The sequence below is a fragment of the Sinocyclocheilus grahami genome, unplaced genomic scaffold (assembly GCF_001515645.1).
Source record: "Sinocyclocheilus grahami isolate Dianchi unplaced genomic scaffold, SAMN03320097.WGS_v1.1 scaffold2.1, whole genome shotgun sequence".
Taxonomy (NCBI): Eukaryota; Metazoa; Chordata; class Actinopteri; order Cypriniformes; family Cyprinidae; genus Sinocyclocheilus; species Sinocyclocheilus grahami.
The window spans coordinates 2,590,887-2,659,871 of record NW_015505181.1 but is presented as its reverse complement, the minus strand read 5'-3'; the positions used below and the strand labels follow the sequence as shown (position 1 = coordinate 2,659,871).

At 37.4% G+C, this 68,985-nt stretch overlaps 1 protein-coding gene and 1 long non-coding RNA gene across 5 annotated transcripts; one reads left to right on the top strand and one right to left on the bottom strand.

Annotated features, from left to right (window-relative positions):
- Positions 1-38,561: 38,561 nt before the first annotated feature.
- On the bottom strand, positions 38,562-51,536 carry LOC107549085 (uncharacterized). Its single transcript, XR_001604531.1, has 3 exons — positions 51,372-51,536; positions 50,010-50,450; positions 38,562-38,910 (listed from the first exon to the last, which is right to left on the bottom strand). It is a non-coding gene; the product is annotated as an uncharacterized lncRNA (long non-coding RNA).
- A 1,064-nt stretch (positions 51,537-52,600) lies between these two features.
- LOC107548849 (protein FAM72A-like) lies at positions 52,601-56,624 on the top strand. Of its 4 annotated transcripts, XM_016229794.1 has the most exons (6): positions 52,601-52,748; positions 53,103-53,297; positions 53,406-53,483; positions 54,128-54,252; positions 55,000-55,128; positions 55,336-56,624. In XM_016229794.1, exons 2-5 carry the CDS (start codon positions 53,152-53,154, stop codon positions 55,092-55,094), a joined length of 444 nt encoding a protein of 147 aa, XP_016085280.1. In that variant the 5' UTR covers positions 52,601-52,748; positions 53,103-53,151; the 3' UTR covers positions 55,095-55,128; positions 55,336-56,624. The 4 variants fall into 4 exon arrangements, with proteins under 4 accessions (XP_016085280.1, XP_016085198.1, XP_016085349.1 ...); XM_016229712.1 differs by having other exon boundaries at positions 55,000-56,624; XM_016229863.1 differs by having other exon boundaries at positions 53,069-53,297; positions 55,000-56,624.
- The last annotated feature ends 12,361 nt before the right edge of the window (positions 56,625-68,985 follow it).

Below are 68,985 nucleotides of genomic sequence, written 5' to 3'. Positions count from 1 at the left end.
TAAGTTTAAAAAATAGATAAATATATATATATATATATATATATATATATATATATATATATACATACATATATACACATATACATATATATATATACACACATACATAAACTCACACACACATTATTATTATTATTGATTAATATGAATACATTTTAATTTTTACTTATTTCATTAGTTCTATATTTTCTGAATAATTTTTCATATTTTTTGATAAATGTGTTTAAATAAAATGTAGATAATTTTTCAAATAAAAAACATTATTATTTAAAAGTTTATTATTATCATTATTATTATAATTAATTAATATCTTATTATTATTTTTTTCCCAGTCATTTCTGAATCATTTTTCCAAAAAAAAAAGTATATATTAGAGCCCGACCGATATGGGTTTTTTGGGGCCGATACCGATATTATGGGAGTAAAAAAAGGCTGATACCGATATATCGGCCGATATTCTTTGTGTATATTATAGTACAGTACCAGTCAAAAGTTTGAACACTTTCCCATTCGAGGGTCCAAACATTTGACTGGTACTATATTAAGAATACAGTATATACATAAACACATTTTTTGCAATGATCACTCAAATGTGGTGATCAAACACTTATAATGGTGACAGAGCTATGTAAGGGCATTTAACAATTTAACAATAAACTTTACTATCCAAAATGAGTCAGACATCAGTGCACTGAACAGTAAAGTTGAAGTTTATTCAACTTTAATTCAATTCAATTCCATTCAACTTTATTCCGTTGAAGTTTATTTCACTTCGGAACGTTCATTCACGGATTTGCGCTACTGTCTTCACACACACAGAAGAAACTTACTAGATGCACAAAGTAACGGGGGGTTAGTTGTAACACACGTGGTTTGAATATTTACTTAAGGTGATGAGAAAACAACCTGAGAAAGTCCAAAAATCGACAGTACCTTTGCATTTCCTGCTGTAAAGAAATCTGATGACTTTTGCCTCCATATGCTCTAATTATTCCAGCCCGGAGAAGAGAGGAGACCAGCGGGGTGTGACAGTCCCAGGGGTATGATACCCAGCTGTCCCGACTCTATTGTGCTTTTGCGCTGAGAGCACACTTTCACTCTGACATCACACAGAAGTGGGATTTCCACAGCCTCTGTGTCTCGGTCAAGTCAAACGCAACAAAGATCACACCATTTACATCCTAGGACTGTAGGACTTGGTTTTTCCCACTTCATATGACTCACTGTGATGATTTTTACAGGACTATACCATAAGGCAGCCCTTGTCTGTGAAAATAGCTACCCGGGCCTTCTTTCTGACATGCCAACATGTGTCAATACCACTGACACGTGTAATTATCTGCCCTCCGTATAATTTATGATCATGGGAAATGAGTGCTACATCGTAATGCCTCAGCTCTTAAAATAAGCCCTGTAATTGAAGCAAAAAAGCAAAGAATCTCCAAACACGCACAGACACAGAATGGTCAATGAGCCAGTCAGGCCTTCATGGGTTTAATAATGCAATTATGAGCTCATCGTTTCATTTTTTATTGAGATAAATACAGACACAAAGGAAACAGAGGCATGCATGTGCAGATTTGTATATTGGTATCCTTAAAAATTTTCGTAATGGGTAAATCCACAAAACTGGTTTTCAAACTGGGGTCAAATAAAACTAGGATTTATCTAGACATGTGGTGTAGACAAGCATTTTTGTATTTAGTGTTCATAGTGCCACTCTGAAACCTCACCGAGCTCGAGGACGGCACTAACAGAGAGAACAAGAGGGGTTAAAGTGTCTGAAACCAACACAAACAGCTCAGGAAGCCTGTTGTTTTGAGATTAGTCATCCTCACACGGTTGGTAAGTAGATGTCTGAGGTATTCACCGGCAGGCAAACACTCTGACGCATTCAGACAATCGTAAATTAAAGACACCTAAATACACCCCTTCTCCTGTGCTTCACCTTTCACATCACAGCAGACATTCATATCACACCAAACAACAAATATCTCAAGTTTCAATCTGTTGGTGAAGATCTGAAAGAAAGCATTTAATTAAGAGGTTTCTTAGCAATTTTCATCAGTGGGTTTTAGAAACTTTAACAGATTGTTCACCCACAAATTTAAATTGTGCTGTTATTTACTTATGTCGTTGCTGATGTTTTTTTTTCAATGGGGTCCTATACTTTAAATTGCATCAACAAAACAGTTAAAATACCTCATTCTTCAAAATATTATTTTTTTTTGTGTTCCACATAAGAACGCAAGTCACAGGTTTGAACAACATGAGGATGAGTAAATGATGACAGACTCTTATTTTGAGTGAACTACCCCTTTAAGGGTATATTTCCAGATTTTGTTTAAAAAAAAAAAAAACTTTTTACTGAAAAAAAACCAGACAGAGAAAAATCAAACTGCATAATTAGAGCTTGATGTCATATCAGCCTTTTTTAACAAACCCACGAGGTTGATTTTCCTTCAGAAAATATCTTAAAAGACAAATTCTGGGAAAAACATGCAGATCAGGCCCTAATGATTAAGAAATGATATGTACAGGATGTTGTAACCTCACCCAAATGTCATAGATCACTTTATTTTCTCTAAATAAAAGTAGAGTTTCCAGAAACCAAAGTTTTCTCTTATAACTCTAAATATAGTAGCTTTAAGTATTAAGACACTTAATCAACATATAAAATAGATAATTTTCAATTTCAATTATTTAGATATACAATTTCGATAAAGTACATGAACAAGTAGCATTTTGCCAAAAATAATCATATTAGCTTTTGAATCACAGCTGGGGAGTGAGAAGACAATGAAGATTCACGCACTTGTGTGTTTGTGAAAAAGAGCATTGTGCAGCTCTGAGCTGAGCTATTGTCTTCGTAACTTTTTATGGGATACAATAAAAAAAAGCCAAATCTGAAAGGGACTAGTTGTTTCCAGGAGGCAGTTTTGATGGCGTATACTACTTGCGTCACCAAAGGCAGCTTGAAAGAAACCATCCATTCATCAGAGCAAACAGGAAGCAGAAGGGAGCTGACAGGAAGTCAGTTTGTGCAGCCGGCTACAGAGGGAGAGAGCTCCACAATGCAAGAGGAATTGGTCTAAGTCTCTTGGGAGAATGGGAAGAACAGCTGGCTGGGATGAGGCCCTGCACCTGAGCACTTGAGCTACAGTTTGAGGCCAACTGAGAGCCCAAATTACAGGGAACATTAAAGAAAAGCACTTTTAGTCACATGCGGTATGGTGCTTTGGGTCCCCACTCCCCACTTTGGTCTGTTCGTCATTTTATGACATATTTCAGCAGGGTGGACACTATTAGTTCTAGACATGCAAACCTAATCCTCAAATGAAAGATGCATTCTTCAATGAATGAAAGAGGAAACAGGAAATGGGGGAAATAGATACAGTTTCAGAAGAGGTAGAGGGAACTAGTGGTCGACCGATATATCGCCAAGGCCAATATATCGGCTGATATTTGGACATTTTCAAATATCGGCATTAGCTGGTAAGTTTTCCTGTTTGGCCAAGGCGTTCGTGGCGGGACTTTTATTTTTGACCGCGCCAGACTTTTATTTTGATGGCGCTGAGAACGGCAGCACCTGAACACACAGTGCTCACATTCTCCTTTTCCCTTTCATTCTGTCCACGTACAGAAGTCTGTCTAATAATCAGATATAACTGTTAAACAACAGAATTAAAATGTATACAAAAAAGTATTATAACGATTGCTTTTATATTGTTAGTAATAGAAAGGCAAACATTATAATACTTTCTCATTTGCCGTCAGCATTCAGCAAATACGCATTTATATAATTTAAACAAATCTTTGAATGACTAATAAACATCTAATTTCAAAAACCTTGCAAACTTAGTCGAATCCAGCTGTGAGATCTTATGAAGTGTGCATTTGTATCCTGCACGATCGCGTGTATTTTGCATGATGGTCGGTCTGTTATAACTCTAAATATAGTAGCTTTAAGTATTAAGACACTTAATCAACATATAAAATAGATAATTTTCAATTTCAATTATTTAGATATACAATTTCGATAAAGTACATGAACAAGTAGCATTTTGCCAAAAATAATCATATTAGCTTTTGAATCACAGCTGGGGAGTGAGAAGACAATGAAGATTCACGCACTTGTGTGTTTGTGAAAAAGAGCATTGTGCAGCTCTGAGCTGAGCTATTGTCTTCGTAACTTTTTATGGGATACAATAAAAAAAAGCCAAATCTGAAAGGGACTAGTTGTTTCCAGGAGGCAGTTTTGATGGCGTATACTACTTGCGTCACCAAAGGCAGCTTGAAAGAAACCATCCATTCATCAGAGCAAACAGGAAGCAGAAGGGAGCTGACAGGAAGTCAGTTTGTGCAGCCGGCTACAGAGGGAGAGAGCTCCACAATGCAAGAGGAATTGGTCTAAGTCTCTTGGGAGAATGGGAAGAACAGCTGGCTGGGATGAGGCCCTGCACCTGAGCACTTGAGCTACAGTTTGAGGCCAACTGAGAGCCCAAATTACAGGGAACATTAAAGAAAAGCACTTTTAGTCACATGCGGTATGGTGCTTTGGGTCCCCACTCCCCACTTTGGTCTGTTCGTCATTTTATGACATATTTCAGCAGGGTGGACACTATTAGTTCTAGACATGCAAACCTAATCCTCAAATGAAAGATGCATTCTTCAATGAATGAAAGAGGAAACAGGAAATGGGGGAAATAGATACAGTTTCAGAAGAGGTAGAGGGAACTAGTGGTCGACCGATATATCGCCAAGGCCAATATATCGGCTGATATTTGGACATTTTCAAATATCGGCATTAGCTGGTAAGTTTTCCTGTTTGGCCAAGGCGTTCGTGGCGGGACTTTTATTTTTGACCGCGCCAGACTTTTATTTTGATGGCGCTGAGAACGGCAGCACCTGAACACACAGTGCTCACATTCTCCTTTTCCCTTTCATTCTGTCCACGTACAGAAGTCTGTCTAATAATCAGATATAACTGTTAAACAACAGAATTAAAATGTATACAAAAAAGTATTATAACGATTGCTTTTATATTGTTAGTAATAGAAAGGCAAACATTATAATACTTTCTCATTTGCCGTCAGCATTCAGCAAATACGCATTTATATAATTTAAACAAATCTTTGAATGACTAATAAACATCTAATTTCAAAAACCTTGCAAACTTAGTCGAATCCAGCTGTGAGATCTTATGAAGTGTGCATTTGTATCCTGCACGATCGCGTGTATTTTGCATGATGGTCGGTCTGTGCGAATTGAATATGGACAGGAGGAGAGTTCAGCTTCACTGGAGACGCGAGATCGACAAACTTTAAACTTGTGATTACAAATTATGCTGCGCTTCATGCTTTTGCCCAATGTCATATTCATGTAATTTTCACTATGTGCTGTATGTAAAATGAGCGTTACCTTGGCTTTATTTGAAAAAAAAGAAGGAAAAAAAATGTGATTCCCAATGCACACAAACTTCCCAGAATACTGAGTGCCCTGTTTGTTATAGTGTTTACTTCCTTTTTAATGATATTTTTATGAAATATTTGTTTATTTGTGAAACATACATTTAAAATATAAGCATGTTTATTTTACACATTTATTTTTTTTATCCATTTTCAAATGATTTTACATTTATTAAATATTAAATAAAATAATATCTGCTTTATATCAGCCATCGGCCACCCTGCTTTCCAAGATATCGGCATCGGCACTTGCATTTTAATGAATTTAAAAATAAAATCATAATGTAAATCTGGACAACAGAAATGAGTGCCATGTTACAGACTCATGTATTCTGAAAAACACTACACAAATAATCTGAATTAAATTTATAAGGACTACAGTGTAACTGTGCTCATCAGGGGTCTGTAATGTTGCGGTCTCTTCAAGGCCAAATCAGTCCTCCTCCCCTCTTCATCCCAGCTGTCACTCTGCTCATTTCCCTGAGAGCATCTCAGCCGGCTCCCCTAAAAACCCCACCCCAAATCTGTCATATCTCATTACAAACCCTGGCTAAGGGCTCCAAACTCCAGGCTTGTCGCCAGAGCTTTAAAAGCAAGTAGATAGAAATCACCAGGAGGTAGACGGCAAGACTGCTGTCCTCAAAAACAGAGGCCATGCTCAAAGTTTGTGAACGCTGGGGTGCCATGTTGACTAAGCTGATGAGATTTAGTGTTCATAGTGCCACTCTGAAACCTCACCGAGCTCGAGGACGGCACTAACAGAGAGAACAAGAGGGGTTAAAGTGTCTGAAACCAACACAAACAGCTCAGGAAGCCTGTTGTTTTGAGATTAGTCATCCTCACACGGTTGGTAAGTAGATGTCTGAGGTATTCACCGGCAGGCAAACACTCTGACGCATTCAGACAATCGTAAATTAAAGACACCTAAATACACCCCTTCTCCTGTGCTTCACCTTTCACATCACAGCAGACATTCATATCACACCAAACAACAAATATCTCAAGTTTCAATCTGTTGGTGAAGATCTGAAAGAAAGCATTTAATTAAGAGGTTTCTTAGCAATTTTCATCAGTGGGTTTTAGAAACTTTAACAGATTGTTCACCCACAAATTTAAATTGTGCTGTTATTTACTTATGTCGTTGCTGATGTTTTTTTTTCAATGGGGTCCTATACTTTAAATTGCATCAACAAAACAGTTAAAATACCTCATTCTTCAAAATATTATTTTTTTTTGTGTTCCACATAAGAACGCAAGTCACAGGTTTGAACAACATGAGGATGAGTAAATGATGACAGACTCTTATTTTGAGTGAACTACCCCTTTAAGGGTATATTTCCAGATTTTGTTTAAAAAAAAAAAAAACTTTTTACTGAAAAAAAACCAGACAGAGAAAAATCAAACTGCATAATTAGAGCTTGATGTCATATCAGCCTTTTTTAACAAACCCACGAGGTTGATTTTCCTTCAGAAAATATCTTAAAAGACAAATTCTGGGAAAAACATGCAGATCAGGCCCTAATGATTAAGAAATGATATGTACAGGATGTTGTAACCTCACCCAAATGTCATAGATCACTTTATTTTCTCTAAATAAAAGTAGAGTTTCCAGAAACCAAAGTTTTCTCTTATAACTCTAAATATAGTAGCTTTAAGTATTAAGACACTTAATCAACATATAAAATAGATAATTTTCAATTTCAATTATTTAGATATACAATTTCGATAAAGTACATGAACAAGTAGCATTTTGCCAAAAATAATCATATTAGCTTTTGAATCACAGCTGGGGAGTGAGAAGACAATGAAGATTCACGCACTTGTGTGTTTGTGAAAAAGAGCATTGTGCAGCTCTGAGCTGAGCTATTGTCTTCGTAACTTTTTATGGGATACAATAAAAAAAAGCCAAATCTGAAAGGGACTAGTTGTTTCCAGGAGGCAGTTTTGATGGCGTATACTACTTGCGTCACCAAAGGCAGCTTGAAAGAAACCATCCATTCATCAGAGCAAACAGGAAGCAGAAGGGAGCTGACAGGAAGTCAGTTTGTGCAGCCGGCTACAGAGGGAGAGAGCTCCACAATGCAAGAGGAATTGGTCTAAGTCTCTTGGGAGAATGGGAAGAACAGCTGGCTGGGATGAGGCCCTGCACCTGAGCACTTGAGCTACAGTTTGAGGCCAACTGAGAGCCCAAATTACAGGGAACATTAAAGAAAAGCACTTTTAGTCACATGCGGTATGGTGCTTTGGGTCCCCACTCCCCACTTTGGTCTGTTCGTCATTTTATGACATATTTCAGCAGGGTGGACACTATTAGTTCTAGACATGCAAACCTAATCCTCAAATGAAAGATGCATTCTTCAATGAATGAAAGAGGAAACAGGAAATGGGGGAAATAGATACAGTTTCAGAAGAGGTAGAGGGAACTAGTGGTCGACCGATATATCGCCAAGGCCAATATATCGGCTGATATTTGGACATTTTCAAATATCGGCATTAGCTGGTAAGTTTTCCTGTTTGGCCAAGGCGTTCGTGGCGGGACTTTTATTTTTGACCGCGCCAGACTTTTATTTTGATGGCGCTGAGAACGGCAGCACCTGAACACACAGTGCTCACATTCTCCTTTTCCCTTTCATTCTGTCCACGTACAGAAGTCTGTCTAATAATCAGATATAACTGTTAAACAACAGAATTAAAATGTATACAAAAAAGTATTATAACGATTGCTTTTATATTGTTAGTAATAGAAAGGCAAACATTATAATACTTTCTCATTTGCCGTCAGCATTCAGCAAATACGCATTTATATAATTTAAACAAATCTTTGAATGACTAATAAACATCTAATTTCAAAAACCTTGCAAACTTAGTCGAATCCAGCTGTGAGATCTTATGAAGTGTGCATTTGTATCCTGCACGATCGCGTGTATTTTGCATGATGGTCGGTCTGTGCGAATTGAATATGGACAGGAGGAGAGTTCAGCTTCACTGGAGACGCGAGATCGACAAACTTTAAACTTGTGATTACAAATTATGCTGCGCTTCATGCTTTTGCCCAATGTCATATTCATGTAATTTTCACTATGTGCTGTATGTAAAATGAGCGTTACCTTGGCTTTATTTGAAAAAAAAGAAGGAAAAAAAATGTGATTCCCAATGCACACAAACTTCCCAGAATACTGAGTGCCCTGTTTGTTATAGTGTTTACTTCCTTTTTAATGATATTTTTATGAAATATTTGTTTATTTGTGAAACATACATTTAAAATATAAGCATGTTTATTTTACACATTTATTTTTTTTATCCATTTTCAAATGATTTTACATTTATTAAATATTAAATAAAATAATATCTGCTTTATATCAGCCATCGGCCACCCTGCTTTCCAAGATATCGGCATCGGCTGTTAAAAAAACAATATCGGTCGACCACTAGAGGGAACGCTAGAAGGGAAAGAAGAAATACTGTAATTAGCCAGATTTTGCATTAACCAACATTTCCCTTATTGCATGCTGAATTTCCCTAACCTTTAAAACCCAATGACATCAAATTGGAGTATATTTTAGTTGTGAAAGTGAGTTTGCAATTTTGTGATTACTGCGAAAGAATGGTAAAGTTTACTGAGATGTCCTAACAGGCTGCATGTAAAAACAAAATGTTTACAAAATGACCTTTGTAGGCTGAATGAAAAACTAATGACTCTTATTGAACCAGTTCTTTTAGTGAATCAAAAACATACAGTGCCAACCAGTGGCAGCCGATTCCAGAAACAAAAGACTCTCACAAGCTGGTTATTTTAATGAATAGTTGAAGATGATGGTAAATTGGTTTAAATTAATCTGAAACTCTGCCCCATATAATTTACAGCATTAAGGTATGGTCACATTTGTCACTGAGCTACAAATTTTAGTGGGCAAAATCCAGTCCATGTGGAATCAGTGAGGAAAATCAAGCAAAGGGTGAAAGACATTCCAAAGAAGATTTTTCAATGGGTTCAACTGAATTCTGAAAATAAATACAGAAAATCTGTATCATTACCCATTTCTACCTTTAATACTGCTAATTTCGACTAGTAACAGCAAGTAGCATTGTAGCAGTGATGCAAACCAAAGCCTACTGACTAAAGTCTATATGTCCAATGCCTTCTTTCTGTTTCAATAGGAAATATATTGATCAGGGTTTTTTTTAATTAGTGCTTAATATTAAGCCATTTCATGGGGTCTTTAAATACTTGAAGAGCCATAATGACATCAGTTTGAGGATGAAACAAAGTCAGGAAGTAGAAAGTTGAAGGGTGAGTTGGAAAATTAATTCAATTACAAGGCTTCAATTTAACGAATTCAATTACTGAATGATACTTCTGCATTATGGGACCATTGTATGTTGAATATCATTACACTGATGAGGGAGAGATTAGTGTACGATTCGTTTCTTTGTGAGGACCAATCCAAGGATCTTGTACCATGACTCTAATGGTGTGTAGGGAGACAGAGGAAGGGGAAGAAGAGAGAAAGGCACATGAATGACACCATACTGACAAACCAGCACCGACTACACCAATGAACTTCAGAATGAATAGATAAAAAGGGACATGCTCCCATTAGAGAGCAGCTGTCAGGACAAAATAAACATCTCCTTGGTGGAACAAAAGGAGGAGGAAGTGTGTGATGGTGTGTGTGTGTGTGTGTGTGTGTGTGTGACATCAGGCTAAAAAAACTCAGGCTGACAGAACATTATCATAGCCTTCATTCTCTCCCCTATTTCCATAATCAAACCCGTTACTGTGGAAACCACGTCGTACATGAACGGTGAGATTGAAAATCAAAACCTCTCGCTGAACTCCCTAGATTAATCATTAAAACATTTAAAGGAGATAATTGCTTTATGATGGTGAGTGGCGACCCATAATTCCTCCTCCTCGGCTAGCCTATTTCAGTGTGAATCAGGAAACAGCGTAGGTTTTCCTTCAGGAGAGACTATTGGGAAAAAGCTCTGTCTACACAGCTGACGTTACTCCAAGAGAGCCGATGGGGTGGAAAAACTGTTGTCGCCTACTCATCCGTACAAAACAAGGATAGTTCACACACGCACACACACTTAACAGGATTCGGTCTCTTGAAAAACCTTTAGATAAGGAATAATAGAAGAAAAAAAAAGGTGGAAACAAAAGGAAGGTACATAGACCAGTTACAAAGTAAATCCAAAAGTATCTTGTAGTTTACAGTTGGCATTTGATCTAAATCTTTAGAGGTTTTGCTAAAGCTAGCAGTATGATTTGCTCATGCTTATAGTGAGGAGTTTGTTTGACCAGTCTTATGCTAAAATGGCAAAGAAAAATCCCATCAATTCACAGCACACTAAATATCTACAGCCTACATACCAATATCACAAAAAGAGTCTTGACATGGACCAGAAAACAACCATCTAGCAACTACCCAGAATGTCCAAACAACCATCTAGAAACGGGGGTTGTCCAAACCTGTTCCTGGAGGGACACTGTCCTGCAGAGTTTATAATGCCTTTAAGTCACGTCAGAAAGGTAATATTTAGGAGTTAAATGCACATGAACGTCACCACAAAGTCGCAGCTACGATTGGGAAATGTGTGACTTTCTTCAAGCCCAGAGTTTCTGAGCAGTAAATCTGTTGAAATCAGTTTCAGTTCATTTTGACAGCAAATTTTGAATTTTAGTTATAGTCTTTTGACTAAAATGCCATTTAGTTTTAGTCATATTTTAGTCATTTGAATTATTTTTAGTTTTAGTCGACTAAATCTACAGTAAATTTAGTCGGCTAAAATCTAATGGGTTTAGTTACAGTGCATTTATTAAGCATTTCTCTACAATTTCCAAACTCATTATATAGGTTTGATATTAAGGTTGTATCATGAAATACACAGATTTAATTGCACCGACATACAACATGCCTTTATGTTAAAATTAAATAAAACCACTTCTCATAAAGAACAAGAACATGGTCTTCTTTTTAATAAAATACCAATGGTTATATAGGCTAATTATGCATTCTTTATAGCAACTTGTTTAGCATATTCTTCATTCTTTCAAGCAGACATATTTATTTCTATAAATAAATTTAGATTAATCTTTAGGGCTACTAAAGTTTTTCAGTAAAGAGCAGTGCGTGATTTTCTGTCTCTCTTTTGTTGCTTGTATAACATCAATGACTCGGACAATAGCAACTAAATTAGGCTGCTATCCCTTTAAAACCGAATGCACAGCTGCAATGGATGCAATGTACTGATACACGTTCTCCCTACTGTTTACGTTCACTTTAGATGTAATCAACTGTGTTTACGTGACTCGTCAAACTACTCGTCAAAACAGACAATTCGACATCATTTTGTGTGTAATTCTCCGTTCATGCGACACGAGAGAGTACTTATGTGCTGTGAGACACGCTTTCTGTGTGTGTATAATTCAGTGTCTCCACTCAGAAAACCGGACCGAATTGAGTTCCCTCTTGATTTATCCATATGTCTGCTCTTCTCTTACTCCCACATATTGACATTTTTTTACGTTTAATGCGACATGCAGCAAGTGTATTAGCTTATGTCACGCCGGTTCATATGTACGCATCTAACCTCCGAACCACGCAGCAGATTCGTTCTGAATTAATCTCTTCCCAAATTGTCCCTCCCTAACATTTTTGTCAAATTTTTATTCGTTGACGAAAATGTCAATAGGTTTACGTCAGTTTTTGTCATTCAAAAACAGTTTTAGTAATTAGATTAGTCTCGTTGTCATCTGTGAAAAAAAATTGTTGTTGACGAAAGTGATTCGTCAACGAAATGAACACTGGTTGAAATGAATTAATTGTTTTTTTTCCTGTTTACTAGCCAAGTGCCAACTACAAAATACAATAGAATTATTATGATAGAATATATGTATTCAGTTTGCAGCACCTTCATAAATAAAAAAACAATCATAAAAAAAAAGCAAAACACACCTGATGCACATTTTTATTCATTATTTTGTAAATGTATTTTTGTAGAAAAGTTGTATTCCTAGATTGCTCCGATAAAAGTAATTTGAATGTACCTTAAGTCATAAGTACGACTTCACAACTTTCCAGTAAGACTTGAACACAACCTTATCTCCAATTCTAATTAAACTCATCTGAAACTGCAAATCACGGACTTCAGGATTACTAGAAATTTACAGGCAAGTGTGTTGGAGCAGGGTGGAGCTAAACTAGTGGCCCCCCAGGAGCAGAATTGGACACCCCTGCCCAAAAACACTTCACTTCTTGTAATATGTTAACCTTTGCAACAAAATGAATGAATTAGTGAATTGAATTTGAGAACCAGATCAACTTGGTATTTACATATTTGGGCGAACTATCACTTTAAGCTGCCAGTTTGCATAGTACCTAAAGAGATCAGTTCACCATTTGATGGCACAGGTTCAGGGCATTCCACCAAAGCTCCAATGAAAACATCTGGGGGATGGAGGATGGTTCTTCTTGCCCAGTAAGTTTTGTCAGGAATGGACCAAAGGAGAGTACGCCCAGCGGCGTGAAATTCCTCCCATAAAGTCCAGCTCTGTACTGGAACTATACTGGAGGGGAAGAAAGATTAACCTAATTCAAGGTTTCTAAGGCCTGCCTCAGAATCGCTCAGTAGGTCATGTTATACTACATGGAGAGTGGAAGAGAGTGAGTGAAACAAAGAAAGATGGCTAAAAAAGAAAAACAAATCTCATCAACACTAGCAGATTCCATTTCCTAGTCTAGTCTTGTTTACCGAGGCCTCAGGCCAGACTTGCTCTGGGCATGAGTGGAAGGGAAATTCTTTGGCTGTTGGAAAAACAGGAGTCAACCATTACTCCACTCTACAAGCCGGTGTGAAGCCAGCGACGATGCCTGCCATAAACTTTAATGGTTGAAATTCCTTCAGTGTCACTGTCCTCAATCATCCAACATTGGCTTTTAAGATCTAATGCCAGGGACTGTGGCTGGATTACTCCAATTAGCGATTGGTACATGGTTCGGTTAACACTTTCAGCAGTCTATTTACAAACATTGATTGCTGAAGTACAAATTATCGAGAAGTCACCGGGTTCATTTAACAACTCATGTGATCGACTGGCTCAATGAGACTGCGTTCAGAGTTAAAACCTTTAATGACCAGAATGGAGGCTTAAGGTCAAGTTCATCTGCACAAGCATTTTGACCCATACCAATGTTAAACTGCTTTTTACAACCACTATCACTATTTGCAAATATTGCTGTAACCTTTATTACATTAATGATGTTGACCGTAATTAAATGAGTGCAATAACTACTGGTATGGTTTTAGAAAGGCTGTGCTACGTAGATCAACAGCAAAAATACAAAGCTTAAACAGCTGTTTAGTTTTTGATTAACACTGATACTTAATGGCAATTTAGAGGTGGAGCATGATACTGAACTTTGGTTTGTTTTTGAAAGAAGTTCCTTATGCTCACAAGGGCAGCAATGATCGAAAATACAGTAAACCAGTATTATTGAAAAATATTATTACAATTTAAAATAAATGTTTATTTTAACATAGTTTAAAATGTGATACTCAAGAAATATTTCCCATTATTACCAATGTTAAAAAAAACTGGAAACTGCCATCTTTTTTCAGGATTTTTTATGAATAAAAAGTTCAAAAGAACAGCATTTATTTGAAATAACATTTTTGTATAAAGTCTTTACAGTCACTTTTGATCAGTGTAATGCATCCTCCTGACTGTAATCTTACTGACCCCAAACTTTTGTACAGTTATAGAAAACATTCCTGTAAAAAAACAAAACAAAAGGAAGCATCATAGACTCCTGACAAGGATAAAAAAAAATTACAATCCCTGTTTCAGTCAGGTTTGTGCTTTTTTCTTTGAACATTTTTTTTTTACTTTTCTTGTTGTGACAGCAGCCAAACAGGCTTTGAGATCACACGGCGCAGCTAGATGAGTGGCATCAGCATACTGAACCACATTTTCTTACACAAGTTTTCATTAAATTTATTTTGCTATCTGTGACATCGCTGGAGGAGAAGCACAGCCAATTAGCTCAGCAGATGATGGGCTGCTTAATAGACAGAGAATGAGAGGGGGAATGTTTTTCACAAGCTACTGTACTTTTCTCTCAGATTTGGAAAAATTTTAAATTTCTTTACCTCCTGCTATTTCATCAGAATATATTCTTACTTAACAGAAAAACTGAATGTGACACAATGTATCATTGTTGTCTGTGAGCTCCACTGCATGGAAATAATGTTCCATTTGGTAGTAAAGAAGGAAAACACTGAGATGATTCTCCTGAGCCTTCTGCTTTGCGATTCTCCGCTAAACTTCACAGACAGACTTCATTTAGAACTAGGCCTGTCACGATAACAACTTTTTGTTGTGCGATATATTGTCCCAGAAATAATTGCGATAAGCGATATTATTGTCATTTTAAAGACCATTTTATGCCACTGAATATATAATCATAATGTAACAGCATAATAATGCAAGAAGGCCTACACACTTCCAAATGACAACAAACTTTTAATTTTTAAGAATATTTAGATCATGGAAATTAAGTATCAAAATATTAGATACCTTAAAAAACCTGAATTAATAGTAAATAAACATTTCTTAACAAAAAGTGCAAAGTAACAAGTAGAAAAAAAAGAACTTGTATGGAGATTTTTCCCTGACCTTTTTTCTCTGTAAATTAAAGGTGCACACTATTGCTGAAAAACACAATCACTACTTAGCAGTCAGATGTCCGTATGCACAAAGGCACAGATCCCTAAACAAGGCCATATCTGCAGATTAAACTTTGTTTGTAGAAGCATTTTTTTAATTTGAACTAGCACCTCATGACTAAATCACGTTATGTATGGGAAGCTGCAAAAGACACGGGCACAAGTGGAATGTACAAAACATGGTAACATTCAATTTTAAGTAAATATAACAGGTGATATATTGCGTAACCAAAAATTATTGAGGTCATGTACATATATCGCGTGATATAAGTCGATATATTGATTATTGCGACAGACCTATTTAGAACTAGCGCCGCCGTGCGCATGCGTGCCGAACTGACAGAGCTCAATTAAATAGGATTGCAATAATTCTGACTAAAATATACATTTCGCTGAAATATTTGTAGTTGGACAATAAATGTGACATGTAGAATTTTAAACCTACACGTAAGTCTATTTTTATGATAGCACTTACTGTAAAGTGACTGTAATGGGGTAATCAAAATAGCCTAACACAACTCTGTGCTTTTGTTCTCACTTATCTTAATTTTTAGTTTAGTGAATTTAACTTCCGCTTTAAAAGCCTTATTCTGTTGAAAACAGTGGTATAATATCATATTATTATACTGCAGAAGTAGTCTGAGTAGTATGTTAGTTTGCCAATCTGAACACAGCCAGCAGACTGTTTCATACTGCATGCATACAGGATTGCTTTTAAAGAGCAAACATGATGGCTGTAATAATGAGTTGACCTTCTGTCCGTTTTCAGGGCTTGTTTCACTGGTGCCATTTCCTTACCTCACCCAGCATCACCAGCCCTCCTCAGACCCAATGCCATGAGCGGACACGGCCATCTGTGCGGCAGTCTGGTCCCCTGCTCCTTTCTCCAGTGTGCCATGTACTGCATGGCTCCTTCTACACATGGTAAACCCACCCAACCATCTGGCAAGAAAGATACCGTGGCCAGGAATTACGGGACGGCATACTGAGGCTCCCTCAAACTAATTTACCATGGCCAGGTTAGCACAGAAAAGGTACATCAAGATCTAATAATAAACTAATTAAAAGCTCTAGAGAGTATCAGATTGTACAGAAGGGATTAATGCAAAGGTAAGCAGTAATATTACTAGTCGGGGGTTACTCATTTAGAGAGCTAAGGGTTTTTCACTATTTGAGCATGAATGTCTATAGACTGATCAAATGAATGGTCAAATCATATGCTTTGTTAAGAAGAGAGAACAGGTTTGGCACTGGGATTAAAAGGGGGAAGGTGCAGCAAATAAACAAACAAACAAATATTCATTACATATTTAATCAATTCTGATCATCAAATCAAAAGCAGCTCATGATGACAATTAAGTTGCTGAATCAAGTTTCTTCGTATTCTAGCAACAATCTAAAATTGACTCATAACTCCTTAGCAACCATATACCACTGCCCTGGCAACTACCCACAACATGCTAGCTTTAAAGCAGCGACTTCTGAATGTGCAAGCACCACTCATATTTTCATCAGACAATATAAAAATTCAGTTGAACTTTATACTCTTTTGGCTGAGGGAATAAAAACAAACCCTTAGCCAATCTTCGTCTACAATGACAGCTGCTTGAAGAGCTGAAATTTCACATACAATGATTATCTGTGAGAAAAACTATTTCTCTGTGAGACTGACGGACAGAATGCTCTATTGAATGCCTCAGCGGTACAGGCAGCATCTATTAAATACAGGAGGAAGACGCTAACAGTAAGTAAGAAGTAGAGCCGGTGATCTGAAGGAAAAACACAAGGTTTACACACAAATCATTCTGAGCACTGGTCAGCCACACAGTTCTCACTCCCACATTCAGACAACCCAGTACAAACACTTCACACACACACACGTATGCATATGCAAAACTCCACCATGAGGCTTGATGAACTTAAACACCATCATAATCCGTGTATACAATTGGCCAAAGCATAATAATCAGCTTTACCGCCAGTCCAGGGATTTCGGAGGGGAAGAATTAATGCAGCAAACTTTGACAGGACATTTTTGATGATAGGAAAAACCCAGATCAAATTTGTTTTTTCTAAGTGTAAATATTCTAGTAAACTGAACTAGTGTTGTCAAAAGACCCGGTACTTCGGTACCAAGTCGGTACTAAAAAAAATATAAACGTTACAGTACCAGGTTTTTTTTTAGGGCTGGGTTTTGACACAAATGTCACGATTCGATTCGATTCGATTCGATTCGATTCTCATTCACAAGCTTTTGATTCGATTCAATTACCAATTCGATTCGATTCAATATAATATCGATTATTTTGGATATATATCAGGTACTTGCCAAATTTTCTCAAGGAAAAAAAATCTCTCAACTAATGCTGTAAAATATACATGAGAGTCATTTGGTACTACATTATTATAATATTGAAGGTTCAAATTGACTGATTTGTAAGCTATAACCTACAACAGCTAAAATTACACTTAATGAAGTTTTTAAAATAATAAAGTTACAATTACATAATAATTTTTTTACTTCAATTCGTTTTTTTTTTTTTTATGTAAACATTTAAATGGTGGATTTATTCAGACATAATTTAAACATAAGAACAGTAAAAATGATAATGAATATGTTATATCGTGCATATATTTAGCAAAATGCGCCTCTCTACAGTTTCTTTTTCTGGCTGACTAATGAGTTTATGGTCACCGAATATGTTTGTTTCTGAGGTAAATGTGACGTTACGTGATATTGTTTACAAGAATTTATATTGACGTCTTTGCGCTGCTGAAACACTGATTGAGCAATTACATGAGACCGGATACAGCTTGTAAAGTTGTACACTTTTTTTTAACTTGCCTTAGGATATTTAGTCATGATTATTTTGTGCTGAAACTAGTATTAATATGGAGGAGATGATCAGTTCATGTGCGCCTCGCGCTGTCTGTTGAACTGAGGTGCTACAGCGATCTGTCACTCCACATTAAACAGCCCTATTTTTGTACCGGTGGTTCTTTTTCAACCCGGTTCTTGATGCGCTATCCAAAAGGTGCGCAGATGCGCTCTCTTCATAAAAGCACGAGAGAAGTTCAAAGAGACATGGCGACATCAAAACGAGGAAACACACCAAACTAACAAAACACTTTAAAGACACCCAGATCAAATGAAAGAGTTCAAGCAGGTAAGTTTCATTTTTAATATTTAGATCAATGTTTACCATACATTGATTTATTTGTGGCGGCCCGCCACAAATAGATTTTCCAAAAGGCTTTGACTTCATTGAATGAACATGAGCACTGCACGTGTCAAAGTCGAAACCCAGTGCAGGTGTTTTTATATCACTGTATTTCTGAAGGAAACCGACTGTTTTCAGAAATAAATTGAATGTCATTTTCATTTCATCTTGCCTGTAATGCCTGAGCAGCGTTTGTGAGCTGAGCGCTGCTTTGTGTACAGCGTTACTGGGGAAACCTGATCTCTCCCGCTCTACAAGCGCCTCCTGCTGCCAGAGAATGAATTTACATATATATGCCGCCACAAATAAGAGTGCAAGTCTGGGGGAAACACCGCTTCTGTTATGAATATTATTTAATATTTTAATTTGAATGTTGGATTGAAATGAACGCTGTAATTAGAGTAGTTAATCATTAGCATAAGTGCGGCTAACGCTAATATAATGAGCATTAGAATGAAGTTTCTTTATTAACTATTTAATGCTCCTATAACTTTTATTAGGGTAAAAAAAAAAAACAGGAGGACATGATGATATTTACTATTTTTACACACCAGAGGCTTTTAAATGAATTGAGAATCTAAAATATGCGTGTTAGAGAATGTACAAATAGTTAACATTGTTTGTGTCATATCAGCAGTTCTTTTTTTTTTCTTTTTTGCTAACTTAGTTGTTATTAGGTCTGGGCGATATGTCAAAAACATTGTATTGATAATTGCCTTAAATATTTCGATAATATCGTCTACCCAAGCCCCACCTCCACCACGCCCCACCCCCGCTGAGTCAACATTGCCGGAACGCACTATAAACACACACCAGGTTCAGTTTGGTTTTACTTTTCTTAGTTTGTGCTTAGCCTAGTACGCAGCGTTTCGGTTAATTTTTGTGCTGCGCGAAAGGAAACAGACGGCAGAAAAAAAAGGTAAAGGCAAACCTTTTACAATTCCGATTATCTTTAGGACTAAAAGGAGTAGTTTCTTCCACTGTTAGAAGGAAAAAATTCAAGTGATTGCGCCGGCGCTGCATGCGCGCACACAGTTAAGCATTGCTACCTTGACAATGCAGCCTGTTCATTATCATAATAAAATACAGTCAGTCAAACATATGGAAAAAAAATATGTAGTAAAAATATGTGCCGTTAAATGTTATCACAGTACCGCCGTGATGTTATGCAAAACATTTTGTTTTACGTGGGTATTGGAACGTGAGTGAAGTACATAATAAATAATTATTTGCCATTCAAATACATCGCGAATATGGAAACATTTGATTTTGTGTCGAATGAAAGACCCAACGTTGGTTTCAGTTTCGTTCTAGCCTAAATGAATTAGTTTTGGCTTGTCTTTTATATTGCTATAGCTTCTTATATTTTAAATTCTTGTTCTATTCAGTGTTTATTATAATGTTTGTAAACATTTCGTGTCGGCATTAGGCCTAGGCTATTTCTGAATGAAATAATAGAATTCGACTTATACGCGATTTATGTTTTTCCCCCCTAAAAACTATTTTTTTTTATATGCGTAGCTTATTTTAACCATGCAGCAAACCTTTTTAAATATTTTGATAAATTACTGAAAAGATAAATAATTAAATGACTTTTTAAACCATTTAACTGATTGTATTAATCGGTCAAAATTCTTACGTTTGGTTAACCGTTTAAAATGAACATCCCTAATCTGTTTAATTCTGCCGTACTGTGGAGTGCCAGTGGACGAATATGACATCATATCTCTCCTCCACATGTCTTCAAAATGAAACTTGAGCAAATGAACAAAACAGTGATTCTGGCTGGTGACCAGCTGCAGTCAGGCTGAACCGATGTCCTCACAGCTCCGGGATGATGTTTACGGGTATGGGAGGTAAGCTGACAGGCGGATCACCCCCTCCTCTCTTGGAGGAGACTATAGCACTGGCTGCTTAGAAAGCAGAAATGAGATTAGCGGGACACAGAAAGGCCTGGTGCCCATTGTCTGCCCATTGTACGCCTGCATTATCGCACCCACTCAGGGTGTTGACGGGCCCACGGTTAACCGTTGTTCTGCTGATGTGTGCTGGGCCTTTGTGTGCCAGGTACAAGTCCCGAGATGGTGTGCCTATTTTTTCGCAATGAGCTAACAGAGTCAAACAAACACAAATGAAGACATAATATATGCTTCTATTGTTTTTTTTCCTCCCACTGATTTATATTAAGCTAATTATAACGACTATACACATACACTAAACCAAACTCAATAAAAAATACCTATTAACTTTATTTATGAATATTTCGATTTTTTCTCAGATTTAGTTGTCTTTCCCAAAGTATAGCTTGTCGAGGTATAGACATACTTATATAATACAGTAATTGCAATAAGTTTATAATATGAATGGGGATATTGACAGCAATTATTTTTATGTTATGGCCAATAACTAATAAATGCCTAATATTATTAACTATAAATAAAAAGACAGAACAATAGAACAATAAAATGCTAAAACAAAAGATATAATGATACAATGATAGAACGATATGACGATAGATAGATAGATAAATAGAACGGTAGGACAATAGATAGAACGATAGAACGATAGATAGAACGATAGATAGAACGATAGATAGATAGAACAATGCAATGATAGAACGATAGATAGATAGAACGATAGATGGATAGATAAAAATATTTTCTATCAGCCAATTTTAAAAAAATGACACTGACCAATCCAGTGATGAAATATTGTGCCCCTCTACTTTATAATACCTATCTCACTAAAACATTCTACACACTATATGGAGGGTAAACACACTTTTCAATTTCAAAGCCATTTTGTGGTCTCACAAAACAATCGGACGTCTGTTTCAAGAATAAGCTGCACACTTTGCTTACTCTGCAGTTTCTACCAGGAGCAGTACTAAAAAAAAAAAAAAAAAAAAACACATACTAGATCTGCCTGACAGCTGATGATAAATCGAGGTGCTCTCTATACCTTAAACTTACAGGTACGCATGCGCCAGTAAACCCACACACATCAGCGGTATATGAACATCTTAATTGAGGCCACATTTGTGCATGCCAGAGCCTGGGTAATATGAAACTTTGTGGGTTTGGGGTGTTTCTGCTCTAACCTGATGTGTCACTGTGTTGAGGAGGGCATTAGATGGCCCCTCAGTCACGGTAGAAAAGCACATTAAGATTTCAAAGCACGACGTCTGTGTAATGATGATTTAGTAGCTTGGGTAAGAAGGCTTCGGATCCACACATCGATACCGATATGGTGGCCGATATATCGTGCATCCCTACTTTTAATACTACATAAATAAAGAGGTTATTAAATTACGGTTCTCTAGCGGACACTGCACACACTCAGTAAAGCTGTGGCATACACTGAATTCCAGCAAGACCCTGTATTTATATGAGGGAACAGTGTTGAATTGTGTCAGTTAACGGCGGTATACCTGCGCTCAACACTTTCTGGTATATATCCTCAGAGACATTCCTCCAGACCAAAGGAAGCTGTTAGAAAAAAGCACACATTTTATTGTGTGCTTTAAATGTGTGCTTACATGCACTAGAACACAGTCCCACCGTGCATTAACTGAGACTCACATCTGAGCAAACACAAGCCATGTGTCAACAGAAGCAGATAGACAGCAGGGAAGAGAGACACCGAGATGTGAGCTGATCTCATGATGGGAGGAGAGGCTGTGGAATTAATCAAGCATGTTGCAAAAATCATAGTTTCTACATGCATTTGAGTGTTTCTTCAACTATGGGCTTTTAGAAAATAAACCTTTCACAATCTTACTAGACCATTTAATTGAATATTTCCACTACAGTGTCGATACACAACACTACAATGTGTTGTGTATACAGCACTGTGTTGGAAATAACGTTATGGAACTTGGAGTAAAAATGTCAACTCTTGACAGAAATGCATTCTAAATACACAATTGAAAAATATTTTTTAGAACTTTTTTAGAAAAAAAAATAGAAATATTTTTGATAAACTGCAAATGACACAAAAATATTGTGCTGCCATTCATTTTTCTTGATTTTCTTCACACATTGAATGTCTCATATTTTACTCCACAGCTGGCGAACACTAATAATTTTTTTTGTAAAAATTGCTATAAATCATTTTCATGCAATAAATATAGTTATAAATAATAAATATGATAAAAATATAAATAAAATGTAAAAATAAATAATATAATAATAAAAATAAATGTACTTTATAAATTATCATCATAATTTTAAAAATGATAAAATATATGTTTTTTAATAATTAAAAGATTAGGTAAAATAATCAAATCTATAAATAAAAGTACTGAAAATAAATGCTGATGGTCTGGTAAAAAGCTTCCAAAAGAGAGTAATGTGACACATTACAAAAAGAGCACATAATGAACACATAATAAAAACAGCAAACAGAAAAAACAATCCCAGGACATAAATGTGAGCAAAGTTGAAGAAACACTTATATATGGAGGACCACAATAATGCCTGACACCAACTGAAAAATATAAAGAGACAATCAGAACCATAGACGGTTTCAAGAAACATTGACAAATGAAACCTCAAAACATGCCAAAAGTAAAACTACATGTCTGATTTCAATTCGATTTGCAGTGGAATAAAAATGCTACCGTTCACAATAAATACACAGATGTCAGGTAGCAATGCCAGTAGGTGAGGACAACAAATGGTGCAGCCTGAAAAACCATTTCTGAACATACCACAAGGCCAGTCTAAACATAACCAGCGAGTAAGCACATCACTTTTAGACTGCTTTTGTGAGATATTTCGATCTCATCCTGTCAAGTATAAACGCACAATACACAACACCCGAGCACCATCAGAGAGTGCAGCTGACAGCAGTTTTTCAAGACAGCACGGACATCCTGTTGCTAAAACCAGCTTTACAAATAAACGTATCCTACTTCTGACCCAGGGCCAGCCTCTCATACAGGGTTTTTTAAGACCTGCACAAATGAGCGGGATAGGGAATTCAATTATATCAAATCAATTATGAATTTAAACAATTATTATCAATCAATTATTATATTAAATAAATAACATTCAAATATTTTACTGTTGTAATTGTTTAGCTGCCCCGGTAACGGCAGTACACGAAGCAGCACAGCACCTGACTTTGAAACGTGCAGCGCTCATATTTATTCAATGACATCATACACTTTTGAAGTTTAATCGTCATTAAGCCATATCAAAATTCTTGTCTTTCCGTCCCCAAATTTAAGACTTTCTTGTACCATTTAAAGGGGTCATATGATGCGATTAAAATTTTTCCTTTCTCTTTGGAGTGTTACAAGCTCTTGGTGCATAAAGAAGATCTGTAAAGTTGCAAAGACTAAAGTCTCAAATCCAAAGAGATATTCTTTATAAAAGTTAAGTCAGCCACACCTACCTAAAACGGCTCGTTCTAACACGCCCCCACATGTCTACATCACTGTGTGGGAACATTTGCATAACCCTGCCCAAATGTTCACGCAAAGAAAGAAGCCGTAACTTTTATTCTCGCTGTAGTTTTGTTGTTTCCGCCGCCATGTCGTAAAGACGCCTCGTAAAGAAACTACTTTTTTTGGTCTTCCAAAAGAGGATGATATCTGCTTCGTCATGCCTGGAGCTGATCCGTGCTGGTTGCTGAGGAAATACTACAACTTTGCGCTGTGGATCGCCGGATCGGCTTTCACCGTGGACGAAGCGGAGTCCAGCCCGGAGTCGTCACATGTCCTTCCGGACACTCCTTTGTCGAAATCGCCAGCCGCGCCGTTCTCAAGCCCACCCGCCTCTGCTCACTCTAACCCTCCAGCCGGTCCTCACGCTAGCCCCCGGCCTCTGATCACTCTAGCCGCCGTGTGTGACGCTGTTTCGTTGTGAAAGCGAAACTACTTTGTTTGGCCTTCCAAAAATGGACACGACTAGAAATCAGTGGTTAAGTTGTATTTACAACATTGTTCCAGAACAGTTCAACCCAAATATTCAGATGTGTGCAGCACATTTTATGGAGGACTGTTTCCTGATCCTGGGAGAGTAGACTACAATGCCAGCTGTTCTTACTCAAAGACTGTAAGTAAGTTTTTTTTATATTTAAAGAGTTTTTATAATTTATATATTTAAAGCGAGTTTTTTGGGCAGTGTAGAGTAGGGCTTGTTGTTTGTCATTTCTCCGATCACAAATGCAGACATGGTTTTATGTTTACACGGCGCGATGCGACTCAACGCGTAAAAAGACAGTATAAGTCATTATAATCCATAATTATGTCCCCACTGGATGCAACGAATGCCTCGTTTATAATGGGTTTTCATGTTTTTGAATCATCGCTCCAGCCTGACAGGGCATCCTCACAATATGGTGAGGGGCGTAACATTTCCGTCTCACGCTTGAGATATTCGGCCAATCACAATGCACTGGATAGCTGGCCAATCACAGCACACCTCTGTAGCATCTGGACCAATCAAACACAAAATATATATTTTGTAAGCTATATTTAACAAATACTCTGTAACACCCCTTAGTTAACAAGCTATATGAGGACCTATGGACCCTTCCCCCGAAATGCATAACAACTCAGGAGCGTGAATCTTCTCAGACCTTAAAGGCCTCACATCAGTGACCAGCCCCAGAGTTGGTGGTTTGGTTGAATTCTGAGAAGTTGAAGATGTGAGCAAACGCTCCAGGACACCCTAAGTTTGTGCCAGGCTTCGGCCTCGACTTTTCCATTCACCAAGATTCTCTGACTCAAACTGGTTCTTTTTCATCAACCAACTTCAGCAAAGATCAACTTGAAAAACCAAACAATTGAGGCAGGACTGCATGATATTGGAAACACTGACATTGCAATATGTTGTTTTTCTGCAATATATATTGTGCTATGAAAACATATGCTGACTTGAATATCTATTATTCAGAGGAAACTGATGCAAAAATAACAGAAATATAAGTTATACTAACATTCACAGATGTGTCAAAAGTATTTAGTGTCACAAATTAAATTTTAAGTAGCTGCGGCAGTAGCTCACAAACCCTGTCTTTGGATCGAGCGGGGAACGTTGTCAAGGTCTGGCCTTGTGTACCATAACTCATTCAGAATTGAGCGGCATTTCCTCCGCTCAGACAAGGCCGACATTATAAGTCCTGTAAAACTTCTAACCCCCTTCCTGCCCTCACACACAGACCTGCATTGTGCTAGCGGGCCGGGCCTGGAGTGGCGCGGTCATTCTGAAGTGCCCAAACTGCCAAGAACATGTGGAGCCTTTTCAGCAACTGCCATTCAAGTCCCTGACCCAGGGGATTTTAGAGCTGCTGACTTGCCAAAATCCTCAGCAAAACATTTGCTTTTGAATAATCAAAATTCAGAGAAGACATTCCAGAGCCACGGTGCTCGCCTGTGAAGATTTAGGGAAGGTACTTCAAGCCCGTTGAATCAATGTACCATTTCTCATCTTAACAAGGTTTATGGCCATTTGCTTCTTGCAGCTTATTAAATCAAATTCCCACCCTTAGTGATGCAGAAAGCGCGTAGAATTAGGAATGGGAATATTAAGATTAAGGTGTATAATTAATCAAACTATTCTGGTGTCTTGATTTAATTAATGCTTCATCTAGGACTTTTTTAAATGATTCTCTGTAATTGAGGAAGTTAGTCATTAGACCAAGAAAAAATAAAACAATAACAATACTAAAGTAAATAAATAAATAAATACATTCTGTTTTTTAAATTTGTCAGAAACCATGATATTTTTGCATTTATTATTTTTTTATTAGAAAAATATATTTAATATATAATACATTTATGGTACTATAATGGTGTTGAGCGATTCTTGAGTCTTAACGATTTAATTAATAATTATTTTATTACTTTTAATTGTTTTGAATGAACCTCTCCAAACAATTCATTGAGGGAGTGAGTCATTAGACCAAGAAATAAAATAAAATAAAATAAAACGTGTATTTAAAGTATTACCATTTCATTCTGCTTTTTAAAATTAGATCAGAAATCGTGAGATTTGGTAGAAAAAAAAATCTGTCAAACTGAAAGTCATGATGATAATTTGTTTCATGTATTTATTAATTTTTTAAACAAAACCTGAAAACCTGGTTCTGAATGAGAACAGATTCTCCACTCCCAACCCTACAACATTACACTCACATCCATGAAGATTTCATGGTGATAGAACAAAATAATCTGGCTTTTATAGGGAGGAAAACTTATCTCTCACAATCTTATTAGATGAGTAGTGCTGACATGATGTTATACAGTCTCATCTACACTCAAGGAGAACAGAGAGGGCAAGAAAGAAAGAGCGGGAATCAGAATTAGTTGTTCCAATGACTGCAATCTCTTAATCACCGGCAGCTTCCTCTCTCCACCGCCCTTCACTCTTGGGTGGTATAACTCATCCCAGCAGCCTGCAGCGTGTGAGAGTGATTTAGCCACTCGACTGGGAAACAGCAACGTGTCGCTGTAATGACTTGGAGAGCATCAGGTTTTTCTGGGCAGGGTTGTGGCTCCAACACCGCATACAAGGTGAAATACGACAGTCATTTAGAGATGGAGGAAAACCTGCAATCACCAGGAGAGATGGTGCGCTAAAACACACAGCTCAACCACATACATGGAGGATGCCGCAACTGCCACAGCCACAGACCTTGTTTAGCATCATTTAGCAAAACAAAGAGGCCATAAAAGGATCCAAGGTACCTGAAAAAGGCCAAAGGGAAAAACTACCTCTAACTTGTTGGTAATTATCAGCCCATGACCTGTTCATGTAAGATGGATTGTGGGTTTTGCACAATGCCACTGTGCACAAGGTGATGCTTTCTTTGTCCTCACCTTCTACAGCAGATGCACAAACACACAAGAAGTAGGCCAATGCAGACTGAAAGAGAACAAGGGAGGGAGGCTTATAACACCTCAGCAGAAATACACTCTGGCATGCTAAATAATACCTTTGCAAAGCAAAACATCCTTCCGGAAAAGAGGAGGAAAAAGATCACTCCAGGAATGAGATCTGTTGAAAGTGATTTCAAACTAAGTGTAAATATTTTCATATCTTCTTAATACATGATTATTATATTTTACACCAATATTAGGGATGCACGATACAATGGTTATCAGCTGATATAAGTGTTTGTTTTCCGATTGTAGTTTTCGGATATTATCAGCATTAAACACATCACATTAATATATAGATATAACAGGTTGATTTAAATAAATGAATAAATAATATATTTTTATTTATATTATTTGTTATATTTATTATTTTAAATAATAAATTAGATTTAACAATATTATATATATATATATACTGTATATATCACATTTTAGATATTGCTCCAATGTTTTTGAGAGCTTCCACATAAGACCACAAGAAAAAAAAAAGCCATTCAGATCTTAAGAGCCCATGAAACCGACAAGCAGACTTTTATCTTCAGATCAAATAGTTTAAGCTGCTTTATTGATTGTTATTTTACTGATGCAGAAACCAGCCTGGAAAATTACAAAAAACATACCAACTAAGACAGCGTTTAATGTGAACTTGTATGCATTCCTGAGAAACACAAGCCAGAAACGACATCTAAAATAGATCTTGACCTGTTTTTTAATCTTGCATGAAAGGCATGCTGATTTATGGCTTGCACTGCAAGTTCGGCAATCCTTTGCAACCGGTTTTATAAACTTTTAAGATCCACTGCAATTCCTTTCATTGCAGGATTCTTTTTTTCCTCGCTTGCTGGGGAATGTATGGTGCTGCAGCCCCCATGCACAGAAAGCTGCAATGCAGGAGGGAGCGATTGGGACACATTGTTCTAGAAATCACACCGCCTGTTCCTATGTGCTTAATGAATTGGACGGCACCATAAGGTGACTGCAGATGTTCTATAACACGATGACATATAAGGAGAGATGTCAGATACCATGTTGCAATAACAAAAGATGGAGGGCATCATATAGTGACGCAATATTGCTGTACAAACCTTGCCGTTTTTTTAAGAATCAGGCGAATACCCATCTGGAAAAATGAAAGCTGTCGGCTGTAGCTCAAGCACATTGAGCTATATGAGGATAAATTAATCTCCCCCTTGGGTTTAATCAGGGGTGGGTCAAGTTGTGGGCTTGAGAAAACAGAATAGCCATTTGTGTCTGCAGCAGGAGGCATTTGACAAACTGAAAGAATCAATCTGGCAATAACACAAATGATGAGAACCACAGTGACGTCTGGATACCCAGACCACTTCCCAATGTTACTCAGTGCTCAATACCGTCGACAAAAAGTCTCAAAAGTGACACAAAATAAAAATGTGTGACAATATTTTAAATCCTCTTCAGGAAAGCTCAGTGTGCATCCATATGCAGTTTTGTCAGGTGTCCTCTTTTTAGTGCGTGTGCTAGTATTTATTACCTGCAACATAGAACACAGCGGGAGTCATTATGTCTGTGTGTAAAGTTGATTAAAAGATCCCTTGAGATGTGTTTGACTTCCAAAGCCCCCTCCACAAGAGCTTAGGAACACTCAGTCCACAGCGCCTGGAGGTCAGAAAGCTTAGCTTCAATTCCCAGCGACTGACTGGCAATGCAAGATTCAAGTTTTGCATTGGAGAATCAGCATGTATCTGTATAGTATTTCACCTCTACCGAGCTTAAAAATCTGCAATGAGACCAAAACAGGAGCAGGATATTGGATCTGCAGGAGGAGTCTTACGAGACCATCTGAAGTGGGCCAATCGAAAGAAAAAGGGGGAATGAATCTGTGTTCATTTACACTAACTTAATAGCCAAGAGACTGCAAAAATGTGATGGTATTTCTCTTAAATGCACTGAACTACGGAGGTAAAATCAAATTAAAATGTCATCGCTTTGAAAGAAAGGTCAGTTGATCTGTTTTAAAAGCAAATGGGTCAGTTATGTTTGCTAGATAAATACATACAAGCCCATTCCAGAGCAATGGAGTCAGAATGCCAAATGAGGCAAAGCTTGTGAAGCTGGTCGGGGGAGAAGAACAACCTCAGTATCGCATTCATATTCACAGTCTACTACACATTAGCTGCGACAAAGCAAATACCACTCAGACGGACCAACACTTGTTTACGGATGCTTGGGATTGAGCTCTGATCACCGTTGTGCCATTTGTCCAAGTGTTCCACAGCAACATAATGTATTAGATTATTACTAGCCATTGTGGTAGGGTGTCTACTGTTGCCATGGAAATGCCGACGGGCTCAGGGCCGCCGAAGAGCAGAGGTCAGTGGCGAGATGCCAGAATCCCCACCAGGCGTCATTAAACAATGCAAAGTGGACACAGAGTGAGTCTGGGAGTCCAAGAGAAAGGCTGGCATTGATGCACTGCATATGTATTCAGCTACTGCGGTCGTAAAAAACAATAACTGTTCCACTGTAAGATATTGTAGAAAGACAATGGCTGTGTTTTGAAGCCACACCCTTTCCTTCTTGTGGCTTGAAGAACTAGGAGGACGAAGGATCTGGCTCTTCCGAGCTGAACAAATAAGATTGGGCCACATGATGGATATTCCTGCAGTAGAGGGGTCGTGTTATCAGAGAGGCCTTGAACAGGGCAGTAACAGCCAATGCAAACAAAGCGAAAGCTAACCTCTCCATCTTCCACCACAAAACTCCCTGGTCTCGTCCCACAAACCTATTTTCATGAATCTCTAGCTCGTGGGATCAGGCAGCTCTGTTTGTTATTGAAGTCGAGGGCAGAGGCTCACCTATTAAACGTTTGCTTTAGGTTTCCCTATACTGGCCAGACAATAGAGATGATGATGAAAGGAGATGTTTGGTGGCTTCTGCTGCCTGCTTTGTGTTTTCTTTGTCAGCTGCTTAATTATTGATGCAATTGTCACACTGCTAAGGGTGAGGGGAAAATGTACTTTCAGTGAGTAAGAGAATCCAAACACACACACACAAAATACTGAGATTTCTTCAACAAGTGATAAGTTTCATCTGGTACAGTTTGATACAGTCAGCTTGATTTAGCCATATTTCATTATATTTTTGCTTTGAATGAAAAAAAAAAATTTCATTTAGATGTTAATCAATGAAGCACTGACAAAACAATTTAACAGTCTATTGAGTTTTCTATTCTAGTTCACCTAATGAAGGATAAACAGACCTTAACCACCAGGGACCAGCGACCCCAACCCTTAACCAGCTATACACATCAGAAGTGATGTAAAGAGGAAGCCGCATTGAGTGATGGTAGTAAACACTGCACACGACTAATTGTCTGCAAACCATTTCAAGACTAGACATACATAACGATTGAAAGGGTCAATTTTAAACTGCCAGTCGGGTCACCAAAACAAAACAAACAAAAAAACATTTACAACCTTTTCCCCACGTGTGGTAGTAAATTTGTTACATATGCTGAATACATCACACCTTGAATGTAGTGGATGAACAGCAAAGTCTGGTGTACAGAGGAAAAGATAATCTATTATTTACTGAGAGACAAACAGTCTGTGAAATACGACGCAATTTAATTTTACCCACAGAGATGACAAATCTGAATGCTTTCTCATACAATCTGAAGTGGCAATGGCAGCTATGTCCATATGAAAATAAAATCCACTCAAACATCACAAATCTGATTAAATGGAAACAAAATATTCCATTGAAGTAGATGCCATATCTGTTTTTTAGACATGCTGTAAAAACAGACACTGCCTGCTAGAAATACAACTATCACAATGATATAACTACCATATACATTGACCCCTAGGAAGATACAAGCTACTGATCATCTGTAACATGTCTGCTATTTCCTGACTAAATAATGTCTGCTTCAAAATGGCAGGCTGGAAAGGAAGAATGCTGTGATCCCAGCATGCATTCATTTTTCTGGACCTCCTTTAAATGTTCATTTTATCTGAAGAACATTAAAGGGAGACTGGAAACACATCCAACCAGGAAGCTGTTTGATGTCGTTGAGCTCAAACGCTACAACTGTATCTGAGCTTTAGAGCTCTCTCTCTCTATCTGCAAAAGACACAAGCCAACTGCCTTCTAAGTTGACACCCTAGCTATGTAATGGAGCCTCATAAGTGAGCAAATTGATTACTACGTTTTGGAACAGAGCAAACATCATCTCAATGTAGGGCTGTGCGATTAATCGAAATCGAATCGCAATCGCAATTTGAGACGTTGCGGTTTGCTAATAGCAAAGCCTGCGATGTGGACCCGATATTACTCCGTTCCAGAGCATATGCATGACTGCCAGCCTTGAGTGGCAGCCTTACTAACCAATAGATTGAGCGCATCTCCGTTCTCCCCAATCAGCACTGCTCTAGCCAACTGTGTAAACGCCCACCATTAAGAAATAAAATTAATACGGAGGAGCCGTTTAAACTCGCCGCACACACGCAGTCTGTCTCGTAATGCTCGGTTATACTCACGCACTGCAAGTCTCCGCACCGCAAGTCTCCACGAGCGCATCTGGCAATATGGACGAGACTTGTCGCTAGGGATGGGCGTTATGGGCTTAAAAATATATCACGATATTTCTGGTATTTATTACGATAACGATATCAATGACGATAATTCAGGGAATCCTGTATCTTTTAAGAAAAGTATTATCTTTCCTATTTTTACCCAACATAGGGTGAGCATTAACCTCCTGAGACCCTGCATCCTCATATGAGGACATTATATTTTAGTGAATTTCTCTGAGACTATACATGCCACAGTCTGGATGTCCTGTACAGAGCACATTCAGGGCTTTTCAGAGATACTAAACGTTTGGATGTTTCACCATGACCACTCCCTCTTCTTGGTCTTCAAAAATGTCTGATATTAATTTATTGACACTCTTATAGAAATAAGATCATATTTTGTAATTGTCATTTAAATCTGACACATTTTTAAACTGTGTGTCATAAATCAACATCTTAGGAAAATGTTATGGGGTTTCAAATCAAACTATAACTTTGTTATGAAACAGGACGTTGATTTCATACATGTCCTCATATGAGGACACCGGGACTAAAAGCATGTTTATTACACATTTTGGGAGACACAACAAATGAATAGGGAAAGAAAATATATTTCAATATTCCTATGAAATATTATATATTATTATGAAAATCTTGTAAATTATTTCTCTCCATATTACACTTCTTTTTTTCATTACATGTTGCCCCAAAAACACATTAATATGCAAATTAGGTTTAGTTTATAGATACATTATATATAATGAGAAAACCTGTTTGTGTCCATTTTACACACATTTTGCATGAAGAACAATGGTATATCAAAACAATCTGTTATAACATAGTTGAGAATTATCTTTATACAAAGTTTGGTAAAAAAAAAAATCCTAAAAACTAAAAATGTATTGGTGATTTAAAAAAAATCTAATGTTTTTGTCTATGCATGTTCATTCATGTCTTTTTATTTTTTTAAGAAATTGAGTCCCAATGTCTTCTACCAAGGACATAGCATAACTTATGAATGAAATATCTTTTAGTTTTTTTTAATTTTGTTAATTTTTTTGAATGCTTTAAACAATGTAATGACATCAAAAAATAATTTTTTTTCCCTAAAATGTTTTGCCGGGTCTTAATGAGGTTAATGAGTTCACACGTAATGTAAAGACTGTTTAATTCATACTGGAAGCCCGAGGGCACTCTTGCACAGTAACTCCACATATCCATAGCAGAAGAAATACTACTGACGATGCTCCAGGAAGGTATCCAGTTATCGTTGAATAAAACGCACAACGGAGGTAGAGACATTTTAACTGATGAAAGTTGAGGAAAATAAACATACAACTGCGCAAAATATATGGTTTATCGGTGTTCTTCAATCTTGGGTATTTTTATAAGGAAAGTATACTTATAATGCAATGTTAATCGACATGGCCTTTATCACTGTATATAATACTATCATTCTGTAAAATGAAACCACGTCTGGTCACAAAAATAAGTATTTCAAACATTCGACTATGTCATTAAGTTAATTTGGAGAAAAAGAATGTCAATAAATTATATCTTTGTTGGACAACAGTTTTGTAAACAGGCTCATACACATGCAAAACTGTATCGCACACGTGCTACTGTAGTACATTTATTCAGACCGATTTTTTTGTGCACTGTACAGCCCTAACCAAACCAGTTATAGCTCGGGCTCCTCATTTAGCGATATAGGCTACTCCTCCTCAATTTCACGTCCGCTTTCCGTGATGTCGCTCCGCACTGTCGCACACAGAAATATGTCAACAACTAGACTTTATCGTTATTATCGCAGGAAGACTAATTCTTATCGTGGGGAGAATTTTTACCGGTATATCGCAAACGATAAGATATCACCCATCCCTACTTGTCGCACGAGCGCGACCTGTGTCAACTCATGCCTGGCTCCGCATTTAAAACAAGTGTAAATTCAGGTCTAACTGCTTTGCTAATTTCACTTGGATGAAATGAAATACTTAAATACCCAAATACTTAAAAATGAATAAATCAGCCTATGTAACCTATGTAATACTTTAATAATTGACTAAAGTAAAACAGTTCTTTATTTACTCAAAATAAACTAATCTTTCCTGTGAAATTCAGTAATTAAGTAAATTCTGTTAAAATAGTAATACCATTATAATATTCTCTGCTGAAAAAAACAATAGAACCCCTCCCAAAACACAATAGAAAATTTAATGGATTTAAGGGTTATAATGGGAATTATATTGGCTTTAATGTAAACTATAATGGTGTCTACTGGTATTTGATGGATTCTATTGGTGAGATGTAATCTGGCAGATGGGAAATAATAGAACAACAGTAATTCCTATTGGAATAATGCCCAAAACACACTACAAAAAGGAATTTTGTAATTGTTATAATGGAAACCATAAGAATTTCTGTGATGGTTTCTATTGTTTTTTTTTTCAGCAGGGTAACGATACACATAGGCTCTGTCCCAAATGGCACCCTAAACCCTCACGGTCTTCCTCTGAGTCCGCACTTTGGTGACGTAATGCCGCTTTGACTGTCGGGTAGATGTCTGCTGCGGAGCTCCCCCCAGTGCGGGCTCTACAGAATTAATATCGCAAATCAAAATCGCAATCGCAATATGCCAAAAAAAAAATCACAATTAGATATTTTCCCCAAATCGCACAGCCCTATCTCAATGTACAGTAAATGTATAGATTTTAAGACAGGTTTTCAGTCCTCAAATTAGTCAAAACATTAGAATATTAAATACAAACACAAACCACTAACATACTTTAACAAAAATAAAGGGAAAACTGCTCTAATGAAAATACTAAAACAATACACTTAGTCAACTTAATACATTTATGTTTGAGACAAGAACATAATTATATTGCGTAAAGCCTAAGCAAATTTCAACATTAAAATGTGATTTGATCATGTTGCAATAAATTGTTCAAATTGAGACTTATATCAAATTCCATTCACTCAACATGATTTTTACTTTGCTTCAGTTTACTTAAATAAAATGAGCTAATGCAACACAATTCTGTTGCATTTTGCCTCTATTTAATTTCATTATGTACACTCCTTCTACATTTACTTAATTCAGTGTAAATTTAATTTACCATGCTATGTAAATCACATAGGCATACATGGTTTTTCTGCTTTGTTTTCTAGATTGTTTTTCGACATTATAGAAATGAGACAGAAAATGTTGCCTTCTGTATGTTCTGAGAATGAACAGTTTGCGAGTGTGCTTAGAAGGGTTTATGACAGCTTCATTTCCTAAGAAATAATTAGATGACCTGCTGTTCACGGTGCACATATTTAGGTTGCATTCCAGAAATACCGTACAAAGATATTCCTCATATATTTTTTGTGTCTGCCTTCTGCAAGTTTTTCTTTTTTTGTGTTTGCGCGGAAGCAATTTGAGTGGCCGCGTGTGTGCCTTGCGAAGCAAGACCGTTGATATGGTGAGAGACATCTGAGAGGACTCTCTGGCAAAGTTTGGTAAAAGGTAAGAAATGCAAATATCATATTAGTATATTCATAAACAGTTGTCTATCTAAGATTATATACAATACATTTTGATTTAACACCCACACGGTTTTAAATCACGTTGACTATTCAAGGCCTATATGTAGTTTCGCCAACATTTGTACAGCTTATACAACTTGCTATGTATTATATTACTTCATTGCGAACTTGGGAATATTGTTGGGATGAATAATAAGGAATGGTAGTTTATTCAAATAGTCAGCGCAAATCTAGACATTTAAATGAAAGAGTTGAAAGAGTTCACCAGATGTACTGGTGAAATAGCTCTATGGCTCTTTGAAAGAAGACCACTGCTCCTCATAAGACGTTCATTTTATTGGCTTTTATGTGCTACCAAATCAGCAAGTGGTCTATGCATTTTATGTAGGTAATTAACAGCTTAATTATAATTGCTGTGCATTTTCACTAATAATAAGCATGAAGACTTTTTGTAATGAAGTTCCATTTTTGAGTGATCCACAGTTAAAGTTGGTGGTTATGGATCGTAAAGGGCTACTCCACCCAAAAATGAAAATTCTCTTATCATTTATTCACCGTCATGTATATGACGTTCTTTCTTCTGTGGAACACAAACTGAGATTTTTAGAAAAATAGTCTGTGATTCCACAAATGGTTGGTTCCTTCAAAGTTGACAATCAGATGCGCAGTTCACAACCAAGAAGAGGTCAATCATCTGGGGACTTTTTGCCTACTGTTTTATGAATACTATGAATTTGAACATACTACACAGCTCACATATTGTTTTTCTTAGACAGCTATTGTTTGACATGAGAAGACATTACGGTCATTTTCGTTTTGTGTGGTTTTTGAAGCATCAACTTTGAGGGACCCATCTACTTGGATTATATGGACTCACAGAGATGTTTAAAAAAAAAAGAGTCTCAGTTTGCGTTCACTCTGGGGAAAAAAATAATATATATCTGTGTCGGCTTGAGGGTGAGATGAAGAGAGACTTTTTTCATTTTTGGGTGGAGTATTCCTTGAAGGTGGACTGCACTGAAATTGGTCATCTTTACCAATTGTGACCTTGTAAAGGTAATAGAGACTTAAAAATATATTTGGGGAAAAAAGTTTTAAAACTAACATTTTATAGTTTTAAAACATCAGTTATTTTCTGCCAATACAGCTGTGCAGTTTGTTCAGGCTGGAGCTGAACTTTGCAGGATGTTGGCCATGCAGAATCAGGAATGGACACCCCTGCTAATCACTGTATTTTATATTGTAATGCACTGAATAAAGTTCAGATCATTTAAAAGACAGATGGATCTCTGAAATAAAGTCTTTATATCTAAAATGGAACATATTAACAACCTAAAGCGTTAAAACTGGAGAGAGATAATGATGTAAAGTTAACATGATTAAATTATGTTAGGATAACTTAATTAGACCATGTACTCTTTTCTGATTAACACAAAACTATTGAATGTGTAGGGTACTGTGAACACAAATTATGTGGAATCGATGTCCATAATTGAATTGAGTATATCCCCAAAAATATTTTGTTTTCAGTGTGCTTTTTGTAAAAACAAAAAAGCTATTTATAATCGCCTCATATGAAACATGTTTATGACTTATCCGTCTAGCAAAAGGGCTCTGTGTTTCACATGACTATGTTACACTGGTTTCAGAGGCTACTGGAGGGTGACATATTATCATGTCATAAATTATACAGTGAGCTCCTGAGAAATACCTTACAGTTATGTAATTAAATCATATAGCACTATAAGAGGTTTCTTCAGCATTCCAGTGTTGGGTTAGATGGCCGGGCCACCTTAGTGTCAAGAATAATTACCTCCTACTCCAATGGGGCCTTTGTAAAGTGACGGGGTAAAACGGACTCATGGAGAGAGAGAGAAAAATACAAGGAAAGACATAGACAGAGCACATGTTTACATATGTGGAAAGGCAGTGTAAGCGCATGTGAGAGTTTGGGTGCCATGAGTTGTTGCGGAATAGGCTTAACATAAGCACATGAGCTTATAAGTTTATGTCTGAGCACTAGTGTATGCCTATAATGTTTCTGAGGTGTGAAACATTTATGGAACGTATGCTCATAATCTGAAAACATAATCAGCGCGCATTGGACATCAGGAAATGAGTGACTGACGACTGCTTACAGAAGGGTGGATTTGTTCAAATCTTCATGCAAGCGTCACGGATCACCTTTAAAGTCTTTCTGTGTTTAATGATGCCTTCAAATCATGTCAGAATTATCAAATGTAATCATATTGTCGATGAAGGATGTCAGCTGGCACTCAAAGTACCAAAAAGTAACCATAGGAAACCAACATATAAAGATAAGAGGCTAGAAAAATCACACTAAACTGCCACTTAGAGGAAAAACTGTAGAGGCCCACTGTTTTCCAACAGATTTATATTTGATCATTGACCACACTGGCATTTGTGACTGTTTCATGGTGAGAGCGCTGTGGTCAGGGATTGCAGTATTTACGAACTGCTTAACTCTGAACTATTCTCCCTAGTAAAACAGCAGCAACAAAAATGTACATGACAATGTCAATAATTCAGATTAGTGCATTTGAGTGCATCTGAAAGGAAACTCTAAATAACTTGGCTGGCAGGCAGCATATGACAGATTAATATATATAGGCCTATAAATATATATCCATTTTTTTTCTTATAAAAAGCCAGAAGTAAAACATTGTTTAACAAAAAAAAATAAAATAAAAAAATAAAAACCTATTTGGCAAGTAGGAAGTCTGTGAAAATATTACTATATTTTACCTTATCTGACCCCTAAAATAATTTTCATTGGTTTAACAGGTTAATTCAGTCGTATTAAGCAATATTTTTTCTTGAATAAAACCAGTTCACCAAGATGTTACCACATAATGCTGATTTTAGGTCACTGAACAAACTGTTGCTTTTCATGTATGTTATTTCTCTGCTTGTTTGCAGCAGGACGTGTTTATACACGTATAGTTGCATAACCCATAATTTTCTTGTAACTGTATATGTATTTAGCAGTTACACCATGCAAACTTTATGCTACACAGGAATATTTCAAGACGCGTCAAAATATGCAAAACACACTAATGGGCAATACAATTCTGGAGCAATAAAATGTTAAACATTTGCAGCACACCCTGGAGTTTTATCTCGGTTTAATTATCATCTCTGGGTGTATATTAATTGAAGCAGACGTGCAGTCAATGTATAAGCTGGATAGAAGTCAAAAACAAGTACCAGCACACAGTGGGGCTGTGCGAACACTTCAAAGGAGCACAACCTCCTCCATCCTTTAAAATAAGCCAGTAAATTATTATGTAAGGAGGAATATTGTGCAAAACAGACTGTGCATGAAGCAAAGGAATGATAGTCTCAGGTTTGGCTCTCATTATGGAGTCATGTGCAGGGTGAGCGGACATCTGGCTTGAGTAAAACAAAGTTAGAGTCTAGAAAGCCCACGGCGGGCTGAGATCCGCCTGTCCCCGACTCACAGGAACCTCCAAGGGTTGCTCATCAAGGGTCTGTGGGTATTCCAAAACACACAATGTTGGTTTCAGTGTATGCATCCACTCAATGGCTCAGTCCACAGATAGTGAAGTTAATGTGTATTTATTTTTCTTTCCTGCCAAACGCACACTACAACACTGAAGTCTGCAACAGGTAATCATCATAAAGAAAAAAAATCTCAGTAAAATAATGAAGTTCTTGAAAATAAAACCTTAAGTCATTTACCATAAATTTGTATTATTCATGTAAAAATCAATCAATCAATCAATACACACAATATGAGATATCATTTATGAAGTAACAATTCATGATAAAAAACATTTAACAATGAAAAATATATTGAAAATATATACCATAAAATATAGATTTTATATATTATGCTCTATAAGAAAGTCTATAAGCGCGTCTGCAGCAGTGCAGAGATCGTTTCCACACAGTCTAATGTTCCAAAACTGACTGTGTCTAACTGGCAGACGTTATTGCCTGTACCGCTGGTAACAAAACGGATCGGCTCGAAATCGGAAAGAAGTGAGACTGACCGGCCGATCACCGATCCGGACCGATCACGAGGAAAATCGGCCAATTCCGATCCCTGGCTGATCGATCGGTGCATCTCTATTTAAATGCAAAAGAAAAGGCAGTAGAGCTGTCTATTTCTGTCAATGGTAAGTTTGTGATAACATAAGAAAAGTAGTTTAAATGTTTTGCCACTTGGCTGAGCAACTTAATATATAAATCTAGAAGTAAATGCAAAAGTAAAAAGCATTGAATAATGTGTTGCTTATATTTATTGTGTTTAAACATGTCTGTTTGTTAAAGATTGTATTACTGTACTGTGTAAAAAAAAGAATTGCAACGCTGAAAAAGCATTTTCAGTGACAATGTTTGGATTTGAAATCAAAATATTGGATAAATGTTGTGTTTGTGGTAAACAGCCATGGATCAGTAGTGGACTCCTGGGTTCTGTGTGAAAGCAGTCAGTGCTGCTTCCCCCCTCACAAGAGTCACCTAAGAGGGGAATTCCCCCCATTTTCAAAAATGAAATTCAGGCCCTGAATAAATGATTAAAAATCCTGATTGGAGTATCACTATAAATAGTTATAAATTATAAAAAGAAGGCTTTAAAAAGATCGGTATCGGCAGACACTGCTTTCTGCACTGTAAAAAAAAAATCTGTACAATTTACGGTAAAACACCGGCAGCTGTGGTTGCCGGAATTTCACCGTAAAAAATACGGTAGCAATGTTTTAGGTTTTACGGTTTTAACTTAAATACCATAATTTCATTAACTGATATAATATACCAACCTATTGAAGTACTGAAATCTGTTTTGTATCTTTGTAATGCACTGATAACCACCAAATGCAGGTGGTGATGAGAAAGTCACATGATGAACCAAAGCCCATCACAAGCAGCTTTTAGATAATAACATATATAGAAGGTGCACAGTGTCATTCACACAAACACCAAACACCATCATGGTAACACACATGAAACTGAAATAATGCAATAAACATTCATTTAACAACGTTAGGTGTAACATAAAACCCTAATATACAAAACTGATAAGAAAAAACTAAGAAAAAACATAGTTATTTCAACAACAAAAAACATCAAATTTGAAATGTAACAGGGAATTCTGGGAATGTCAATTTACAGTTATTCACTGTAAATTATACGGTATTTTTCACTTCCAAAAATGGTATACTACCATAAAATTTATGTCCAATACATGAAATGTCCAATACAGTTTTTCACTGTATATAGTAGGGGAATTTACCGTTAACCATTTAACAGGTTTTTACTGTAGCATTTTTACAGTCTTTTACCGTTAAATTCACGGTCATTTTTTACAGTGTGTGATCGGTGATCGGCCTCAAAAATCCTGATCGGAGAACCCCTAATTGTGGGCATACCGTTGCGTAGCTACATTATCTGAAGTTCAAAGCAAAGCTGGGCTCATGAGGAGGAGGAATTCGGTTCTTTGAGCCTACGCTCACATGGTGCGTATAGAAAAAAATCTAACTGAAAAATGCTTTGATACTTTGGTACACCTAAAATGGCTCCAAGTCATTTGTGCTAGCACATCAGAATACAGATGAGGCATACATTTGGCTCATCTCCTCTCCCCCAACATCAGATCAGTGCAAACCTGAGCATGTTTGTGGAGGGGGGAACAAAGAGAGACCACATATTAAGAGAAAAACAAAGATCAGTGATGAATTGCTTCATTAAAAAAGCATTAGTAGAAGTGTGACCCAGTCAGACAAGCCTTGTCCCTGCTGCACGGCTCATGGCAATGGTGCAGTGTAGCACCTCATTTCCAATGCTGAAAATCCTGCTGATATCTTATACCTGATGACTGTATTCTGTGGTGTGGATTTGGGCTAATGATTAGGTCTGTATCTCCGCCAATATTCTTCATTTACAGCCAAAAAGAGCTTGTCTGCTTGAGCAGTTATACTGTAAACAAAGTAGAAATACATAATATAAAAATTCTGGCTGAGATATATCTTAAAATAAAAGTGTCAGATTTGATCTAAATATCTAAAAAAAAAATAATAATAATAATAATCTAAAAATAGCAAATAAAAACCCATTACTGGCCAGTTTTTTCAATAATCAACTACTGCTAAATGTAAAAAATTAATTAAAATAAACAAACAAATGAATAAGAAAATTTAAACAATGGAAAAGAAAAATAAACAGATAAATGAGACAAATAAGAAAAATAAACAGATAAATAATGAAATAAATAAACAAATGGTATTGTGTCCCTAAGGCTAAGCACTCAGGAAAGGAATGACAACCATACAGACTCCCCCTTAAAGCATGCACTCAACTCTCGTGGTTAGTAATAGCTATATCATTAAAAAACGTTCAATCTAAAATGAAATGATGTGAATGATGTAAAAGGCACAGAGAAGACTCATGTGGTAAAGAACAGTGAGATAAATGTTCAATCTTGGGGAGAAGATATTCTACTTGTCAAACATTCGTGATCAGAGTTGACAGGAAAATAGATACCTACAAAAATTTTGGTTTGGAGGAAAACCATGTCTGTGGTACTGAGATGAAGGCAAAGTTTAATTATGCTGAAAAGAGACACACCTAATATCATTCTTACACCCATAAATTTACAAAAGATGAAGGTAGGTGTCTTGTTTTTGGCAGCCAATACTTTTTCCAGTCTACAGCAAAAAGAAATTGTCAACAACAAGACATTTGAGAGTGAATGCTGAGGATGGTAGATGTTACATCATTCTTCACACAATCCCACAATTCTGTATTCTTTACTAACTCAATTTCACAGCTCACCATTGTTTAAACCATTAACTATAAACCAAGGTGGATTAAAACAGTATCCAGCTGGATGTCGAGTAAGGAAGTGAGCCAGAAAGCCACGTAGCAGTCAGTAACTGTAATCAAGAACCGGCCTAACAGAGGCAGGAAACAAAGCAGGCCTTAACACAAAGAAAAAATCTGTTTCCTCTCCTGACCCAAGGGACTTCTCAGACATCCAATACCTCAGTTTCAATTGTTTTTCATTTAGGCTGGGTTTATTTAGAGGAACTGCTGCCCTTTATTTATTGACTTTTAAATTGAGGATATGAATATGCTTTTGTTGATGTACAAGGCTTTTTTATAGCTCCTCGCTTATTCTAAACCTGAAAAGTTTTTATCAGTCTTGTAGTCCAAGTCTTTATACATTTTGGATCATATTTACAAGCAATGCAGAGCCAAGACGTGGATATACAATATATAATATAATTATTACACAGGCAATATAGCCTGTGGTCTCTCATTAAACTGTCTCTACACTGAAGTACGCCATATGGAAATTAATACAAAGCAGAAAACAACATGCCCAAGTGTGTGGTCAACCATGTGTTAAAACGTCATGTGTTTGCAATTATTAAAAGTCTGGTTAAGAAGGGTGAAGCGGAGGGGGAGGAAAACACCAAAAAACAATGCGTCATATTTCATCCTGACTGACAAACCGTCATTTCAGGAGTTGCGAGAAAAGTAGGAGTGAGCAGGCCAAGAAAAAAGAACAATAGAAGAACAGAGACCGCTTTGGTCCTGCAGTTCTACACAATGCTCTTATTGTTAGTCCAGAACTACAGCAGATCTGGAAAGAAAGGAGAAGGAGAAAGAAAAGACACCGGTCCTCTCCAAAGACGGTGATCCTGACTCATGTTGCACATTCCTACAGGTCTCAGGTCTGTTGCCGTGCGAGACGTGGACTTTGTTCTCACAGCGGCCGCGCTTAAATGAGCGGAGGAACTGAAACATCCTTTGGGAAAAACCGAGTAGAAAATGCTTCCTCATTTTAGTAACTTCTTTTCTCAGAGACACTCCACAGAGTCAAAGAGAAGATGTTGACAAGGTGCGTTGCGTTGAGCTGCCATTCGAATTTTGCATAGCGGACAAGCTGATGGAGGAATGAGTCCGTTGGCAGTATGCAAATATCAGCATAAATACCACTAGATTCATTCAAACTGAGTCACTGCTCAAGCTGACAAAGAGCTAAAGACAGTCATCTTAAAGGCAGAGTTCACCCAAAAAAAAGTGGAACACACAAAAAAAGATGTTTGTATAATGACAGTGAATGGGGACCAACTCAGAAAAACAAAACAATAAACAAGCACAATAAAAGCATCATAAGTGTATTCAATAATCAACTACTGCTAAATATAAAAAATAAAGTGGCCCATATGCATATAAATGGCCCATATGATTCATTAACTATATTCCATATGTTCTGAAGCCAAGTAATAGCTTTGCATAAGAAATACACTAAGAAAAAAGTCATGGGTTTCAAAAGAAAATAGTGTAAAAGATGTCATTATTTTTCAGTAAACCGCTCCTTAAGTGTGCAATTTTGCACAACTATGGGGTTGCCCTTAGTTGCACAAAAATTGCACACTTAACCTTCATTTGCAAATAATAATATACAAATAATGTCCAAACCACTTTATCAAGCAATTTGTACTTCGGTTTGGTGCTTCAACATACTTTTTTTTTTTGGACTATCAATAAGCAACCATTCAGATGATGTTGCATGATGTTGCACCACATTCAACAATTCTGTGTGCAACAATTCTTAAATCATTTCAATACTAACATTTATGGGTGCATACTTGAATTATTTGCCCCAAGACTCTTCCTTGTGGAAATCCAACAACCTCAAAGGAGGAACTAATGGAAAACAGCTATGTATGTGACAAGCAAGCCATAATTAGCACTTCTTAAAAGGTAAGCCCCTTCCTGTCTGGTATCCTCCAATCAGAACAGCCGGAACATAAGGAAGTATATCCAAAGTGTGCACTCTGACCTCTTTCGTTTGATCTGCTCTTTAAATTTTTTTAAATGACTGTGTAAAAATGACTGTTCCGGGTCTTAGTATTAACCTCACAGTCTGTTTTGACGTCACTGACTGGCATGTGTTCTACTGCCATGCAGAATGCAAAAGTCCACTAAAACCAAGACTGGCCATTTCAGTCTGATAAAGAAGTAGATGGAAGACAGAATGTAAATGGTTTTCCTCTTCGCAGGCTCTCTCCACCCCTCCCCCACACCTTCCCATGGCTGAACGCCGGGAAAGTGCTCGATGACTTTACCGTGCCTGTTTGAAGGTCTGCTGGACTTCAGGACATTTAGCATGGACTGACAGAGAAATCACATTATTTAGTCCAGCATTACCCATCAGGGAGATGAAATGCCATCAGGCCATGGAAATGAGCATGTGTGCATGAATTGCATGCTTGCTAATATATAGAAAAATAAAAAGGAAGGTGGTTTGGAAATAGCTGATCCCTGAGGATGTTTGCAAGCAGAAGCAGGTTCATGATGGCAGGTAAACTGAGCATCCATCTCCCCTTGATCTTCATCCCTATGCTTGTGATCCAGTTTGGCAGTTTTAAAATTTGGATTGGGATTCACGTGTTCATTTGTTGTGAAGCACAGCGGGAGATTAATTAGAGGGAACAGAAAGTCGATCCAGGCATTTTCATTTCCACAGTAAATTATGCTGATGCAGTGCAAACAGTATAATGGAGTTTTGAGGGGTGTGATTTTGGTCTCTTTCCTTCCTATTCTATGTCAGGTAACAGTTTTGTACATCTAGTCGTGCGCATCCAGAGGGATCGGGCATCTGTTGTCAATTATGACCTTTATGTTGTGTCCACAAACATTACGCCGTGTGTCTGTCTATTGGTGAACTGAGGGAACCAAAAAGTTCTCCTGCATCTGAGGCATTTAGTACATAACAGATGTTGGAAACACAGATGATTAATTGGTTAAAGAGCTCTCTAAAGTGAATGCAAGTGTGAGAACAACTACAATGGTATGAGAAAAGCTGCAAAGACCAATTCCTACAAGAATGAGATGTCTCTCTTACAGATAGAGTTTGGCCTCCACTGTTAATCAAATAAATGATAAAAACTTAGATCTGGACCAAATCAACAAGGTATCCTGATTACAGCAGAGACCTTCACCCTGATCCAGGATAAATCCCTCAGGGCTGGTTCTCTGACAGGAAGTCCAGAAATCGGGGGTGAGTTTCCAATTCAAAAGCACACAATAGCAACAATACATGTGTGTTGTGCACTGTCTCCCCCTCCTTCCTCTCCCCTTCTTCCTTAAACAAACATCCTTCCTGGGGAAGATTATTTCAGATCAAGTCAGCATTTCCACATAAAGAACATTTGCATACTGTATATTCTAGCACCATACCGGGCACACCATCCATTCCACGGACTCATTAAGTGCTAAAGTGGAGCGTCTTGGCTGGAGCAGGACCCACGGATCAATGCTGGCCAGTTCTAATTGAGGAACGCTCATTATGGGAAGGGTATTAAAAAGGACAAGAAGAGATTAGTGGAAAAGTAACGATTAATTGCAGCTGCAGCATGGGTAAACAAAGGCTGATGCAGAGCCGTAAACCTTAAAGACTTTCTCATCATCGACCTCGCAGATTAACTGAACATATTGGGATGGGTTGGATGGGTTGTTTTTTAAAAACCAACCAAGCCATAACTTTGGAGTGACCACTAACAAGCAATGCCATTTAAACACATCCTTCAAAACAATATCTAACCAAAATGGACAAAAGCCAGTATAGAGTTGATGTATAATAGGTATCACAAGTAGATCATAGGGGTAACAGTGGCTAACTAGGCCTAGTTATCCAACCAATTCTATCCCTGTAGTCATATAAAAATCTGTATTTATTATTTTTTTTACTTCATTGATAAGATTTACTTTTTTTTTTTTAACTCTCTCATTTGTCCAAGAAATGATTTACTTATTATTTATAAACAGGGACATTGCACAACCAATGCTGACAATCTCTGAACATCAAATATCAGCCAATTAATCAGCTTGGTCTATATATAGATCACTAATGTTCACACGTCATGATGTCTCTCATTGGATCAGCCTCTGAAACTTTCACTCTCCTCAAACAATCAATATCACTCTGTCTGCTCAAAGCATCAGATGTGTGAAAACACCAAACCGCTGTTAATGAAACCAAGTGAAGGTTTTCTCATTCCATCTCTTTTTGCCAGATAAAGCCAAATAACAGCTGCTTGGGTAGTGAAGACTCCACTATTTCGCTTGTCAGCAGAAACACATGCTGCTGCAGAATTAGAAATGAGCAGTCAAAGAGTGAGATCAAGAATACAGAGAATGAAAACCAGAATATAGTTTGAAACTGATCAAAAGCAACGGTCTGTTTTGGGCCTTACGTGCTGTGAAACTGGATGAACGCAGTGATTACTGACATTCAAGCAGGGAAATGTGAGGAACTCGGCCGAAATATGTTGAGAAAGAAAATGTTAGTAGGCTTTTGCACCCTCCCCCCAAAACACCATCAGCACTTCAAACAGAATTCAACAGTGACCTACATACATAGGTGTCAAGTTACTATTAAAATCAACAAATCTACAAAAATGGCCTGTTCTAATCCATTTGCACGATACGGTTTCTCTGCCATCTCTAAATTACAGGAACTAATGGAAATGTCCATCTTTAAATCTTCATTAAAACAATCTCTCCAAATGCTTCTGGTTCTTTTTCCATTGTTAAAAATACATCAGGCACAGCACATAAAGAGGGGCAAAGCATCTTCCAGGCTTTTTTTTTTTTACAACTGATGCCAATTAGAGCAGTCAATCATTTTGTTTCCCACAGCTTCAGAAAGCTCTTATATACATATTCACTTTGCAAATGCTTGACAGGCTCACTTCCCATGTCTGAAGGATTATACCTACATTATCTAATCCTTCCAAACAGCCGTGGTAAAAAACAGTTGTACATTTCCTGCCAATCCTTGGAAACGTCAAGCCCAGTCTTCCATCTCCTTCAGTTCTTTCAGGTAAGAGAAGCTCTTACCTGAGCCATAAGTGAGCCTTTGAGTTGGTTTCATTTGTGATTCCTTTATAAAAAATCGGAATGGAGAACCCAAGGTATTGAGATTTGCAGAAAAGAGTCAGATCGTTGAGATACTGTTTGCCTGAAGCCTGTATTTATTGGATTTTAATAGCTTATAGCACCAACTCCAGGGCACTGAGAATAAGAACATGATTTTGATGGAAAAACTCTATGTTCCGCATCAAGCTGATGTTAATCAATGATAATCCAGTTAGAAATGTATGCAGCTTTGATGTGTGTCTCTCTCCGACTTCTCCAGTTTCAGATTTTCTCCTCATGTCTGGTTGCCTCAGCACAGAAATAGATCACCAAGCAATTACTGCTTCCTCTTCTGCCACTAATTCATGACAGATTATTTAGCCAAATCAGCGATGTTTCACTAGGCAAGGCTGCTTTCGAAATCTAGGCCATTTTTCAGTGTGCGCCTTGCAATTCCTGAGAGAAGAAATCATTCCTATTATTGTTTCTTTCCAGATCCTGTCATCTCAAGATATTTGAGCAAACTGATCCACAAGCATTTTTTCGTTCAGAAATGGCAGAGTAATAGGGATTTGCTTGTGGGGGAGGCTGGAGGTTCAAATTGGCAAGAGAAAGTGATATGACACAGCATCCATAGAGAGGAGCTGGAGGAGGAACAATAGTCAAAATGAATATCAGGTTTATAGCTTTACATTTACTTTATAAACTGAAACAGTCTCTCTTAGCATGAAAGCATCAATGTGCTGGGGATAACATTTCTCAGGGATGTGAATGCAATTATTATTCAATTCTGCAGTTCATCTGTAAAAGACACTAAATAAAAATGATGTAAATTTAACAACTTAAAGGCTGATAAAAAAATGGCAACAGTCACTATTGACAACCAGGTCATCCATTAAGGGACTAATGAATTTCCATCACTTTTCCAGCCATTTGTGATTAGTGGAATAGATTTTTAAAATATTTTTTTATAAAGATGGCAGCTCACATTGAAAATGAATGATGTATGAAATAATAATTTAGTGATTATTTTAATTATGCTAGGTTTTTTTCATGATATTGCAACCGTCTAGTGGGCCCTGGCTCCCTCTGTTGAAAACCAGTGAGCTAAGCATAGCTATAAGAATTTATATTTGGTAATTGTAATGATTTTTTTAATGGCTTAATAAGATTTAATTACTTTCCATTACTTTTGGCATGGAAATCACTATTTTTTTAATTCTCTAAAACGTCCATATTTACTTGTATTCAATGATCATAGCATAGGTACTGGAGCAAATTACAACCATTAAAACAACTCTACTAAAATACACTTTCTACTTAAAAATCACAACAATGTAAAATCATAACCATATATACAAACATTTATTGAACTAAACAAACAAACAGCTAAGATGGCTGGCTGGTCTTAGCTGGTTTAAGATGGTCTCCAGCCTGATTACCTGAAAAGCTGACCAAACCCCCTTTAAAACCAGCCAAAATCCAGGCTGGGACACTAGCTAAAACCATCATACCAGCTTAGGCTAGTTTGAACTGTTTTAGCTATATTTCCATCCAAAACTTACATTTAAACACCCTAAACCAGGTCCATGCTCTGTTTGGCGATATTTATGTCACAATGACCTACTTGAATGAAAACTCCCATAGATGAGAAACTCACTGGCTCTCATTAAAGGAGCTTTTCCCCACACTTAGCAGCAACAGGCAGGGCTCATCAGTTGCTCAACTCAAAGTGCCAGTGACCGGGCAAATGCACAATAGAGCAGGCACACATAACGGCGTGAATAACGTGATAGCGAGCTTCACTAATGAAGTGAATCATTCAATTCGTCTTTCAGTTAAACACAGCTTAGTTTTGCCCCATCAGACAGATGTTTCTATGGGAACGGAACCCCTCCAGTGAGAAAAAAAACGCGTTGCTTACACACACACACACACAAGAAACAAGCGCGGTGTATTGTTACAATTACTTCATGAAATACTACATTACTACTCAGAATACGAGAAAACATTCTCTAAGCCTTCAGACTAACCCTTTAAAACGGTCACCACAGCGCAGTATGAACAACATTAATGAGGTTACATCCATAACCGAACTGTCACCGAGCATCACACCTTTAACGTTACTTCAGTAGGAGCCAAGGCACAACAGTTTTCCGTCAGATACAATTCAAAACGGCTTTAAACGTGTTGCTTAAGTCCCTGACCTGCTGTAAAACATCTATGTCAGCCAACCTGACATGTTTCAAAAATCAATAGGTTGAACACAGCACCACACCAGCTCGCACAGAGACACGCAGGGCAAAAGAAAACGCCCTGCCTTGTCTATACGTACAACATACACACGCTGACTGAAGGGATTAATACAGAAAAACAGCACAAACGTCACATAAATAACATATTTAATAGCAAAACCCAGTTTGAGTTAGTATCTATTGACAATATCGCTTCTCACACAGGCGACTGACTGACCGACCGACCGCACATCTATCATTCCGTTTGGACACATTGCCACATGTGGAGAAGAGCTAGCATTGTTTCTCACATAGTCCAATAAATAGCGTTTTTCTTCGGTAATACGACTGCGTTTGCACCACTTGCACTCATACACGTACACTGTAACCTATCCAACAAGAAACACAATGGTAGCCGACTAGCCGTGTAGGAAAACACATTAGCGACACAATTCACTTACCTTTAACTTGCGTTTCATATTCAGCTATAATCTCCTTGTCCTTTCGGAATTTAGCCGGGGACGTCATATTGATCTAAACGAAATAAGTCCTGTCACAGCGAGAAACACCGCGGAACAAACGCCTCTTCGCCCGCACTTCGTCCACAGATATCCAGTGATTTTGTAGGAATGGAAAGGAGTGGATGGGTATGGTCTCCTGCCGATGATCAATCACGCCGCATTATTAGCTGGAGCTGCCGTTGGCTTCCTAGGTCGAATATGTCCGTGACAGCACGCGAGGAATGAAGCAAACAAGAAGAGTTTCATCCCACCGTTCACTCACACCGGATACGAGCGACCAGACGCAGCGCCTTCAAAAGTTCCAGCCTTCCTCCAGCGGCCAGACGTGAGTGAGGCTAGTCTTCTCGGGGCAGGCTGAAGGCATGGATTCCCAGCATCACACTGCACACAAACAATCAGGGCAGAGAAAAGTTCACTGGATCAGATTTCTAAAGGCTACTTCCTTCCAGTAAACTTCCTCAAACTGTTTTCGCTTTCTTTCATTTGTTTAAAACAGACGTTCAACCTCATCAAAGCACCTCTTTACAATGTTTAGGTATGAAAAATATAATATGACGCCTAATGTGGACACGAAAACTGATATTATTATGGTATTTGACAATATTTAGTACTCCGTGATAAAAACAAGCATAACAATCGGTGTCTACTGCATGAAAAACTGGTTTATGAAATCTTTAATAATGCACGTGTAATATACGGAGTAGTCAGTTTTTGTCATTTGCATGAGTAAGTAGTGGTAAATTGTATTGAGATTATTTTCTGACACTTCTAACATTCCTCAAAGATACTTGATACATAACGATATGGCTTCAATTAAAAAACACATCATTTCAACCCAAAGTGTGGAGAATCATTCTGAAATGCTGCCAATTATGATTTTATATCTAAGATGGTCAAAGAAAACTCAAATGTCCAATCCTGACAACATAACTGTTGCCATAGGATAAGAAAACCCTAAAACAAATGTGTCCAGTCTATTGGACACATAGAAAAGTAGAGGTTAAAGAGTACTGTAACGCTGTCATAAATTGTAAAATGCTTTTAAACAGAGGCTGCCAATCTTGAAGACTGCAGGGTCGTTGGGGACTATAAATCACCAGTCCTAAAATGAAAAGTGGCTATGAGCAACAAGAGGGAGTTTGTCGAGTAACGTGATGTGAAAAGCAGAGGCCCCTGGTGACTCTGAATAGTTCAGGGCTCTCTTTATGGAGATTCCTGCGTTTCATCCGGACGATTGCAGAGGTTTCTCGTGCCTAACGCACCCCATCATCTACTGTTCAATTGAATCTTTCAGCCACTTACCTTAAAAGGCGATTTCCATGTTTAAAATCGAGTTTCATTTACCAGATTTCTCCCTCAAGACTTACTCTTACGCTCTTCTCTGAATTTTCCCAAACTCAAACCCCGCCTCTTTTCATGGAAGAGAAAGAACAACCCCCCTTCTATTGTCATTGGTCACAATGGTCACACGAACACGACATGAATCTATCAAATTGCCAAAAGATAGATTTCTGAGGCATTAATACTATTTTAGGCCTATCTCATAAGACCATTGCATGCCGGATATTTTAAAGGCTTGAGTGAATTAAATCACTTTAAACTGCCATTTTAAATCCTTTTTTACTGTTGGTTTATTTTTTCCTTTTAATTTATGTCGTCCTTGTCTTCATGATAAAAATGTAATAATCATCAGAAATTATTTTTGTAGATGCATTTTTTTCTTGCAGTTCTCTTTTTTTCTAGCGATGTCTGAGTCGTGAATGAATCCTTGCGAGTCGGATCTTTTCATTGAATCAGTTGAATCGGTTCACAAACCCGGTCTGAACCATTCTTCGTTTATAACAAGTGAAGTGAAAATTATGTTTTGCTTAAAAGGAGATGAGAATTTGTACACTCGTCGGATGTGAGAAAAATGCACTTGTGTATCCTCGCTCAAAGCGAAATGTCTTAATGAATCATTTTTGTTTGAGGTTTTAGTTACTTTGTGATTTTATGAGCAGACTTGCTGCAACAAACCGAACTGGAACGCATTGCGTTATCCTTAATAATAATATTTAATCAAAATAAACGTAATAATCAACAATATGTGCCTACAAATGGCATTTTTGGGACATGCAATCTACCACAATGGGATGTCACGGACCACGTGATGATGATAGAATCACAGAACCGCTTTTGAACCAGTTTTTTGAAAACAACTCGTTCAAAAGAACCGATTTGGAGAATCGAGTCAGACTTCCCCTCCCTAGTGGTCCGAACTGGAACGCATTGCGTTATCCTTAATAATAATATTTAATCAAAATAAACGTAATAATCAACAATATGTGCCTACAATGTATTTTTTGAAAACAACTCGTTCAAAAGAACCGATTTGGAGAATCGAGTCAGACTTCCCCTCCCTAGTGGTTTGTGGTTTGCGGAAAGTCACTGCAACCAATCGCCCAAGGAATTTGAGCTGACCAATCATGTGTGAGATATGGTAATTTGGAACCAATCAACGTTAGAGATCGGACTGTTTGAAAATCATTCAGGAAGTGTATATCCGCTTTGACGCGGACGTAAACAAACGTAGCTAAGCAATCTAAGCCTTGCTGTAACTATTGAGAGATTGTACCATAGTACAATGTGTTTCTCTGCCGCCTAGATCTAGCACGATCGGATATCCAGTAACGTTACCAGGTAAGAATGGTTTTATGGCATGCTTAGTAAAAATAAATAAAAAATAATAGTCCATATTTTAGTTAGCTAGCTAGCTGTCTAATAATAAGAAAAGTACAGCTTTTCCATATTCTAACAGAAGTGTAAAACGAGCAGGAATTACTGTGATTTATATCCACAATGTTCATTTGAGGGGCTTTTCGGTTTTTGTGATCAACAGACTCTAACTTGGGAGTTACTGCAAATGTAATACAGGTGCAAACAGGCTAGAGCTAGCTAGCTAGACAGGTGCAGGTAGTCTCAGTCAGACTGTTAAACATCTGCTGTGTCCTTCACTGTAGGTGCTGACCCTTTGTTATCGTTTTAAAACAACAGGACCTGGCGTTTTGTTAGGAGCTTTATTTGAGAAGATCTCAACTCAACAATGTCTACTTCAAATTTCAAGAATAAGTGTGTGACGCAAGTCAACTGTATATACTGTGACAGTCTGCTGTGTATGAGAGGGATGAAAGCAGTACTTTTGGCTGACACGGAAATAGAGTTGTTCTCAACCGACATACCACCAAATAGGTGAGGCTTCCGTGATCAGATTTCACATATATAATCATGATCATCATATTCTTTATGTTTAATGCCTAAGGTAAACATAAACGAGTCTGTGTTGTTTCCCCCATATAGGGCAGTTGATTTTGTGGCCAGCTGCTATTCCACTGAAAGCTGCAAATGCAAATTAAGAGACATTGCTTGTTTAAAATGGTAAAGAGGTCTTTATAATTACTATCACTGCTATCACTTAGTTTTTACTCGTAATGTTTGGAATCAGAAAAAATATGTATAACAAATATTCTAATATACACTATTGTTCAAACATTTTGGGTAAGATTTTTTTTTTAATTAATATTTTTGTTCAGCAAGGATGCATTAATTGTATCAAAAGTCACAAAGTTATATATAATATTATAAAATATTTCTATTTCATGTAAATAGAATTTTACCTTCTATTCATCAGAAAAAGTCCTGAAAAAAGTGTTTCCACAAAAAAAAAAAATAGGCAACACAGAAGTTTTCTACTTTGATAATAATAAGAAATGTTTATTGACCAATAAATCAGCATATTAGAATAATTTCGGACACTTAAGATTGGAATAATGACTTCTGAAAATTCAGCTTTACCATTTCACATTAAAAATATTACCAACCTTAAACTTTTGAATGGTAGTATATTATCCTTTTTTATTTACACTGCAGCATTTAGACTCGTAGGCTGGCATCAAATGTGTTTTGGTAATGTCCAGTCCATTGTTAACACTGAGCCATTTGCTGTTCCGTTTCATTGTGTCTCTCAAAGCATTTGAATCAGGTGTTTTTGACTGTCTCTCTGGCTCTTTCTGCCCATTCAGTGGGAATGTTGTGGGATATCACGTGGTGGCCCCATGCAAGCCCTGCTTGCTGTCCTGCAACAATGGTCATTTCTGGATGTTCAACAGTGAGGCTGTGTCCACCATCAACAGACTGGATGCAACAGGTTTGAGACGTCTGGTGCAAAAACACTGTCAATGCCCACTGCTTATGTTCAGACAGCCTTTGCGTACCTTTGTTTCAGTGATTATCTGCTCATAGCCATCAAAAAAAGATCCTATATAAGCGCCCATAGATTGTAACAGACTTTGACATGGAATTTTAAAACTTCAAATGTGTATAATTCTGCTTGAAGAGCAGTAGCATCTGGGTTCTTTCTTCTTACTTGCATTCTTTATAATTTTATCATGACTGATTGAAACCCAGACAAAAAGCACCTTCTGTTTTTCACAAGTATGAGCCATTTCTTGTGTACTTAAGAGAAAATTAAGCTTAACTAGACATGCACTAATGTTAAAAAGTTTGGGGCCAGTAAGTGTTATTTTATTTATTTTTTTTAAAGTTGATCAAAAGTGACTAAAGAAATTTATAGTATTTACAAAAGTGAACTACTTTAACGAAAGTTAAAAAATGCTGTTCTTTTGAACTTTTCTGCAGAAAATATTAAGCAGTTCCACAAAAATATTAAGCAGCAAAACAGTTTATAACATTGATAATAAGAAATAGTTCTTGAGCAGCAAATCAGCATATTAGAATGATTTCTGAAGGATCATGTGACACTGAAGACTGGAGTAATGGCTGTTAACGGTTCTTACAGAACCCAAAACTTTTGAATGGTAGTGTAACAATTGCATTTCGGACATGTGTTAAAAATGCTTCAAACATAAATAATACAAGTCTGTCTCTTTCATAGGGCAGAACCTGCTGCTGTGGGGAGATCTTCCAGAACTGGAGGGCAGTGATGACGAGAGCCTGGACTGTCTCTCAGAAGAAGAGTACCTCAGATAGAAACACGCATGTCTAAAGGAAGTAGACTCTGACGGTAGCGAAAACGTTTACTTTCACTCACATAAATCTCCATTTAAAGCACATTGTCTTCTCTTTAGCTGACTGGGAATAGGCAAAAGGAAACAAAAATAATTACCATCCCAGCTTGATTTATATGCATTTTCTTTCTGCATCCTCTCACTTTAGTTTAAGCATTTCAGAGGGCCATTTCCAAAAAATGTTTCAGTTTTCTTTGCTTTACGGTTACAGTAGCACAAAACATGATGATTGGATTTAAAGATTGATGATGTTATCCTCATGTGACTTTATTCAGCATTCACAAATGGTTCAAGACTGTTCAAGAAGATTAACAGCAGTGTTACTTTGAGGTGTTAATAGTTTATTTGCTCTGGTACGAATGCAGTTTTTGGAAGGCAGCCAAATGGCCACCCAGCTAACAATTTCTTTCCTAGATAGATAGATAGATTAGGATTAACAATCATGCAAAATTGTATGCTGGTTCCACAAGTCTAGGTTGTTTTATAGGACGAAAATGACTGACATTTACCATGTTTTAATGGTTTACCAGTATATTTGTCCATTTTTAATTGAATGTCACATATTGTCCCCTGAAGATGGATATCAATTGATACATCTATCCTAAACAAGGCATAATCTTGTCTTTCATCTGATTATTTAGATTACTTACATTTTGCTCTTTTCATGGCTTTGACATTTGAAGTGGCACAAAATGATTTGGTAGCTTTGAATAGAGTAGTTAGGTCTCAGCTTAGTGACATTTGGCATTTGAACAACTTTGATTTAAAAAAATTTTTTTATGGTACTTTGCTTTGGCACACTCTTTTCAATTAATGAGGTTTCGTGATATATTTTTTTTATATAGTTTAAAATTTGTTCTTTCTGTACTCCAGTTATGTTTCACTATTTGTCACCAGGGCAATCATGAAAAGAAATTACAGAAAAAAATCTGCACTTAATTACTGTAAATTCTACATGACACTCTGTGACATACTGGACAAAGCTTTTTTTAAGCTTTCTGATTTTTTTTACATGGAGGTAACACAATTATTTGCATCCTCTTCCGTTTTGATTTACAAAGACATGATATAGTCAGTCAGTAGCAGTTTTTTCACAATCCTTTTTTACCATTTCACTGTGTGATGATCATTTTTAAATATTTCAAAAATATGAAGGCTATTATGCCCCACTGTAAATGTCTTAGCATGACATTTTATGTCATGTTGTATTAAAGGTTGCATTTTCAGTAAAAATAACAGCAAAAAGAATAAACGACCACTATTGTGATAGCTTTCAGGTGTAGCATTTTTAGGGGTTGGCCTTTTATGCCTTGAAGCGATCTTTAGTATGCATTTATGACCAAAATGAAACAATGAAAAATATGTTTTGCATTTTAACTTATTAACAGAGGATTTATTTGATTTAAGTTATCTGTGTTTTGAATGTATTTATTAACAGACATGTGGCTGTATTTATACTGACATGATTTAATTTGCGCCATGTGAGGATGAGAAAAAAATAATAATTTGTATACTTTTGATCTGCACTGACAATATGTTGTTGGTTTAAACTTTGGGTTATTTTGTATGCTGAATGTCTTGATATTAAACCTTTTAATGTGGATATGCCTGTGTACATTTCCTTTATTCACCAAAGGTCAATACTGTCATTTTTAATTGTTTTAAAACGTTAATCCTTATGAATTGATATACATTGCGTGTCAGATCAAAACCTACACTATTGTTCATAGGTTTGGGGTTGGTAAGTTTAGCTACAATGCTAACACAGATGCAGAGCTATTTTGCTGGAATGGCATAAACTCTAAAGCAATATCTTCAATATTTCTCTGATTCACCTCTGAGAGTGGCTAGACAGATAAAAGAAATGCCTACAGTAAGCGAGACCCACAATTCACTAGAAAAGCAACAATATGTGACCCTGGACCACAAAACCAGTCTTAAGTCTAAAATATATTTGTAGCAATAGCCAAAAATACATTGTATGGGTCAAAATTATAGATTTTTCTTTTATGCCAAAAATCATTAGGATATTAAGTAAAGATCATGTTCCATCAAAATATCTTGTAAATTTCCTACTGTAAATATATTAACTTAATTTTTGATTAGTAATATATGCATTGCTAAGAACTTCATTTGGACAACTTTAAAGGCGATTTTCTCAATATTTAGATTTTTTGTGCACCTTCAGATTCCAGATATTCAAATAGTTGTATCTCAGCCAAATATTGTCCTATCCTAACAAACATCAATGGAAATCTTATTTATTCAGCTTTCAGATGGTGTATACATCTCAATTTCGAAAAATTGACCCTTATGACTGGTTTTGTGGTCCAGGGTCACATATACATATATTATCAGCAGGAAGGTTAACAAATAGAAACAAAACAGTCAAATCATATAACATATTTTAAATCATATAAAAGAACATATTTCATTAAACCACATATGTGCATATTGTACAAAGATTCACATTTCAGCAGAACTATGACACAAAGCAGCAACTATGAAAGAATTCATTTGAATAAACAAGGCTGGAATGACCCACATTTGAATCCAAATAAAAACCTGTATGACTTGAACATTGCAGTTCACAGACATTCTCCATTAAATTTAGGCTAATGTAGTGACGTTTGGAAGTTTAAATTAAGAAATAATAATCAGAATTTCAAGGTGGGATAGTTTCTTAAAGGAGACGTTTGTATAAAAAAAATATTTGCTGGAATATTTATTCTCCCATTGGCCATCCAAGATGTAGATAGTTTGTTTCTTCATCAGAACAGATTTGGACTTGCTCACCAGTGGATCTTCTGCAGTGAATGGGTGCTGTCTGAATGAGAGTCCAAACTGTTGATAAAAATATCACAATAATCCACACGACTCCAGTCCATCAATTAAAGGGATAGTTCACCCAAAAATTTAAACTTGCTGTAAATTTTCTCACCCCTCAGGCCATCCAAGATGTAGGTGACTTTTTTTCTTCAGTAGTACAATAAAGAAGATTTTAAGATGAAACCGTGGCCTTGGTGATTCATAAAAGTCAGTGGCTGCCTGTTTTTGAGAGAAAAAAAGGAACACAAAATTAATACCCTTGGCTCCTGACGATATATTGAGGAGTTATGAAGCGAAATGATCGGTCTGTGCAAGAAACTGAACATTATTTACAACATTATTACCTGTAATCCATAGTCTCAGGCAAACGGTCTGGAGTGATGTCCGGTTAGTGAATGAATCATTCTTTTGAAATGGTTCTTTTTGGTAAACTAGCTGAGCCAGATTACCAAATTGGACCGAACCATCTGAAACAGTTCACAGCTCGAGCAGCACAAGTTCGTTTTAATGATGGCTTTATTACAGCTTTTCACAGACTTTTTTATCAGCTGTTTGGACTCTCATTCTGACGGCACCCATTCACTGCAGAGGATCCACTGGTGAGTAAGTGATGTAATGCTAAATTTATCCAGATATGCTCCAATGAGGAAACAAACTCATCTGTATCTTGGATAGCCTAAAAAAATTATTTTTGGGGGTGAACTATTCCTTGAAATGTCAAAATATTTGATCTGTCTCTCAGCATATCAGGCCAAAATCCATGCCCATAATCTCAAATGAGCAAATATAATTGCCCATAAAAGGAAGATCTGGGAATGTCTTAATTCTTAGAATCAAACATGGGTTATTTCAGCAACCCGAAACCCCATCCACAAAGTTATTTTCCAATTGAGAATAAACTTATTTTTCTGTGATACATGGTAATAACTGTTCAGACACAGCTTGAACAACATCTTTCAGTATTTCAGACCTATCTATCAAAACTTTGTCTTTATAAACACACCTCCACTCCTTAACAAATAAATAATTTGTCAAGACGCTTGTCCCTAATCCAGCTCCTCTTTGTATGTGTGCACACTTCCTGACAAACGCAACGTTAAAACGCATAAACGTTAGAAATAATATATTGTTCAACATATACTTTTGTGATACCACACAAAATGTTTAGTCCTGCCACTTTCAGCAACCTGCTAATGGTTAAAATCACATGTTGTCTCAGATTGTACAAATTCATACAAAATAGCACATTGTACAATACTTACACCTATTTATGAGCAACAAAAATAAGCGACAATTAGAATTCTTTGAATGTTACACTTATGAAGTATGATTTGTTTTTTCATGCTATATTTTGAGATTTTTGTTCGTTTATTTGTTTAAGTCCATTGTTGAAAGAACTATAATGTTATTGAACGTTTTATTGGTAACTTTTGAGATAACTTTGACTGAACCTGATCGAACATACAAAGAAGAGTAAACATTGGCCTTTATCGCATGTATTTGTTGCAAATAGAGATTCAGCAGTCATGGCTAATTTAGCATGCAGTGTCGCCTAAACATGTAGGCTACAATCAGAATACCTACTAAATCATTTTTTTCTGGGTGTGTGAAAGTAGGGGCTATATTGCTACATTGTCAGTCACTGACAGGGCCTGTCAATCTTCAAGAATGTCTCAGAGTCGGGATTCACCTAAAGAATAGTGGACCTGAAAAGGTCTGTCAGTCTTTGTGAGAAATGGCTGATTTCGAATGGAGTGTTGTCCACAGGGAGATCAAGAATGTCTGTGAAAGGTCAAAACTGATTCAATATGTCTCGTACAGTGCAGAGAACAGTGTGTAGAGCTCACTGACTAGGTGTGACTGTCAAAGTGTTAATTGGGTTACTCAAAGGTACTGAAATACTCAAATGCAATAGTAATAATAATAAAAAAACAGAATTTATTCTTGTTCCTCGTTTTGTTTGTTTGTTAAACCCAGTTATGATGTGTCTGTTTGCATTATTAAAAATTATGGTTTCTGACATACATCATATTTAAAAGAATTTACACCTATAACACCAGCCTCAATAGTTCAGCTATGTTATGGGATCAAGCACAATTGGAGAATAAAATATATAGCATTTATCCTGAAACCCAACAACTTGTTTGTTTTTCTTTTAAATCCGTCATTTTCCTCTTAGAGATTACTGTGTAACTATGGTACCTGGGACTTTCTTTGGCCGTATGAAGCCTATGCCTTGTGTTTCTTGTTAGGGATTTCAAAAAGGTGTTCAGGAGCGTCCGCCTTACTTCTTCTTCTGTGGTTTTTATTTGGCGGTTTGCAAACGAAGTACATTACCGCCATCTGCAGGACTGAAATGTCAACTCATTGGGATATAAAATTTTAAAGGGGTCATATGATGCGATTTAAATTTTTCCTTTCTCTTTGAAGTGTTACAAGCGCTTGGTGCATAAAGAAGATCTGTAAAGTTGCAAAGACTAAAGTCTCAAATCCAAATTTGAGATATTCTTTATAAAGTTAAGAGTCAACCACGCCTACCTAAAACGGTTTGTTCTAACACGCCCCCACATGTCTACCTCACGATGTGGGAAGATTTGCATAACGCTGCCCAAATGTTCATGCAAAAAAAGAAGGCGTAACTTTTATTCTCGGTGTAGTATTGTTGCTGCCGCCATGTCGTGAAGGCGCTGTGTATTTCGTTGTGAAAGCGAAACTACTTTGTTTGGTCTTCCAAAAGAGGACGATATCCGCTTCGTCATGCCTACAGCTGATCCGTGCTGGTCGCTGAGGGAATACATCAACTTCGCGCTGTGGATCGCCGGATCGGCTTTCACCGTGGACGAAGCGGAGTCCAGCCCGGGGTAGTCACATGTGGTTGCCGCAAGCCCGCCGGCCCCTCCTTCGTCGAATCCGCAGGCCTCCGCTCACTCAAGGCCGCCGTGTGTGACGCTGTGTTTCGTTGTGAAAGCAAAACTACTTTGTTTGGCCTTCCAAAAGAGGACACGACTAGAAATCAGTGGTTAAGTTGTATTTACAACACTGTTCCAGAACACTTCAACCCAAATATTCAGATGTGTGCAGCACATTGTTTCCTGATCCTGGTAGAGTAGACTACAATGCTGGCTGTTCTGACTCACAGACTGTAAGTACGTTTTTTATATATAAAGAATTTGCCACTGATGATTCAAACGCAAGTTTTGAGCAGTGTAGAGTAGCGCTTGTTGTTTGTCATTTCTCCGATCACAAATGCAGACATGGTTTTATGTTTACATGGCGCGATGCAATGCGTAAAAAGACTGTATAATCATTATAATCCATAATTATGTCCCCACTGGATGCAACAAATGCCGTTTATAATGGGTTTTAATGTTTTTGCCTCATCGCTCCGGCCGGACAGAGCATCACAGTATGGTAGGGGCGTAACATTTCCGTCACACGCTTTGAGGTATTCGGCCAATCACAACGCACAGGATAGCTGGCCAATTAGAGCACACCTCGCTTTTCAGACCGATGAGCTTTGTAAAAAATCAACGCGTTTCAGAAAGGTGGGGCATAGAGGAGAAATAATAATGTACAGTATGTGGGAAATAATGTGTTTTTTTAACCTTAAACCGCATAAACATATTTCATTACACCAAATACACAAAATAATGTTATTTTTAGCAACATCATACGACCCCTTTAAAGTCTACTCTGTGTGTGTGTGTATATATATATATGGGGCGTGCGGTGGTGTTTTTATAGTATTTATACCTCTCTTGCACTTATCTATCATTTTTTGAATATAGACTTTAAAAGTAAGTTTAGTGTCGAACCATATCCTTAAATACCTTTTGACCCTTTCTTGCTTGATTGACTGTCCATACAGTTTGATATCTAGTATAGGGTTTACCTGCTTTTTAGTGAAACATATATATTGCGTCTTTTCCACAGATAAACGAAAGCCCCACTCATATGACCATTTTCCAACCTGATCTATTGCTTTCTGCATTCTTGACTCCAGTATACTAATGTTACGACCCCTCACCCATAATGCCCCATCATCAGCATATAAGGCTTTACTCATTCTCTGCTCAACTCCAGAAAACACATCATCAATCATTATATTAAACAATATAGGGCTACATACATTCCCCTGAGGTGTACCGTTTTCTATTGAGTAAGTGTTTTATGATTCCACACCTATTCTAACCTCAATAGTTCTTTCTTTTAAAAAGTCTCTAATCCAATTGAACATTTTACCACCTATTCCAGTAGCCCCTCACTGCAGAACAAAGATCCAGGGGGCGGGGTTGCATCCACATCTAGGGGGTGGAGATGGTAGGTTTAGGGGTGGAGATGGGTGGGTTTAGGAATCAGGGGGTGGAGACGGGTTGGTTTAGATATGTAAGGGGGGATGAGTTGGATTTGGATCCAACCTCGCCCCCTGGATCTTGTGTTCTGCAGTGAGGACCATCTCACCTACTTGCGCTTTTCCACTGGGTGGTACGACTCGGCTCGGTACGGCTCAGTATGGTACGGCACGGCACGGCACGGCACGGCACGGTTTGCGTTTTCACTGCAGTTCAGTACCGCTTTAGAGTGGGCCCTCACTGCAGAACAAAGATCCAGGGGGCGGGGTTGCATCCACATCTAGGGGGTGGAGATGGTAGGTTTAGGGGTGGAGATGGGTGGGTTTAGGAATCAGGGGGTGGAGACGGGTTGGTTTAGATATGTAAGGGGGGATGAGTTGGATTTGGATCCAACCTCGCCCCCTGGATCTTGTGTTCTGCAGTGAGGACCATCTCACCTACTTGCGCTTTTCCACTGGGTGGTACGACTCGGCTTGGTACGGCTCAGTATGGTACGGCACGGCACGGCACGGCACGGCACGGTTTGCGTTTTCACTGCAGTTCAGTACCGCTTTAGAGTGGGTGGGATTATTCACATGTCGTTATAGTTGCGCCGCCTCTATTGCCGTGACTCCTGAAAAACTTTTTCATTCCGTGTCGCCCCATCAAGCTCGCTGGATCTGCTCCTCTGCTATCAACGAGAGTAACGTCTGTACTTCCTCAACAGACAACGAAACAGCCACTTTTTGGTTGTTAAAAAAGGTGCGCTTGTTCAAAACAGTTGCGTGCGTTCGATCCTTCGCTGGCTGTGCTGATTTAAAAATCTAGCGGTGCTGTTGTGTTTGTGTCGCAAGTTCAGTGACGCAGGTAGTGACGATTCTCTCCGGCCAATCCGTGATCAGCAGAGTTTACACGTCACGTTTTGGTAACGGTACGGTTCACTTGGAACCCCAACCGAGGTGGTACTAAAAAAAATACCAGGTACCAGGTACTGTACCCAGTGGAAAACCCCCCAAAAGTGAACCATACCGAGCCGTACCGTGCCGTACCATGCAGTGGAAAAGCACCATAATGGTACTTTTCCACTGCGTGGTACGACTCGGCTCAGTACGGTTTGCGTTTCCACTGCAGTTCAGTACTGCTTTAGAGTGGGCGGGATTATTCACATGTCGTTATAGTTACGCCGCCTCTACTACCAAGACCCCTAAAAAAAACGTTTTCATTCCGCATCGCCCCATCAAGCTCTCGCTGGATCCGCTCCTCTGCTATCAACGAGAGGAACGTCTGTACTTCCGCAACAGACAACAAAACGTTTTGGTTGTTAAAAAAAAGGTGCGCTCGTTCAAAACAGTTGCGTTCGATCCTTCGCTGGCTGTGTTGATTTAAATCTAGCGGTTCTTTTGTGTTTGTGTCGCAAGTTCAGTGACGCAGGTAGTGACGATTCTCTCCGGCCAATCCGTGATCAGCAGAGTTTACACGTCACGTTTTGGTAACGGTACGGTTCACTTGGAACCCCAACCGAAGTGGTACTAAAAAAAGTACCAGGTACCAGGTACTGTACCCAGTGGAAAACCCCCCAAAAGTGAACCGTACCGAGCCGTACCATGAGAGCACTGAGGGCGGGCATCAGGAGAGCAAGCTTGTGAAACGTTGCACGCGCAAAAGAAAAGGTCTGCACACATCCAAAAACTTATTTTAAATGCAAAATTGATTTTCGTGCGCTCTAAATACTTTCTTCTTTGCGAGACAAACATTTTCTCCACAAAACTCAGTTCGCGCGTGTGCAAAACGCACTTTTCAAAATTTGCTCTTTCGCGGGCAGAATTGTGGCAGAGATGTAATTCCATACCATTTGGGACAAGGTCAAACGCAACGTTGAGCTTTCACAGTGCGCGTGTGCTCCTTTAGGTGAGCTGGAAAGTTTGGAACAAGTAACACAGTTACTTAATGTGAAATAGTACTGCGTAGTAGTTTTAGTATACTTGTTCATTTGCATTTTTCTTTATCAATCTAGCTATTACTGTGGGTCAGCTTAAAAGTCAACATTCTCCTGCTACTTGCAGCTGCCGTTTTCATGTGGGGGGGGTGGGGGGGACACAAATAAAACACAGCCTACACAAACTGACAAACATAAATATGTTTTTGATATTGGCGCCTACAAGACGGAACAAGCTTCTCCTAAAGATGACAAGCAATGCAAATATTGCAGGTCATTACATTTAGAAGCTACCACGTACCTTATAGGCCTTTGTGAGATATGTTTATTTTTGTCAGACATCATGGTCATGCTGTCCTGGGACAAGATGTGGATTTAAACAGGCCAGTAGACATTTAAAACAATGTATGAAGCAGGCGTTTGTACTGTTTATTGTACTACGTGTGTGTGATTTTTTATTGTTTTTTTTTTTGGTTTGTTTTGTGGTGGGTGATAGCAGGGAATACTACTCCAGTGGCGACAGCTCTGTTTGGACAATATTGGCTGGACATCACATTCACATATAAATGGAAGAAATGTAAAACCTACTTTATTTCTTTATGATTTTGTGAAATTATTTCGAGGTTTCAAACAGGAGTTGTGGTATGTTTCCTGTCTTGTGATGCAAACATGCAATGAAGACCGAGAAAAGATATTCATTGGCTGGGCATGTGTCTATACTTGGTAATTGGCTCCATCTGCTTGTTATTCATAACTTGCAGTTTGTCTTCACCAGGATTGGTTTATTAATGCTTCGTCCTACCCTAAGTATAGATGTGGAAATAATTGTGTGCATTAAAATGAATGTTTATAATCTTAATATTATAAACGGTAATTTGATTGAACTGATTCTTGAACTAGATGTTGGGCAAAATATTAGGGAATGAAAGCCTCAGTAGCACTGGCCACAAGAGGGCGCCATAATACAAGGATTCAGGAGGGGGGAAAAACATTCATCGCCTTAGTACACTTTTATCGTTGTGGATCAGTTTTCGGCAACGTTGCTTTGGGCCGCAGCTCGTTCCAGAATCACGTTCGGTTTAATAGACTGATAATATGAGGATATTTTCGTTATGTATCTTAGCAGTTTAAATGCCCCTACATTATCCACTCTTTCCTAAACTCAAAATATTGTAGGGCTACAGGTGATCAGCAAAATGATAATGGATCTGGTATTTGTACATTTAATTTGGACTGAACGATTATAAAAACGAGTTGATAATACAGAATCTATTTTATACTCTACGTGAAATCCAGTACGCTTCTTGAAATAAACAACATTCAACGCCATTACAATAAGAAACGGCTGGAGTATCTTTGCACGAGTCGTTTGATTTTACTGCGTTTTTGAAGGTTGTAATTAATTTTCTGAAGGGACGTCTGTTCAGATAAATAGCTGTCCATCTTTTGCCTAAAAACACCCATTTAAATCAGTGAAATGCCACGTTGTGTGTATGAGAACGCTAATTTGAAGTTAAATACGTAGATATGTAATTGTATTGTGTCGGATTGTCTTAAGAACCTTTTCCCAGAAATGTAATATTCTAATTTTAAACATGCAAATGGCTGTTTACATAATAGACGTTTTCATATCGTATATATCATATAATAGACTTTCATATTTAATCGTGCTAAAATATATTTATTTTGTACTGTAACCCTGAGCATTGCAGTGAATCTAAATAGTTTTTTAGTAATTTAGTGGAGGAATTCGAATTTTTTTTCACCTAAAACCGAAAAGTCTAATATCTAAAAGTCATCTAAAAACGACCACAAGCGGCATTTTTTTAGATTGTATTTTTGTAGTAAATATGACAAATGTTACCATAAATATACTTAGTTTTGTATGCTTTACAAATTATTATATACTAATATTATCGTTTTGCATGTTTAGAAAATTAATTAAATGCTTAAAACATTTTCTAACACATAATGCAGTTTTTGCCCCTTAAAAATATTGCTTTTATTTTCAGTTCTATAGTTACCTTTTACCTGGAGGACTGTGGTCTTCTTACAGCATGCTATTGCACGGACTCCCTTTCACTGTACTTACCTTCAGCCTCTCAGATGTCTGTATTAACCATGATAAAAAGCAAATATATCAATACAATTTTTATATTGATCAGCTTGATAATACAGATTTACCTGTGAACCTCACTCATTACGTATTCATTATGTTCATTATTCTTTCTCATCAGGTGCCATGTGAATATTTAGAGAATACATAATTTATTTCTGATTTATTGATCCAAAATGATCAACACAATGTTTAGACAGCAGCTCTTTTGCAGGAGATGGATCCTAAATGTCACTGTATCCCTGACGGTCTTCTGTTTTAACATTTTATTCTGCTCCCTAAGAATAATGTAGTGCTAATCTCAGCAGATGCTCTCCTTTATCTAAACAAACCTTTAATACTGCAGCACCGTTTTGTAATTAAAAGGGTAATAAGAGGTATGGGGAGGTTGGTTTGGTTTCTTGTTTAGGGGGTTGGGTCTGTCGGACATGTCCGTGCATTTGAATACATGCATCATGAATATGCATCTCTTAACCTAGAGTATTAGAGCTGTGGTTGGTCAGTGGATCCATCTGATTAATGCAAGTGTTGTCTAATATATGCATGACTTCAACTGCTGAGCTCTTCTCAGATACAACAGATATAAGTTTTATAGTCTATGTATTAGAATAGCTCTTTAGATACTAGAAGTTAAATGATTAAATGTGATTAAGACTACAGCTATTTCAGTTTTCATAAAATTAATTACACTATTTGTGTTTATTTATTTTTATTTTTTGTTTGTTTTCAAAGGCATGCCATTTTAATTAATTTACTTTTCAGCCTGAGTAAAATGAGCAGGACAAGATCTTACTCATAGCACAATTAAATCTAATTTGAACTAACTAATGATCTGGCAGAACATCTTGGAATGCATCATTGAACGATGGCCTTGAATTCAGAAAGGTACATTGTGTTCCTCTAATCCCTGCTGTCTTTCCAAATTGTAAAAGATACACCGGATGTCAACAGTTTGGGGTTAGCGAAGCAGCCATTGTTAACAATAGCCAGATGCCTGTTCTGAGCAAACAGTGATGCTCCCAGGGGCTGTAGCGATGACAAACAGTTGTTGTTGTCTTCTGTTTTGACAGCACTTCCAAACTCTCGAGGCAGGAAGAAACAGACTTTTGTTGTGAAATATTTGACACTAGAGATCTAGATGAAAATAAAACCAAGCCAAAAAACTTCTGATAGGTACTATTCCTATTCAATAAGAAAATATCAGGTTCAAATGTGTTTAATATAGATGGACCACTAGGTGGAGCTATTTGAAAGTTCCAGCAGAAACAGAGTTGCACAGGTTGGGGTTTAAGTTTGTGTAAGAGCTATTATTTAGATTTTCTGGATTCTTCTGAGTGAACGTTTTTATCTAAATGTTTACCTGTTGGTTCAACATGCTGCCTGGATGTTGGAAGAAAAAAACCTTCACTCATTTATCATAAAGTGCCATGTTGTGATAAAAACTCCTAAAAATTGACCTAAACAATAGCTCTATTTGGTCACATCAGTCAGAGTATTTTTCCATTGTGTTAAAATAATGCTCCTCCAGAAGCTCTCTCGTGGTCCAGCAGAGAAGAGTCAGCTGGGTCAAGCCTCGCTCATCCTTACAGTCCCGGCCGGGTGTGTAATACCAAACTACATCTGGCCGATGATTCAGAGTGTCAGAGTTCACGTTGCATACTCGCGCACACACACACACGTGACTGCCACTCTTTCTTTGTGGTCAGATGATCAGTTTGATCACCCTTATTTAAAAAGTCTTACACTGAATGCTCTGTTCATTCATTTCCATTTCCTCTATAGCTTCCGTTTCGAATACCCCTGGTCCAGGCCTGAAGGGACCCAAGCAAAATGTTTTTATTTATGGGGAAAATGACATTGCCTACATTGCATATTGGCTCTAATTGCATGCACGGTCAATGGTGTTTTTGAAAACTCCTTAAAGTGGCAGCCTTTCAAGAGCAGCCGCCTTTTCCCCTCCGTTTTCCTGTCACCAGTAACAGAACACAGATGTGACATGGGGTAGCAATTCCACCTCTATTTGTTTTAGGGTTGATCAAGTTATTTAAAATGCTTGCAGTCCTGAAAAGGGCTAGGGAGGGAGAGATGGGCTGTCTGTATGTGTGCATGTATATGAGAAAGAAAAGGGGAGAGAGAAAGAGGGAAGGTAAAAGTGTGTTTATGGACCCCTGGCCGCACCAGGTACAGCTAGTGACAGATATGTAAACAGCTCGCTAGACGCATGCTGTGATAATAAAGCAAAGCAGACAGATTTTAAATGTCTTCTGTTTACTTTGGGATGTTTCCTAAAACAGTTGAACTGCTAGTTAATTTCCGCTTATAGCCTACATGTCATAAATCCTTTACACCTGCAGAGTCTGTAATACAATGTTGAGTTTGTTCTGGGACGGTCAGTTCATTTCTTTATTAGCACCTGGTTTTGTCATTGTTTTTTCTGTTTAACAACAACAACAACAACAATAATATTTTTATAGTAGTTAATAACAACAACAACAACAACAATGTTATTATTATTAAATAAATAATAAAATGCTGTTTTTATGATTGTTGTTATTATTTTTATTAATTGAAAAAAATGTACTACTATCATAATATTTCTTATAATATTAGTAGTAGTAATAATAATAATAATAATAATAAT

What these genes read in the sequence shown, in the direction of transcription:
- LOC107548849 (XM_016229794.1), top strand. Translation starts at nt 53,152, where the DNA reads ATGTCTACTTCAAATTTCAAGAATAAGTGTGTGACGCAAGTCAACTGT. An exon ending in ACCGACATACCACCAAATAG is followed by an intron (nt 53,298 to 53,405) that starts GTGAGGCTTCCG and finishes TCCCCCATATAG; the next exon opens with GGCAGTTGATTTTGTGGCCA. An exon ending in GACATTGCTTGTTTAAAATG is followed by an intron (nt 53,484 to 54,127) that starts GTAAAGAGGTCT and finishes CTGCCCATTCAG; the next exon opens with TGGGAATGTTGTGGGATATC.